Source organism: Zea mays, chromosome 5, assembly GCF_902167145.1.
Source record: "Zea mays cultivar B73 chromosome 5, Zm-B73-REFERENCE-NAM-5.0, whole genome shotgun sequence".
Taxonomy (NCBI): Eukaryota; Viridiplantae; Streptophyta; class Magnoliopsida; order Poales; family Poaceae; genus Zea; species Zea mays.
This window is the reverse complement of record NC_050100.1, coordinates 222,700,275-222,761,222: the sequence shown is the minus strand read 5'-3', so window position 1 is coordinate 222,761,222 and position 60,948 is coordinate 222,700,275. Positions and strand designations below refer to the sequence as shown.

At 43.8% G+C, this 60,948-nt stretch overlaps 2 protein-coding genes, 1 long non-coding RNA gene and 2 other non-coding genes across 5 annotated transcripts; 1 reads left to right on the top strand and 4 right to left on the bottom strand.

Moving 5' to 3' along the window:
• Positions 1-3,424: 3,424 nt before the first annotated feature.
• Positions 3,425-3,538, bottom strand: MIR396g (microRNA MIR396g). Its single transcript, NR_121162.1, has one exon. It is a non-coding gene; the product is annotated as a microRNA MIR396g (primary transcript).
• A 9,489-nt stretch (positions 3,539-13,027) lies between these two features.
• LOC118472125 (uncharacterized) lies at positions 13,028-14,105 on the bottom strand. The gene is made up of 2 exons (XR_004849764.1): positions 13,778-14,105; positions 13,028-13,273 (listed from the first exon to the last, which is right to left on the bottom strand). It is a non-coding gene; the product is annotated as an uncharacterized lncRNA (long non-coding RNA).
• On the bottom strand, positions 13,917-14,033 carry MIR396f (microRNA MIR396f). The gene has a single exon (NR_130627.1). It is a non-coding gene; the product is annotated as a microRNA MIR396f (primary transcript).
• A 2,500-nt stretch (positions 14,106-16,605) lies between the features above and the next one.
• LOC100273594 (uncharacterized) lies at positions 16,606-20,764 on the top strand. Its single transcript, NM_001148011.2, is given in 9 exon segments — positions 16,606-16,865; positions 16,960-17,076; positions 17,811-17,918; positions 18,161-18,352; positions 18,457-18,648; positions 19,076-19,194; positions 19,584-19,671; positions 19,867-19,986; positions 20,246-20,764. Coding segments are annotated over 9 exon segments (1,287 nt in total). The 5' UTR covers positions 16,606-16,733; the 3' UTR covers positions 20,465-20,764.
• On the bottom strand, positions 20,705-22,272 carry LOC100272623 (putative vesicle-associated membrane protein family protein). Its single transcript, NM_001147086.1, has 4 exons — positions 21,803-22,272; positions 21,496-21,686; positions 21,240-21,403; positions 20,705-21,155 (listed from the first exon to the last, which is right to left on the bottom strand). The coding sequence occupies exons 1-4, from the start codon at positions 22,035-22,037 to the stop codon at positions 21,065-21,067; spliced, it is 681 nt and encodes a 226-aa protein (NP_001140558.1). The 5' UTR covers positions 22,038-22,272; the 3' UTR covers positions 20,705-21,064.
• Between the last annotated feature and the right edge of the window lie 38,676 nt (positions 22,273-60,948).

Sequence of the window (60,948 nt, the reverse complement as noted above, 5' to 3'; positions counted from 1 at the left end):
TGCATGCAACTTTTGGCTAGGAGCGGAGGTGACATGCATCCTAACGAACATGTAGTCTGAAGACCGCGTAAAGATCCCTATAAACTTGTTAAAGCCTGAATATACCGCCTCCCACCCCCGCGCACGACGCCGCTGGGAAACTGCTCCACTGCTGCTCGAGTCTCGACGACACTTAGAAAGAAGCCCAGAACCTAGATGCAGTGCTCTCCAAGCGGGTCTCCAAGCAACCTAGGAATATATGATTAGAGTACACAACTATTCTCACGCCGAGATGTTAAGGTAAAAATGAGTACACCAGCAAAACTAAGAACACCACCTTTTGAGCAAAAAAATAAAATCTAAAATTATGTGCGCTCATGAAACTCTTAAGCAAATTGAAGGGGTCATATCATATTTTCAGAAGTACAGAACTTTGATTCTAGTATTGAGATCACAAAATCTATTCCTTCTGATATGGGTATAGGACTAGTTTCTAACAAAACGTCAAGGCACAAGGAAGAAGCATTTTGATGAAATTAATGATTAAGATGAAGAAATACAATTGTAGACGTTGGAATCCTTCCGAGTTAATTACTTTTTTTAGTGATGGTTGACACAACAATTGCTTCATTCGCTAGTCGATTTGAGCACATAAAGACAGTTGAACATTTGTTTGGATTCTTATACAACTCAAAAATTCTGAAGTCCTTGTATGATAATGACTTGCACAAGTGTTGCACTACATTTGTTAAAACTTTCACTCATGATAACTTATGTGATGTTGATCTTGATGCCTTTTTCTCTGAACTAAAGGTGTTGCATGCTACTTTGCTTGAACGATTGTTGTCTGCGCATGGTATTCTTTAGTTTCTTACAGTCGTAGATTGTTATCCAAATATCTTTGTTCCCTATTAGAATCTCTTAATTATCCATGTCAGTAGCTTTAGCTGAAAGAAGTTTCTCAAAATTGAAACTACTCAAAAACTATCTGAGATAAACAATGCCACAAGAAAGATTGAATTTCTTGGCTAGCTATGTTCTCTATTGAAAAGGATGTCTTGGATTGATCTCAATATTGTTTTTAATGATTTTGCATCAAGAAATACCTGAAAGAGCCTTTTCCAAAACAATTAAGCATTATCATTATTTTTAGGTAATTAAATTGGTTTTATTTACTACTCTTTTGTTTTGTAGTATCACATTTGTTTCTAATAATTAGGTACAAGATAATTGTATTATTGTTTACTTCATTGATTATTGTGTTACAAATAGAAAGTAATATTAAATCAAGAGATATACGAAGCTTCTTTGCCGAGTGCTCTGGCCTTGACACTCGACAAAGAAGCAAACTTTGTCGAGTGTCCGCTAGAGTACTCGGCAAAGAACATTACAAAGGGCCCCGTTGGTGGAATCTTTGCCGAGTGCTCTGGCCCTGACACTCGGCAAAGAAGCAAACTTTGTCGAGTGTCCGCTAGAGCACTTGGCAAAGAACATTATAAAGGGCCTCGCTGGTGGAATCTTTGCCGAGTGCATGCTGGTAGCCACTCGGTAAAGACGTCTTCTCCGTTACGCAGCGCCGTGACGACCACTTTTCTTTGTCGAGTATCTAATGGCACTCGACAAAGACTTTGTCGAGTGTCCGATAAAATATACTCGGCAAAGAAGTCGTTGTCGATGCACTGTTCGTTGAGTTCTATTTGCCGAGTATTTTTCAGATTTTGTCGTGTGCTTCGATTCCATCAGTGTATAAGGACGGGTGCCATGCTCTGCTAGTACTGGATCGGATTCGGAGGATTACATGATCCATCCGATCCGCGAGCTAGCGCCCCAGTGGCATCCACGCGACCACGTTGTTTCCTCCAATTCTTTAGCCAATCCGATCGAGAGTAGAGATGTCCAAACGGGCCGCCCGGTCCGGCCCGGGCCCGGTGAACCACGGACGTTTTGGGCCCGGCCCGCTAGGCACGGTTAGGAAACCGGGCCGGGCCTTCTAAGTCCGCGGGCTCGATTCTCTGTCCGAGCCCGGCCCGCAACGGGCCTAAGTGGGTCGGGCCGGCCCGTTTAGTACGAAAAAGTGGACCGAAAGTGGGCTAAACGGGCCGAAAAACATGTTTTAGTGCAAAAAAAACTGGCTCAACGTGCTTAGAGGTAAACGGACCGTGCCGGGCTAGCCCACCGTGCCTAGTTTCTTGTCCGAGCCCGACCCGCTTATTCGTGTCGGGCTAGCCCAGGCCCGCATAGAACCGTGCCGGGCCGGACCAGGCTCGGACCGAGCCCAAACAGCGGGCTTCGTGCCGGGCTCGCAGGCCTCGTGTTTATTGACCATCTATAATCAAGACACAGGCCCGGCAAAAGCTCTTGCTGCTCACTGCTGATACGCCCATCGTGCATCGTATACCAAATGCGTGCATGGACACATCAACGCTGGAACTGCAGCCACCACAAATTCTTATTAATCCCATTCTAAATTATCACACACATATAATTTAAATATGCATAAGAAATATTATAGCATCATATTTTAAAAATTAAATATACATGATATAAGATAAATATGTGTATTTTAAATTTAAATGTGTCGCTACATGTATTTAAAACTTATATATACTGCTACATGTGTGCTTTAAATTTAATTATACATAACCAATATAATTTAGCACGCGTCTGTGTATGTTTGGTTAAAAAGGTGTCCCTGTCATATTACTTATGCATATCGGGAAACAAAAATAAACTCCAATGATAATGAAGAAGAGTTTTAGTTTTCTCGTCGTCTTTTACCGGGCACAGGAAGCATCGATCAGAATGGTACTATTGCTTTTCGCAGGCGGACCGTGGAGGAGACGGTGACTTAAATCATTGAATGACACTGCCCAGGTGCACCTGCTGGCTGCTGGTGGTGTGGCCTGGCTAGGCTTGATGTGCCAAAAGAAAGTTGACGAGTCAGTTTGTCAGCTGCCTACGCATATATGTACTACTTCTACCTCCGTATAGTACGTACCAGTAGATAGCATGCACGATGAGGTATTGACGTCTTGTGAAATTGGGTCAAACTGTTTTAATTTTGATTATGATACAAGTTTCAACATAAATAAATAGTTTTTAAAGGAGAGGAAAATTGAGTCTTGTGTGGGATGGAACTCTCTAAATAAGCAGTAAAATTAATTGACTAAATTTTCCTTTACAAACAGGCGTTTCGTCGGTTTTTTTTTCCTTTCAAAAACAATGACCTCTTCCTTCTCACCGCACCACTAACACCGTCCGTTCAACCATTCCGGGCGGCCGGCGACTCCTCGGCTCCTTCCCTTTCGTGTCATCTTCTCGTCGTCGGCCCTATAAATAACCGCCCATCGTCTCTTCTCCTCTAGCTTCCCCCAGATTTGCTAGGACACCACCGTACCCACACCCCGGATCAGTTAATATCGTAGACATAATGGCCCTCCCTGCCATCTTCCACAGCTTTCTTGAACTGCATCATGCATGCAGCAGGCTGTGCTGTGGACCTGATCGAGTTTCAATTGATCCAAGCAAGCAAGAGGGCAGTTCAATAAAGCTGTGGGAAATTGCAGAGAGAGAGAGACCAGTCGTTGATCGGTCGGAGATCTCCCCGAATCGATCTCGATCGGCCGGAATTTTGGGGGCCGGCCGGGAGGTGGATGATTACCAGGCGCCGCGCGCGTTGGATGATCTACCAACATATCACTAGGTAGGGATTGCTGCAACATGCATCACGAGGTATACAGATATATAATTAGGGTTCTGCTGCAATGTTTTGACTCGTTAGTGATCTGCTGTAATTAATAATAATGGTGATATCGAAGCAATTCTAAACATCATAGTAGCAAGCTAAGGGCTAATTTATTCTGGGCGATCACGCTTAATAATTTAGTTACATGGTTTTTTTATTTATGTAAGGTCACTTGAGCTTCGACTTGTGCAGAACAATGCATGAGACTGACTGCAATGCATGACTCTTCCCCTCCCCTCCCCTTCTACTGTTCATCGTATAGGGGATACAGTTCCCCCCCTTCCTCCCGCAGCGGCGCGCGCTAACCTCTCCCCTTCCTCGCGACACTCTTCTCTCTCACGCCAGATGCAGGGGACGACTGTAGCCGCCCCCTCGCCTCCTTCGCGCGGACGCTGCCGGCCGCGCCAGACTACGGAAACTTCGCGTTCCACCTCGCTTCGCCTCGACGCCTCCGCGGACGGGCGATTTTGCGCGGCGACGCGGCGGCGGATCCACCGTCGCCCGGTGGAGTCGGCCCCGGCCCCCCTCGGTTGCGCAGAAGAGGAGGTCGACTTCGTCACCACGCACAGCCGTTCGCGACCGAAGGCGAAGCGGAGTCCATTCCGCTTCCGGCGACGAACGTCGCGACCGATTGGTTTGCTTCCATCTCCGACAAACAACGACGCCATCAGATCCAGACGGATCCCCTACGATTCGGCGTGGTGGGCCCTAAATCTCCCCTTCTTAAGGTATTACCTTCATGAACCACGCCAAATCATTAGTTATTTCACGATTGATTTACAACACCACTCGTATTTTGCTTGGATTCGCCGTCTTGTGGCCGAGATCCAGCCCTACTAGAGGTATAGCATCTTCTACCCCGTCAAATGAAAACTTCAGTGAGGATATATGTACATTAGCACTGCTTTTGTTCGAAATTCGTAATTTTTGTTGCCAAGCCCATACGAGTTTAGCAGATCCACACTAGAGTTCGAGGTATGAACTTGTTATGTTGTTCATCCTCCGATTTAGGCGCCTGGTATACCAAACTTTATGTTCCACGTGATGCAAATACACGAACAACAGTAACCCTAACATTAGCCATGGCAGCAATTCTATTTCCCCAGTGGTGTTCATTGGACTGTTCTTGATGATTTTAAACTAAAGACAATGTATATGTGCCATTAATGTGGAATGTTACCCTTTCCCACTATATGAGTATGCACCAATATAAGCCATAACACTGAATCACTTATTTTGTCACAATTCTTTGTGCTTGCATGGAGTACACGTATGTTCATGAGTAGACTCACTAAAATTAATGACATGTTAAATTACTTATGACTTGGATTATGTGCCAGATCATGTGTCTGCCACAACTTGTGTTTGACTATGATTATCTGGCACAATATGTAATGTTCAAGACTTGAACTTGTCTTTCTGTCATGACATTAGCTCTAACATTTGTATCTGCACGTACTAGTTTCCTTTATATTTCTGTGCCATACACTTCGCTAACCTTGAATTGTGTATAAAATGTTCTTGCTTTCGTTCATTCCCATGTACCTGCCAACAATTATATAACTGATATGTACAACTTCAAAGTTTCCATCTGTCTGTTTGTTTTATGATTCGAAGTGTACATGTCATATGTCATCTTCACTTTACTTCCTCCCTATTTTTTGGACATGTTCGTGTTTTTCATATGGGTTAAGATACAATTTGTCTGTTACATTTGATCATCATTATGATATATCTTAGGAAGGGCTTGTACATATCAGTTATGCTTTGGAATCTCTATTTTATACTTCCCTTATATTTCCTACAAGTTTGTAATGTTTTTCCTTTTTTTATGAATCCCTGGTGGTGCAAACAAATTTTGTATGCAATATTATGTGGCAACTTTTGTCATTACAACAATGCATATGCTTTTAAAGGGTTTCAACATGTTACTTCATAAATTAAATGTTTGCAGCCCATTTGATAATGGCATCCTCCCAAGAAGATAAGATGAAGGCTTTGATGAAAGTCCTTGTCGACTGTACAGTCCTTGTCGACTGTACCGAGGATGCCACAAAATCCCTGGGGGTTTAGTTGATCATGCATTAGACCACATGCATGATGAAGAAATCCTAGCTAGGACATTGTTTGCCATGAAAGAAAAACTAGAGTTGCTTCAGCAGGATGCCTTAGAGGCAAAAGTCCAAGCCTTTCCAGAAATAGCTAAGTACGAGTGGGATGACATCAGTGTTGATCCTCCCTCTCCGTCACCCCCTCCAACAGTTACTGATCCTTCTGTTGTGGAAGAGGAGTTCTACTGCCCCGACGTCAGTGACGAATGATATTTCAGTGATTCAGATAGGTCTACCCGTAATAGCTACTGGAATATGTTTTAGGTTTATGTTCGCAGTGAAAGCTACATGACATCCTTTTGAACACCCATATGTCATGTATGTCTAAGTCTAAGCAGTACCCTGTCCCAACAAGTACTTAGTTTGATGTAAGGAATTATGTAGTCAGTGAACTATGTTCAGTACTATTTGTGATGTGCTTGGTTTAGTACTATAACCGTGAATGGGAACCTTTTATTATAACTGTTGCTCAGTTCTATGCTTGTTTTCTAATTCATCTGTTCAAATGCTTCTGTACATTTTCATAACTTATTAGCATCTAACTAAATTTGTCCCCTCTCCACACTTACTAGAATGGACCCATCAAACAATGCCACTTCTTCTCAGCCCATGTCAAATTCATCAATTGGCCAGCAGTTTCCTCCTCCACCCCCTTTGTGGCCAACGGGTTACATGTAGCAGAGTGGTATGGATTGTAACTTTATGGGAAACCTCAATTTTCCAAACCCTGCTCAAGGTCCGACAACAATGTGGGCACCCATGCATACAGGAAATACTTCTTCCCAATCTACCATGATTCCCGCCTCACAATCAGCTATGTACTGGAATCATTACTTGAACTTTGTCAGGAATCCTCTTGGGTCACCTGAAGTAAACCCATTTCCTGATTCCATTCCACCATCCAATACCAGTACACCATTGCAGGGTTCCAATACTATACCTTCCTTACCTGTGAATTTGGACTCAGATGCAGAACACAGTGTTCATGACATCAATAGTCCTGAAAAGAATGCACCTCCTATACATAAACCCAAAAAGTGTAAGGAACAAAACTTTACTGGCCCTGAAGATCTTCTCCTTTGCACAACCTGGTTGCAAATAAGCAGTGACCCTGTTGTGCACACTGGCCAACGTAGGGAGGGCCTTTGGGCTAGAATTGAAAAAAGATACAACGAACAGAGGGGCAACTTTCCTTGTGGAGTGAACAGAGCGCTTAGCAGCAGATGGGACAAGATTAGAGCAGATGTTAGTAAGTTCGCTGGCTACTACGCAAGAGTTCTAAGAGAGAAACAAAGTGGGTTAACTGATGACGACAAGGTAACCCAAATTTTACAGACTTTAAATCATGTACAAATGATTGTATACATGTTAACACATTTGTAAAATGAAACCATAATTTGTACAGACATCGAAGGCGGCAACATTATTTGCACACGAGGAGAACAAACCTTTCCAGTACATGCATTGCTGGCACCAACTAAAGGGAGAACCCAAATGGGAGAGCATTTGTAGTGGACAATCGTTCCGCGGATTGAATGCAAATCCAATTGGCTCAACAGGTACTCTGTATGCTCCTGCAACTGAAAATGATAGTGCATCTGCAGGGTTGACAGGAAAACGGCCGCGTGGTCGTGATTTCAGTAAATCAGAGAGAAACAAACCTGCATCATCGTCATCTCCAGAGTACCTTAGCCGTTTGCAAGAGATAACTGAAAAACAAATTCAGAGGTCCATAGAAAAGGGTGAAAAGAAAGAGAAGTGCTCAGAAGAAGACAGGGAAATGGAGAAAAAGAGGTTGGAATTGGAAGCAGAAAAGGTCATCATACGAAAAAGGGAATTGAAACTTCAAGAACTAGATTGTGCTGAAAAAAGATTACAAAGGCTGGAGGCAACGAATGAAGAAGATGTCGAACCCGAAGTTTGGATTATGATGAAACAACAAAAAAAGAAGTTGCAAGAATTCACATTTGGTTATGAGTGAAAGATATATTCGGTTACTCGTAACTTGAGCTTGTTCACCAAACCGGTTTCTATTATTTGCTTATGTGAGAACGTTACATTTGTTTGGCAGACCATTATATTTTTGTTCGAACCATAAGTCGTCAAGGACAGTCGTGATGTGCTGTTTGTTGTATGGTATTGTAATAGACAATAATTATTTGAATTTGCTGTGAACATGTATGGTTAAAGTTCCATATATTTCATCGTCAACGTATTCAAGGTTCGGAACTAATTGATGCGTGTTCAGCTTGGAATCGCTTGTGATGTGTACAAATCGTTTGCAGTTTTCATCTTTTTGTGTTCAAAGAACAAGTACAGGTTTCCAATGAGCATATACTTTATTTCAGAACTGATACGTAGGACATCAGAATGGAAATTACACATAGTAGAATGAAGTTGAAATAAACTTAGCATACGAATGATGAAGTTTACATGCTTCCACGCCGAGCCCACAAATGCTCGACAAGATCATTTTGGAGGGAGCACGATCTTTCTTGGCGACGGAGATCGAAGTGGTTAATGACCCATTCTGCCCTTCCTTCTGCAATTAGTTGTGGTGCTTGACTGGTTGAAGTGTTATCTCCAAAATCAATATTAGCAGCAAACGACCCTTCGTCTTCAACAATCATGTTGTGCATGATGATGCAAGCTGTTATTATTTCAGTTAAACGATTACGATCCCAACCATACGCTGGACCTCGTAGCACCGCCCACCTAGCTTGAAGAACTCCAAATGCACGCTCAATATCCTTTCGACAACTTTCCTGCATTTGTGTGAAATAGATTTTCTTTTGCTCATATGGGTGCCTTATAGCTTTTACGAAAGTTGGCCAGTTGGGGTAAATACCATCAGCTAGGTAATATCCGAAGTTATATGCATTACCATTAATTGTATAATGGACAGGTGGCATTCGACCAGATGTCATGGGGTCGAAAACAGGTGATCGGTGGAGCACATTCACGTCGTTGTTTGTCCCGGGCATGCCAAAGAAAGCATGCCAAATCCAAAGGTCATACGTTGCCACAGCTTCTAGAATCATGGACGCTCGACCATTTCTGCCACAAAACTGACCACGCCATGCGGTAGGACAGTCCCGCCACTCCCAATGCATGCAATCTATAGAACCCAACATCCCTGGGAAACCCCTTGATTCGCTATGGTGCATGATGCGTGTTATGTCAGCTTCATTAGGAGTTTGGATTAAGATTTTCTCCACGAAAATGATCCCTGTGAATAACCCGCCGAGGCAAACGGGACCATCGTCGGAGGTGGCGTCTGGCCTCTATGTTCAGGACAAGAAGATTGACAAGCATAAGTGTTTCGTCCTCACTATCACTCGAATCAGAGTCTTCATCGCTATGCCTGTGAGACATACCGTGAAATGGTTCAATTGTTGATCTACTGAACTTTGTTGGTGCATTTGTGAAGAGATGGATTCCATATATATAGGGGACAGGAATGCGGCTTCAGGTGGAAGCTAGTGGCTTCCCACGAAAGCCAAATGTGGCTTTCGTTGCAAGACAAGTGCGGCTTGCCGCACACGACAAGTAGAATTTGCTTCGCAGGAAAATATATTCCAGATCCGATGACGGATAATACGTTTTCACGAAATTATGCAATTTCGAATGTATTGTAAAATAATAGTTGTTATATATTATATAGGCAAGTAATTGTAAACTAATTATTATTAATAATTATATTTTTTTAATAAATGCGCAACATGTCGGACGTGTGCAAAATAATTAAATAAATCAAAATTGAAGTTGGTTAAGTTAGTTATATGGAAATGGTTTTTTAATGAGTAGAGGGATATATAGGGGAAACTATATGGGAAACGGTTGCGGGACGAGTGAATATAGGGGATGGAATCTTGCTGACGTGGCTGCATAGTAACATTTAGGGGGGAAATTTAGGGGGAACGGTTGCGGACAGTCTGAGGTCCACTCTTAGGGGGTGTTTGGGAGTGAAGTTTTTTCATAGTTTTGGAATAATACTGCAGTATTCTCAAATATTACAGTATTATATACAGAATGATGTTTGGCAAGCTGGCTAAAATCTCTGTTTTTAAAACTAAAGTATTGCAAATACTATAGTTGTTTTAAGGTATTCTAAACTTAGGTCTGGACCTCAGTTTCCAAAATTATGGTATTGTAAACTGCGGTATTGTCATGACTAAAGTATACTGTAGTATTTCAAAAACTGTGATTTTCAAAAACTTTATTCCCAAATAGGGCCTTATGTGCCTCTCCGCGTACGTGACGTGCTTGCGTTTATTTGCCATTGCTTGTGTGCGGTGGTACGTACGTGATACGTCCGCTAGGCAACGTTTGCCACTCAACAGCTAGCTAGCCCCAAAAGTTCTTGGAAGGACGATGCCGCCAGTGCGAGAGACAGCGGATATGGAAGGACGATGCTGCATCTTGTCACCCGGCCGGAAGTACGACAGGATGCAATAATCTAGCTACAAATTAAAGGAAGAGTTTGTGCGTATAAAAGCTAATATAAAGGTAACATATATACTTTAGTCCTGTCGAATTAAAATAAATAATACCTTGAACCGATGCATGAGACTTATGAATCATGCCATATATATGTTAAATACTTTTACCATCATTGAGTATGTACAATATACGCTATATCGCTAATCATGGCCCGTAGAAAATTGTAGACGACGACGTTGGCCTTTTAATCCTACACCATTTCTCGAAGGCTTCGTCCAAAAAGAATACACATAGTTTTTAGTATCGTTACATAATGTACAGATATTGGTAATACTTTGTATGAATACATACCTTACAAAGTGAAATGTTTTTTTTTTTGCCGAAGGAAATAGCGTATCGCTAGCAGCGGCTATAGCTAGCTAGGGAAAGAACCAGAAAGCGGTGGGATGCAGTTTCGGGCCGTAGAAGGCATGCCTACCTGCCACTGCCATTGGCCCTTTGCTTGCTTGCTTGCTTGCTTGCAGTGAAATCCATATTCCATTATTATTCCTGGCAGTGGCAGCTCCGTAGACCGTAGGAGAACTCCTATCTGGTCATCAAGATTCAAGCAGGGCGCCATGGCCATGACCATGGCCGCTGGCCGGCCATGCATGACATGAGCGAGAAGGCAAGTGAGATCAGACGACGACAGAGGACCAGATCGATCTGCAGAGAGGAGACCAGATGGCGTCTGGCCTGGCCCTACGACTGGCTCACTGCACGAGCTGCTGGGGCTACACGTACGTGGGCCCGGTGCCGACGCGCGGGCGCGGCCTGCCTGTCAGTGGCCCTCCCTTGGTGCCTTGTGCCGACCTTGATGCGCGATGGAATGATGGATGATGGATGAGCATTTAGCTTTCTGAATCCTGATTCCTGAGTGGTGGCGTGTAGTGACTTGCCCCATTCGGCTCCGGATTTTGAGAATCCGGTCGTCTAGATTTTGTTCCAAAACAGGCTGGACAATTTATCGGAAACTTAACCCAAATATTTTGAAGTCTTCAAATGTAATCAAACTTGTAGAATTCCTTTTATCGGCTTTCTTAAAATCTTTTTGGGATCCAAACGCCACATCATGAGACCGTGGGCAAGGGAAGCCAAGGGAAGGGAAAAGCTGCGCCTTCCCTGTCACTGCCTGTGGGGTAAAGCCAAAGCCAACGCCAACTTGACAGCAGATGGTATCTCAGCTTTTCAGAATGTGCGTGTCTCTGCCTGCCTGCCACGACAGTGTGGTCTTTGGGTACCCGTTTTTTTTTAATAAAAAAACCGTTGGTTGTTAGAATTATTTGTTAATGTTATGTTAATCGTGACGGCCACCTTTTAACGGTTCAGCAAATCTGGATATGTGAGTACATCATTTGCAGTTCGGAGTATAATTCAAATTTTCAGATAAGCCACCAATTATACTCACTAACTTTAGCATAAGTTAGTATACGTATGCAACATGTCTCTTGACTTCGCCAATATGGAGCACAAAGGTGGTATCGACGACGAATATGAATGTCGAGTGGGTTCATGTTAATAGACTAAAAGGTGTGAAGGACGGGTTCTGAGGCTTAGACTAGAGGATGGGAGAAGCTAGAAGACTGGCCATGATGGCTGACATTTGAGGGCATCGATAAGTGCAATAGTATATGGGGAGTATACCATGTTGACTAAGTTAAGACGATGGTGGTAATGGAAGATAACTTGGTGACCGAACAATCGAGGACAAACAATGACATCAAGATCATGAGGCGAGTATATGAAGTACGCTACTCACAAGTGGTCTAGGCCTCAAAACCACTGGCGATTGGTTTTTGGGTTTGGTCCTCAAAACCCATGTGAAGTTCTGATGGGAACTAGAGGCACCATGTGACATCACCATAAAACTTGCGTTGATGCGTCAGATCTACAAACCTTGAGTTGGACTATATCGCCTTTAGTATTAAGTGGTATACCTCTAATTTCCTAGTGATATATAGGTTGGGAATATGTAATAGCCCTATAAATAATGGGAGACTAATCCAAATGGCCTCATCTATCTAGCACGTCATTTCATTTGATCCTTGTAGTTTTTTCCCTTACACTAGTCTCTTATTAAAATCCGTAGATTATTTTAGACATCCAAATGTGTGACCTGACTCCATAACTAGCTAGTGAATCTAGTACTCTATATACTAGAGGTACCCGAGAATGCCTCAACGACCAAGACCCTGGCGGGTGCGTTTGAGAACCTGGCTACACTATTTAGGGACTCGGCCCACGTGACAGGAAAAGGCATGACTCGTCTGAGAAAATAATGATGTAGCATCTTATCAGATCAATAGAAATGTTGATGTCCATGTAATATGGTAGTGTCCTCATGATAAGGAAAACTTGCATGTAAAGATAGAACTAAGAGTTTTTGATAGACTCGATTAGTACGATATGTATCCTTATCTGGTATGATATCGGATAACCTTCTTGTAACCACTCTCCTCCTTGACTAAAAAAGAAGGGATGAGACGTCCCAAGAGGGCTGATCATCAAATCATAGGCAATAGCCACCAACACATACACATGATGTAGAGTATTATCTCGCATTAAGAGTTCGGTCATGTCTACGTTTACCTTCGGTTATCAATCTCGCAAAGTCGTGATACGTCTAATCAATTTAGAATATTCTTCGACATTATGCATAACGAGCATCAAAATCCTAATCATACTAGATAATTATTTCTCCACATCGTAATAATAATCCATCATTAGGCAACCATCAGGTCATCATATCAATTCAAAAGAATGGATATCTAAACATGTTTGGAACTAAGCAGCAAAACACTTTATGCAGTATCTTGAACATGGCTTCTACGGGTTGCGTCTATACGTAGGATCAACATGATCACGGTGGATAATGTTAGACTTGCCTCCGTCGTCGATGCATGTCCATGTCGTCCTAGGCAAACTTCTGAGAGCACTGATCCTCGACGTCCTCGTTCTTTAAAAACACGGAATGACCAAAATATGCAAACAAACACAAATAATTGTTCATATATATATTTAAATAAGTTATAAAGATTATGAAACATTATGATGGGTATAATTTGATTTCAGATAAATCGATGAAGAATCAATGGAATCGGAGTTTATATGGGAGAGATATTTTGATTGTGCGACGTGTGGCCGCTAATTAACCATGCACAGGGGGAGAAAATGAAACGCGATTAGTGAATGAGAGTGTGACCTCGTGCTGCTGTTATCTGCTGGCGATAATTTGTTGGATAGATGTTTTTGTGCTTTATATCAGATGGGTCCACCTGTCATATGCATGCAGGTGTGTGATGGAAGGAGAGGCTTGCTGCTGCTCGTCCGTCATGGACGCAAGCTGAAGCTAGCTCGTACGGAGCTCTCTACCAGCACGGAGGGGAACAGGCAACTATGAACAATTAATGGCCTGGAGGAAACGGAGGAGGCGCAACTGAATGACTGATGAGCTGCTCACCTTGCTCAACGAGTAAGATCGGCCCCGGCCCGTGTGCTGCTGCTTGCGGACAGAACGATAGTGTGAGGAAGAGAGCCGCCAATTAACATCACATCTGACTAGCTACAGAATATAATTCCAGAGTCCCTGTTATGTCATTTCTTCCCACAGCTTTCTTGACCTTCGTCTTCGGAGATGAGAGAGAGAGAGACAGATTCGAAGAAAGCTGCCGTTCCAAGAGAGAAGAAGAAGAAGAAGTTCAAGAAAGCTGTGGAAAGGCATGGCATGGACTTGAAGAGTTGAGAGGCTACACATACACACTGCATATTGTTGCTCTCTCTAACCTATATGCTGCTGCCATGCATTTTTCAATGTCTCTCTTGATCTCCTTCCTTATATAACCAGGAACTAGCTCGGCGCGGCTGCCCTTAGCTTGTCGCCACTATGCGGCTGTTCTATAATGCAAGAGATGATACGTACGTAGACGGTGGACCTGACCTCATGCAGGAGGAGTAAGAAGAAGCGGAGAGGCGAGAGTGTAGCCAACGCATGCAATTTACCGAACGAAGCAGCTGACATGTGTGTGGTCTCAAATCCCAATGACGTTAGAACAACAAACGAAGGTTTCATGGAGGACATGTTGGAGGGACCTGACCGAGTTAAAAAAAAGGACATGGCATGTCATGCAATGCAATGCAGAGGCTAGCTATGCACTGCAGCTTGCTGGAGCTTCATTGGACAACCTTTGTCTGTTCTATTACAGAAGTACACCGTACCTCTATTGAAAACAAAAAAAAAATGTCTGGGGGAAACAATATACATAATGCTTCTTGCAAACATCCAATCTTGCAATACTACCATGCAGTACTGGGTAGGGGCGGGCCCAGGGGTGGTTCATGGGTATTCATTGAATACCCAAATTTTTAGTGATCTATAGTAATTTGTCAATAATGTATTACAAAAAATAGTGTTAGAGCACTAATTCCTTTGATCTTTTGAATTTTTGAATACCCAATCTTAGATGTCTAAGCTCGCTTCTGGTACTGGGCTGGTAGAAAATAGTGAGAGAAATCTGCTGGATATATTATAGAGTGGTCCAGAAACTATAGCTAGCAAGCAAGGCCGGTAGATCTATAGATGCATGCATGATGCATGGGACGAAGATTCAGTTGATGAGAGTTTGAGTTTAAGCTGGTGCCTGGTGACTGCTAAATTTCAGCAGCAGCCACCCGATCCTCGCGTGCGTACTACACCCGTTGCATACTATGCATGCGCCGTGGGCGTCGCTCGTCGCATGCACTGCACAAGCATGCATGCATGCCCGTCCCGGCGTCCCCTCCCTGCAGAAAGGGCACAGGCACAGCAGCAGGGCAGACGGGGGGCGCCACCATTCCGATCTACCCTCCCGCGGGTGCGATCGATTTGGCACTGCACGATCTGGTACAGGTACAGAGGTACGGTCCTGCCCTCACATGCATATCCTGCACGGTGCAGACTGCAGAGAGGCTGAATCATATTGCTCGCTCGGTTTATCTACAACACTTCATGTTCCTAATTTCTTGTGGGTTTTATTAGACTTAGTCTAGAAAAAGTGTCCAAACTTTCCTTATAGATATGAATGAGGTACAACTGATTGAGACACACAATTTAATTAAATCAATCTTTTTACCTTCATTTTTAGTCATGTATCTAGAGTCGGGGTGGTAGTTGGCTCTAAATTTTACACTATAAAAAATAAAAGATCGGATTGTATTTGGATTGAGCGATATTTCTATCCGTTTTTTACCCAAAATTAATTATGGGCTTAAACGAATCATGCAGAAATTTTTAGTCCGTTATCCATTACTACCCTACATTACCTTTTTATTTTCAATCCTATATCTATTCCAACCATCTTCTCCCTCTCTTCGCTCTACAACCCTAGAGTCCATCCTCTCCAACGGGTCCCTCCTGAGAGTTTGGATCTAGGTTTACCCGAGAGCTCTCTGTGCGTCACGGACGGTCCGACACACATGGAACGGTTTGGTGATCTATCGTGGATGATTCGATGAGGAGAAAAGCCGACCCAAGTTCCCGTCTGTCGCGTGCAGGCCATAGGGTTTGTTAGTATTTAACCTAAAAAAGCGTTAACATTCTTTTGACGACTCCACTAGAGAAGAAAGCTTTGGATCTACAAAGTCGATTTCAGTGGCCGATTCTAAAGATCTCATCAACGTTTCCATAGACAACAACGCAAGGTCAACTGTAGAGAATTTATCGGTCGTTGAGTGAAGAATTTGAATAAGTTGGACGAGGAGACCTATCAACGTCAAACTCGGATTTGGAAATTAGTTGATAGATAACAATGGGGAAAATAGAAGAAGGTAGATTTGGAAATAGTTTAGGTTTCTATTTCCATGAAAAAATTTATTAGTTTTTTTATTTCTTAAAATGCTCAAATCAGCTTAAACTACACGACATTGGTAATAAAGGTCATGAAACAAGTTATGTTTTTCTATGTAACTAGATATATAGATTTCTTAATATGTGAGCTATACATGTTGTTGTCGTAAGCACGGACATATATCCAGTAAACAAGAAAACTGCAATGCAGTAGAGTGTAGACCCGTAAATAAAAAAAACTGCTACTTTTTAATTATACGGAGAAAAATAATGCTCCGGTTTCAATAAAAACGTCGCTTCATATTCATATGTTACCACCGCTCAAAAGGTCCACTTGCAGGGCGAGACATCATAGGTTGGGCTATGTATGGGCCATGCGTATGCTCTCGGTAAACAACCTTGCGCTATAATCCGAACGGGCCGTGGATCAGGCCAACCGGGAACGGAGCACAACGCACACGTCCGGCCATCTTCTTCTTGCACAAGTCGAGGGCCACCGCTCCGCATCCGCATCTTCTTCCAGAGCAAGTCGAGCGCGGCGGCCACAAAACCCAGTCCCATACGCACCCGTCCGTTCCGCGCGATCAGCCGAGCGATGTCGTCGTCGGCGCCCGCACCGGCCGCCATGGCCGTGGACGACGCGGAGGACGACCAGCTCGCCTCCATGTCCACGGAGGAGATCACCAGGGCCTCCCGTCTCCTCGACAACGAGATCCGCGTCCACAAGGTGCGGAAACCCTAGCCCTAGCCCCGCTGCGCGTCGCCCAGAGTGTCGGGACTGTTCTGATTGATTTGGGATGTTTTGGGCTGGGTGTTCATAGGACGAGCTGCAGCGGTCGAACCTGGAGCTGGAGTCTATCAAGGAGAAGACCAAGGAGAACCAGGAGAAGATTAAGCTCAACAAGCAGCTGCCGTACCTCGTCGGCAACATCGTCGAGGTTTGTTTCTCGCCTCGATTGGCTGACGCTGTTGATGGTTCATCTTCTTATCCCTTGTATTTGGTGACTGGGTAGGTATGTTTGGGCTCTCGATCTGGTTCAGTTCTGTTGGTCGGGTTTTCATAATTTTACTTCAGTCTGTACACACTGGTTAGACGCAGCAGGTTTAGTTTCAGGATGCCTATGGCTTGGTTAGGACTCAGTAGCCCATCTGCTACTACAATCTAGAAAGAAGCTCCTAGTAGCAACTGTACTAGGAAGAAGTTCATAGTTACAACAGTACTGGGAAGAAGTTCATAGTTACTATTAGTACTGAGTTAGTTTATTTCGATGCTGTTGGTCGGGTTTTCATAATTTTACTTTAGCCTGTACACACTGGTTAGACGCAGCAGGTTTAGTTTCAGGATGCCTATGGCTTGGTTAGGACTCAGTAGCCCATCTGCTACTACAATCTAGGAAGAAGTTCGTAGTAGCAACGGTACTAGGAAGAATTTCATAGTTACAACAGTACTGGAAAGAAGTTCATAGTTACTATAGTACTGAGTTGGTTAGTTTATTTCGATGGCATACATAATTTGATGCCTTGTGTGAAATTAAAATGCACTCTTGTGAATCATTGAGCCTAATAACATTCTAAGATTTTCATATTTCAAAGTTTTTAAGATGTAAGGAAGCTGCATACCCAAGGTGGACGATATGGGCTCCATTACTTATATACATCTCAACTGTTTTAGATTTTGGAAATGAACCCTGAGGATGAGGCTGAAGAAGATGGTGCTAACATCGATCTGGACTCACAAAGGAAAGGAAAATGTGTTGTTCTGAAGACATCCACCAGACAAGTAAGTAAACTTGCATGAAATTTCTGTAGCCAACTATGAACCTTATCATATATTAACTTTGTCCATCAATGGTCAATCAAGCACTTGAACTTTGAATTGATTTGAATGCATTATCTTTGTCTGCTGATAAACATTGATTTCTTTCAATACAACTTTATTTAGTTCCACATTCTTTTTTGTTCCGCCGATCTTGTGCTTTATGAAGAGTTCAGGTTCATTGTTCATTGTTGGGTTAACTGCAGACCATATTCCTTCCTGTAATTGGGTTAGTTGACCCCGATAAGCTAAAGCCTGGCGATTTAGTTGGAGTTAACAAAGACAGCTACTTGATACTAGATACATTGCCTTCAGAGTATGACTCACGGGTTAAGGCAATGGAAGTAGATGAGAAACCTACTGAGGATTACAATGACATTGGCGGACTTGAGAAACAGGTAATTTGCTTTCCAGAACTGGGGGTTAACTGTTATATCAGCACTACTGTTGTGGATTTGTTACATTGCAAGCAAGCAGTAATATGATGTTTGGTATAACACAGATTCAAGAGCTTGTGGAAGCAATAGTGTTACCAATGACACACAAGGACCGATTTCAAAAATTGGGCATTCGTCCCCCCAAAGGGGTTCTTTTGTATGGACCCCCTGGGACTGGGAAAACGCTCATGGCTCGTGCATGCGCTGCACAGACAAATGCAACATTTCTGAAATTGGCTGGTCCACAACTTGTCCAGGTAGGTAATTAAATCCGTGAAATATATTATACAGATGCTAGGGTTCCTAAGGCTCTCCAACTAACCATTTGAGCATTTTACATTCTGTTTGTGATTTGCGGGTTACAGTTGGCCTGGTAAACAACTTGTGATTTAGATAATTGAACAGTGTGATTCATTACTGCAAACTGTTTTTGGCAATCAATGCCTTTAGAGACATTATTTGGCACCTGCATACTGGGTGGAAATCGAAGTTGTAGATTGATTTTAGGCATTATATATATTAGGATATGAATCTAAGCTCCATTTTAATTGCTAGAATATTTATCCCATAATTGTTGACACTTTTTTTCCTGAAATACTGCGAGGTCAATTTTCAGTTCTATTATTGATTATCTTTTCTTAGTTTAATTTAGACGAACATTAACATCTTTGTGAATTGTTTCAGATGTTCATTGGTGATGGAGCTAAGCTTGTTAGAGATGCTTTTCAGCTTGCTAAGGAGAAAGCCCCGTGCATCATCTTTATTGATGAAATTGATGCCATTGGAACAAAGCGTTTTGACAGGTACATTTTTTATTTAGTTTGTCATCCAGTCTAATGTCTTTCCTAACACCTTTTAACCTACATCAGTTTGTGACCAAGTTTGATAGACATTTTAACAAGCTTAGTGATTAAATTTGGTTAATATATGGTGTGGTCAAATTTTCCTTGACAATTTCAACAAAATGCCATTTGCAGCTGTATTTTGCACATCCTGATTTTCTCACCTGTTGCTAACTTGTTAGCTTTGGTGGATAAATAATTTGAAAACTTTTGGTTAGTGTGTTATTATGATGATTATTTGTTCTTAACTCATACGATGTGTTCTCCTTTACTAATTAACTTGTGAGCACAATTGCTTTTTGTGAGTGCAAGAGTCTCCTAATATTTTTCTTTGTTTCATTTTACTACAGTGAAGTTAGTGGTGATAGAGAAGTGCAAAGGACAATGTTGGAATTGCTGAACCAGCTTGATGGATTTAGCAGCGATGAGAGGATAAAGGTCAGCATTCAACCTCAAACCTATTAGTTATTACAGTCTTGATGCTTTGTCTCAGGTTTTGTTCAGTTGCAGGTTGAGAAGGTATAAAGTTACCTCTATTGATCATGATATGAGAGATAGATGAACTGATATTTTTTCCCAATGTCTTATTTAATATCTGGTGTACTAAACGTTTGATTGTTGTGTGGCTTACAGGTGATAGCTGCAACAAATCGTGCTGATATTCTTGATCCTGCTCTGATGAGATCTGGTCGTCTGGACCGGAAGATTGAGTTCCCTCATCCATCAGAGGAAGCAAGAGCTAGAATCCTGCAGGTATTTTGCTCGGGCCACTAAAATATGTTGTACTAGCTCAGTATGGCCTCCCCCAGTATTTGCTCCAAAACTGTTGATATCTTCCCCCCTAAGGTCTAGTTTGGAAGCCACAAAACCGAATGTGATTGGAGGGACTAGAATCCCTTTCTTATTTAATTTTGAATAAGAAAGGGATTCTAGCCCCTCCAATCCCCTTCGGTTTTGTGGCTCCCAAACTAGCACTAAAGGTTCCAAAATAACGCCGATCTATGTTGTGTAGATCCACTCGAGGAAAATGAATGTGAATCCAGATGTCAACTTTGAAGAGTTGGCGCGTTCAACCGATGATTTCAATGGCGCTCAGCTAAAGGCTGTTTGCGTAGAGGCTGGCATGCTCGCTCTACGCCGAGATGCTACAGAGGTTACCCACGAGGATTTCAACGAGGGGATCATCCAAGTGCAGGCAAAGAAGAAGTCCAGCTTGAATTACTACGCGTAAGGGCTTGTTCGGTTATACCCCAATCCATAGGGATTGAGGGGGTTTCAATCCCCAATAAGTCAAAATCCCCTCCAATCCGTATCAATCCCCTTCAATCCATATGGATTGGAAATAACCGAACAAGCCCTAAGGGGGGAACGCCCCGTACTTGGTGATCATTCAGTTGTTTGTGACACTGCCATTGTCTGGGCAGGCTAACTTACTATTTGTACTATAAGCAAGCTGTTGCTTTTGAGTCTTACTCCGTATGAGAGTATCATTTATGAAATATTAACCAAGTCTGCCTGCCGTATTGGTTTCTTTCTCCTCACGGAGAGGAGCTCGGCCTTCCACGACTGCACATTTGCTCTGTTTTCAGAAGTTCGTGTGTTTAATGATAAAAAATCAGGTGGGAAAGCTTTCCCATTTGACTACCATCTTTTTTTTAAAAAAAAAATCAGATCTGGTTGTTGCAGAACTTCAGAATGAGCTGTTGTTTCCCTCGTACAAGAGAGAAAGAACTGCAGCACCGCTGCTGCTGTTACAGAACCCGGAAAACCAAGTTGTGATGCAGCTAGAGCTAGGGCTGGTGGTCCGCACTGGCACCGGGACGGATGGAGATTACGGAAAGCATGACGGTATGGTGAAGCCGCGACACATGTAGGCGAGCAGGACGTACACAATTACGGTGAGGATGAATATCACTGCAGCTCTGCAAAAAGACCAGTGGAAGAGTTACAGGGACAGGCGATTGTTACCCTAAAATGTGCAAGACAACAACAAGAACATGGCGTACGTGAGCTTGACGTTCCTCCACCACATGGTGTTCCTGAAGCGGCGAGCTTGGCGCTTGAAGCGCATCGTGTTCCCCTGCATGGTTGCCGTCTTGTCCACCAGCACCTCCAGACGGTCACCCCTCTCCAGCACCCTGTCGATGTTGTCCATCATCACGCTCCGGACCTGCAAGCAGATTAACGTTTCAGTCAAGCCGCCAATATAATGGAAGAAGAAGAAGAACAAGAACAAGTTGGCAATGGCGTAGGAAGGAGCACCTGGTCCATCTCTCCCCTCATGCGATTTATCCTGTCCGCGCTGGCGTCGTTGGAGTAGTAGTCCATCTGCTGGGCCAGAACGCGGGAGAACTCGTCGTTCATGGCGTACGCCAGCGCGGTGAGCGCCGCGCGGCCGTACGCCTTGACGAACCTCCCGTGGATGTCCTCCAGGAACGCGAAGGGGACACGCCCTGATCCAGAAATGCCACATCGATCTATTGTGAGTTTCTGACCATATCATCATCATTACCAAACTGCAGGTTGGTTGCGACGATCGACGACGACCAAAACGTGCACTGGTGCTTACGCCCGGCGGCGTCGTCGGCCATGCAGAGCGCCGTGAGGCCGTCGGTGCGCTTGACGTGGAACACGTGGAGGTCCTGCGTGTACGACACGTTGCAGTCGTCGTCGCCGCCGCCAGGGAGGCGCTCCAGGACCTGCCGCGCCACGGCGCCCGCGTTGCCGCCCGCCGCCGCCGCGCCGTAGTGCTCCGCCAGCACCACCGCGCCGCGCGCCACCACGCCGTACTCGATCTTGCCCATCGCGCGCGCCGTCCTACAACGCCCGGCCCGGTCGCACGTACGTCGTCGTTAGTTCGCGCCGGCCGACGATCGGGATCGCCCGATCTCACATGCACGTGCGAAGCACCCTCTTCGTTCCTCGCTCGCTGCTAGCTGTTTCCTCTCCCCCCTCTCGCGCGTGTGGCGAAAGAGATGGAGGGGAGCCGGGAGCGAAGAGGTAGGACAAGAGAGAACCTCCTCCTGAGCCTGTTTGACCGGTGCGCCCCCAACATTCCGCGCGCGTACGCGCACCGCGCTGTTTATAGGCACTCGCTACGACCACGGCGAGGGGATGACAGCCACCCTGTGGATACGCTTATTTTTGGACCGGCTTGTGATGGTCACGGACTCGTCGCACAGATTGTCACCGTGACGTTCTAAAACATTTTTTTTTCGAGTCCAATCTGTTTTACCCCCTAAGCTATAAAACTGTTTGGAACCAAAGTGAGCCGGCGGACGGTCCGGCCCTGAGGCCGGACGGTCCGCGCCTGTGGGCCGGACGGTCCGCGCAAGTGCAGAATAGATTAGGGTTCCGAGTTTTATGCTACGGTTGTTAGCTAAATTCACGGGATTCACTCGGAAATTAGTTTGTAAAGAGTCCAACCCCTCCTCTATAAATAGAGAGGTATACGGTCAATTTGTAATCATCAATCGAATCAATACCACTTTGTTGACGCCTTTTCGGAGCGCCAAATACTCAAGAAGAACCGGCGGCGGTGCTCTCTGCACAGGGGCGGACGGTCCGCGCGTGGGGGCCGGACGGTCCGCGGCCTGGTGCGAGGCGGCGGTGCTTTCTGGTCAGGCGCGGACGGTCCGCGGCACAGGGCCGGACGGTCCGCGGCCTGGTGCAGGAGCCCGAGTTCCCTGCCTGACGGCCGGACGGTCCGCGCCCTAGGGCCGGACGGTCCGCGCGTGCGCAGGGGCGGCGGAAGACCGCTGACGGCGCCTGGATCTCGCTCCCGGGAGGGACCCCGTCGAGGAGGAGAGATCCTAGGTGGTGTCTAGGCTCGGGCCGGCCGACCTAGACTCCTCTAATCGACGTAGAGTCGAAGAGAGACGAAGAATTGAGGATTGGAAGGCTAAACCTAAACTAGACTAGAACTACTCCTAGGATAAAATGCGAAATAGAAGTTGTATTGATTCGATTGTTGATGATTACAAATCGGCCGTAGACCTCTCTATTTATAGAGGAGGGGGGCTGGACCCTTTACACAACTGATTCCGAGCTAATCTCGCGAATATAGCTAACAACCGTAGCACAAAACTCGGAACCCTAATCTGTTCTGCGCACGCGCGGACCGTCCGGCCCACAGGCGCGGACCGTCCGGACCGCGGACCGTCCGGCCTCAGGGCCGGACCGTCCGCACGCTCAATTCTGGTTCGAACATATGCCCCCCTGCCTTTTGGTGGAGCTGGGCGAACCAAAAGCAACTAACTCGATGTTATCACATCGGTTTTCTTAGGCATCTTGCCACTTACTAGGATGGTACGCAGTGGCCTTGGTCTCGATGGTTGACTCAACGGACGTGATCCCTTTAGATTTGATCGAACTGTCAGTCCCAACATCGCCGAGCGTCATACTGGTCCTGACCAATTCGTCACCTTGTCTTCCTAATTCTCTAAGTGTTCTGGCGTAGCTCCGTAGTCGACCAGGTCTTCTCCATGCAGGTCGTCTTCCTCCATGGGCGTCGGTACGTCGTCGGAGGTGTCTTGGTGTAGTGCGGATGGTTCGGCCTCAGGGGTCGGATGGTCCGCGTCCTGTGCAGATGATCCGGCCTTTATAGCCGGACAGTCTACCATACCTGCAGAGAGATGCACAGTTGTTGTTTTATTTACTATCTTTGCGGCCGTTTGACTTTTCTCAACGGCCTTTGGTCTCCATCTCTTTTGCGGTGGCGGATACTGCGGATGCGTGTCATTGAATATTCTTTCTGCCTCTTTTTCCTGATTCTCCTTTGCTCTGAGGCGCTGTAATTTTCGCTTTTGCGATCGTGTCAATCCCGATGGACACCATCGGGGCATGGAGTATTTTGGATCGGCTATTTTATTGACAGTCGTACTTTCTTTTTTGTTTGTGTTGGCCGATTCACCAAAAATCACCGGCCCTTCGTTATTTTGTTGTACGACGACATCTGTCGCTCCTATTCTAATGACCTCTCCCTTTTTCGTACTGTTGGAGGTTATAGCTGTATGTCCCCCTGCCGGGTTAGTCAGCCTTTGGGGCTGAGTTGTTCGGCAATCTTGCTGGGCCTGTGCTCGTGGACCAGATTGAGGGGCTCTCAATCGGTCTTGTACTGGAGGTGTCAACCTATTGAATACAGATGTTTGGGGTGCCCCCCAAGCGGGGTACTGTGGCATCCCAAATGGATATGGTGGCATGCCCCACATTTGATTTGGGACATATGGTGGAGGTATGTATGTGTATGGATATGGCATAGGTGGATATGGTGGTGGAGGTGTCCATGCAGGTACGTTAGGTCTTAATTGAACATTATGACCTTCCGTCCTTTCCGATTGGTGTGGTGGTCCAATCGGCCTAACCTGCCGTCGCACCTGGGTGGGTAAGCGAGGTCCCTTTGGTGGCCGGTCACTGGAGCCAGCCTTCTTTTTCACATATTTAGACAATAATTGATCAAAGGTCGGGCTAGATTTTACCAACCGACCAGTTGCCTTGAATGTGTTAGTTTTCCACGTACCTATTTCTGGTCGTCGTGGTTTGAAGGTACGTGGTTGCCGCGGCTCTTTGACGTTGCCGGACCGTCCGTCGGAACGCTTCGGACCGTCCAGTGATGTTACGGACCGTCTGCGCCTAGACACCGGACCGTCCGCGATGCGTAGTATGGGTTCTCGCGCATATCCCCTTGTCTGTGCTTGCCCCCCAGCGCTGGAGTTTGTGATGGTTACCTTCAGTGTCTCCCCTCCATCAGGAGTCTTCTCGGCCATCACTTTCCTGCAAGAAATTTTGTTGTTTCCATCGGCCTCCCGTGCGTTGCCGATGATGACTTCTTTGTCTTTGCCCTTATCGGCTGTGTTGGGCCGAATTAGGACCTTTTTGCCATTAAAGTCGATCACATTCATTGGGAAGGGCTCCGTGTCCTCCTGAAATTTCAATCGTCCCTCATTAATGGCCGATTGAATTTGTCGTCGGAACACATTACAATCATTAGTGGCATGTGAAAATGAGTTGTGCCACTTGCAGTATGCGCGACGCTTTAGTTCGTCGGCAGGTGGAACGATATAATCAATTTTAATGTTACCATTTTTTAGTAATTCATCGAATATCTTATCACATTTGCCGACATTAAATGTAAACTTAACCTCCTCTTGTCGTTCCTTTTGAACTGACTGCAAGGAGTAGCAAGCCGAAGATTTGGCCTGCTCGGGCCAAACTATTTCGGCAGTGTAAACTTTCTTTGGTTCATCGTCCGAACTACTTTGATGGTGTTCTACTATAGGGACATTATGATGAACCGTTCTGACTAGTTCTTTGCTTCGGCTTTCACAAGCCGAAGCTCTCTGATGTAATTGTGCTAGAGTAAAGAACTGGATGCCTTCTAATCTCTCTTTTAAATAATAGCGCAATCCATCAAAGGCTATTCCCGCCAGTTGTTTATCTGTTAGATGAATTTGAAAGCATCGGTTTCTCGTATCCTGGAATCTCCGGATATAATCACTAACTGATTCATCCTTTTCTTGTCGTAGGGTCACTAAGTCTACTAAATCTAGCTCATAATCACCAGAGAAGAAGTGTTCATGAAATTTTTGCTCTAAGTCTCCCCATGACAAAATGGAATTAGGAGGGAGCGTGGCATACCATGTGAATGCAGTCCCTGTTAAGGATAATGAAAATAAACGCACACAGAATGCTTCGGTGTCAGCCAATTCTCCTAATTGTGCTAGGAACTGGCCTATGTGCTCACGCGTGCTCTTTCCTTGGTCACCCGAAAACTTTGCAAACTCGGGTATCCTAGTTCCCTGTGGGTATGGGTGGTGATCAAATCGGCTGTCATAAGGCTTCCGATATGATTGCCCCCCAGGGATCATGCTTACTCCGAGCTTATCTCGGAACGCCCCGGCTATTTCTTCCCTCACTATACCAATGGCAGCCGGTGCAAGACCACCGGCTCTCTGGTCAAACATAGGTGGGGGTGGTTGCATGTTAGTATGTTGTCGTTCCCCCCATTGGTTTGAGCTACGTGGTGCATTTCCATTTGCGCTATATGGCTCATATGTTTGATCGTTTCTTTCCGGCCTTCTAGGTGGGGCCGGGAAGCTTTCCTGGGCTCTGGATCCTGAATTAATGGGCTGGTGCATTGCATAATGTGATGGGAAGTGTTGTTGGGACGGGCGAGGATTCAGGTAATAATCCCCCTCAAAAGACTCATGCGCGGACTGTCCGGATACGTACCCGGACCGTCCGTGATTATATGCGGACCGTCCGTCGTTGTATGCGGACCGTCCGACTGGATAGTTTAAATTTGGTGCCCTATGTGGTGGCTCGGGTGTGTGTCTAGGTAACTCATTAAAAATGGGCCCGACTGTGGCTGACCCGGACGGTCCGCGCTCGCGAGCGGACGGTCCGGACATGTGTAGATCGGCTGGTTTACTGCCGATTTGCGTTTGCTCAGGGTACGTGTCCATCGACATCCCATAAGGGGGTTGTGACTGGTCGTGACAACCTTTAGCCGATGTATTACGTGTATTATCTCCTAATTCAACCTCGTGTGAAGGAAAATTTGCTATACTAGATTTATCAAATGCACGTACTAGTCTCCTACAATCGTTTTGCATAACCCCTATGATATTTTGCATCTGTTCTCGCTGTTCGTCTATGTAAGCTTTAAGAGATTGGAGTTCGTTGGTGCTACTTACATTTGGGGTAATCGTAGTAGGTCGGAGCGAAGCCAGATCTGTCGCCCGTTGCCGAACGACTTTGTTGTTCCTGTCCACTTTGAAGTCAGCCAGGAACTTCGCCTTTGCTTCTTGGATCAGCTGCTCCTGGCGCTCCTCGAACAGAAGTTGTTCTTCAGCCGGCAAGGCTTCCCATGTCGGTGTGATGATATTGCTGGTGGAAACCTCAGAGCTATCTTTTGAACCGGCCATTGAGGGCCGATTTGATAGGTCTATATGTGTTGTCCCCAGCGGAGTCGCCAAAAAGTATGTTGACGCCTTTTCGGAGCGCCAAATACTCAAGAAGAACCGGCGGCGGTGCTCTCTGCACAGGGGCGGACGGTCCGCGCGCGGGGGCCGGACGGTCCGCGGCCTGGTGCGAGGCGGCGGTGCTTTCTGGTCAGGCGCGGACGGTCCGCGGCACAGGGCCGGACGGTCCGCGGCCTGGTGCAGGAGCCCGAGTTCCCTGCCTGACGGCCGGACGGTCCGCGCCCTAGGGCCGGACGGTCCGCGCGTGCGCAGGGGCGGCGGAAGACCGCTGACGGCGCCTGGATCTCGCTCCCGGGAGGGACCCCGTCGAGGAGGAGAGATCCTAGGTGGTGTCTAGGCTCGGGCCGGCCGACCTAGACTCCTCTAATCGACGTAGAGTCGAAGAGAGACGAAGAATTGAGGATTGGAAGGCTAAACCTAAACTAGACTAGAACTACTCCTAGGATAAAATGCGAAATAGAAGTTGTATTGATTCGATTGTTGATGATTACAAATCGGCCGTAGACCTCTCTATTTATAGAGGAGGGGGGCTGGACCCTTTACACAACTGATTCCGAGCTAATCTCGCGAATATAGCTAACAACCGTAGCACAAAACTCGGAACCCTAATCTGTTCTGCGCACGCGCGGACCGTCCGGCCCACAGGCGCGGACCGTCCGGACCGCGGACCGTCCGGCCTCAGGGCCGGACCGTCCGCACGCTCAATTCTGGTTCGAACACACTTCTATTTCGCATTTATTTCCAGTACAATTAGGAGTAGTTCTAGTCTAGCTCTAGTTTAGCCTCTGGATCCCCAAATTCTTCACCTCTCTTCGACTCTACGTGGATTAGAGGAGTCTAGGTCGGTCTGCCCGAGCCTAGACAACTCTTAGGATCTCTCCTCCCCGACAGGGTCCCTCCCGGGAGCGAGATTCAGGCGTCGCCGACGATCCTCCACCGCCCCTGCGCACGCGCGGACCGTCCGACCGTCAGGCAGGAAACCCTAGCCCCTGCGCCAGATTGCGGACCGTCCGGCCCTTGGCCGCGGACCGTCCGCGCCTGACCAGAGAGCACCGCCACGATTCTTGTTGAGTGTTTGGCTCTCCAAAAAGGCATCAACATACTTTTTGGCGACTCCGCTGGGGAAGATTTGATATAGACCTATCGAGATCGGCCCTCAATGGCCGGTTCAAAAGATAGCTGAAGTTTCCACCAGCAATATCATCACACCGACATGGGAAACCTTGCCGGCTGAAGAACAACTCATGTTCGAGGAGCGCCAGGAGCGGCTGATCCAAGAAGCAAAGGCGAAGTTCCTGGCCGACTTCAAAGTGGACAGGAACAACAAAGTCGTTCGGCAACGGGCGACAGATCTGGCTTCGCTCCGACCTACTACGATTACCCCCAATGTAAGTAGCACCAATGAACTCCAATCTCTTAAAGCTTACATAGACGAACAGCGAGAACAGTTACAACGTATCGTAGGGGATATACAAAATGATCATAAAAGGCTAGTGTGTGTGCTTGATAAGTCTACTATGGCAAATCTTCCTTTGCACGAGGTTGAATTGAGGGAATACACACATAATTCATCGGCTACAGGTTGTCACGACCAGTCACAACCCCTTTATGGGATGCCGATGGACATGTACCCTGGGCAACGACAGCCTCCCACGCACATCGGCGATAAATTTGCTGATCTGCGCATGTCCGGACCGTCCGCACGTGGGCGCGGACCGTCCGGGCCAGCGGCGGCCGATCCCATTTTTAGAAGCGAATTACCGAGACCTGCACCCAAGCCGCCACATGCCGTGCAAACCCTAGATAGCCCATTCGGACCGTCTGCGTATGACGCCAGACAGTCTGAATATAATGTCGGACGGTCCGACCACATGGCCGGACAGTCCGCGCACGGGGCCGGACGGTCCGTGTATTTAACCGGACGGTCCGACACAGAGTTTTTTAAGGAGGATGGATATCCAACTCCATATCCGTCCCAGCTAGACTCCCCATCTCACCATATGACACACCAGCACCATAATATAATCTATCAAACCCATGAGAGTGAGTACTTTCCGGCCCCTAGAAGGCCAGAAAGGAATGGCCAGTCCTATGAACCTCATAGGGCATGCATTAACGTGCTGCAAAACCCAAACCAATGGGGAGGAAAACAACATACCAACATCCAAACAAACTCACCCATATTGGATCAAAGAGCCGGTGGTCTCTCACCGGCTGCCATCGATATAGTAAGGGAGGAAATAGCTGGGGCGTTCCGAGATAAGCTCGGAGTTAGTATAGTCCCCGGGGGCCAGTCATATCGGAGACCTTATGATAGCCAGTTTGACCGGCTCCCATACCCACAAGGGACCAGAATACCTGAATTCGCAAAGTTTTCGGGTGACCAAGAAAAGAGCACGCGTGAGCACATAGACCAGTTCTTAGCACAGTTAGGAGAATTGGTCGACACCGAAGCATTTCGTGTACGTTTATTTTCATCATCTTTAACAGGAACTGCATTCACATGGTATGCCATGCTCCCTCCTAACTCCATTTTGTCGTGGGAGATTTAGAACAAAAAATTCATGAACATTTCTTTTCTGGCGATTATGAGCTAGATTTCGTAGACTTAGTAGCCCTACGACAAGAAAAAGATGAATCGGTTAGTGATTACATCCGGAGATTCCGGGATACGAGAAACCGATGATTGCGCTATTATTTAAAAGAGAAACAACTGGCGGGAATAGCCTTTGATGGATTGCGCTATTATTTAAAAGAGAAATTAGAAGGCATCCAGTTCTTTACGCTAGCACAATTACATCAGAGAGCTTCGGCTTGTGAAAGCCGAAGCAAAGAACTAGTCAAAACGGTTCATCATAATGTCCATATAGTAGAACATAGTCAAAGTAGTTCGGACGGTGAACCAAAGGAAATTTACACTGCCGAAATAGTTTGGCCTGAGCAGGCCAAATCTTCGGCTTGCTCCTCCTTGGAGCCGGTTCAAAAGAAACGACAGGAGGAGATTAAGTTTACATTTAATGTTGGCAGATGTGATAAGATATTCGATGAATTACTAAAAAATGGTAACATTAAGATTGAAAGTCGCCTAGAGGGGGGGTGAATAGGGCGAAACTGAAATTTACAAATATAAACACAACTACGAGACGGGTTAGCGTTAGAAATAATAATGAGTCAGAGAGAGAGGGCGCAAAACAAATCGTGAGCAAATGCGGAGTGAGACACGATGATTTGTTTTACCGAGGTTCGGTTCTCGCAAACCTACTCCCCGTTGAGGAGGCCACGAAGGCCGGGTCTTTTTCAACCCTTTCCCTCTCTCAAACGGTCCCTCGGACCGAGTGAGCTTCTCTTCTCAAATCAACCCGGGAATAAGACTTCCCCCGCAAGGACCACCACACAATTGGTGTCTCTTGCCTTGGTTACAAATGAGTTTATGATCACAAGAACAAATGAGAAAGAAAGAAGCAATCCAAGCGCAAGAGCTCAAAAGAACACGGCAAATCTCTCTCGCTAATCACTAAAGCTTTGTGTGGAATTGGAGAGGATTTGATCACTTGAATGTGTCTAGAATTGAATGCCTAGCTCTTGTAAGTGGTTGAGAAGTGGAAAACTTGGATGCAATGAATGGTGGGTGGTTGGGGGTATTTATAGCCCCAACCACCAAACTAGCCGTTTGGTGGAGCTGTCTGTTCGATGGCGCACCGGACAGTTCGGTGCACACCGGACATGTCCGGTGCGACAGCCACGCCACCAAAAGCCGTTGGGTTCGACTGTTGGAGCTCTGTCTTCTGGGCCCGCCTGGATGTCCGGTGGCGCACCGGACATGCGCTGTAGATTGTCCGGTGCGCCAGTATGGGCGTGCCTGACCTCAGCGCGCGCATTTAATGCGTCGCAGGTAGCCGTTGGCGCCGAAATAGTCGTTGCCCCACTGTTACACCGGACAGTCCGGTGTACACCGGACATGTCCGGTGAATTATAGCGGAGCAGCCGAAGTGAATTCCCGAGGCTGCCGAGTTCGTGAGGCCGCCCTTCCTTGGAGCACCGGACACTGTCCGATGTACACCAGACAGTCCGGTGAATTATAGCGCGCCGGCTTCCGGGAATTCCCGAAGGCGAAGAGTTTGAAGTCGGAGTCCTCTGGTGCACCAGACATGTCCGGTGGCACACCGGACAGTCCGGTGCGCCAGACCAGAGGTGCCTTCGGTTGTCCCTTGCTACTTTGTTTGAACCCAATACTTGGTCTTTTTATTGGCTAAGAGTGAACCTTTGGCACCTGTATAACTTATACACTAGAGCAAACTAGTTAGTCCAAAGATTTGTGTTGGGCAATTCAACCACCAAAATTAATTAGGGACTAGGTGTAAGCCTAATTCCCTTTCAAAGATTGATTATATCGTTCGACCTGCCGACGAACTAAAGCGTCGCACATATTGCAAGTGGCACAACTCATTTTCCCATACCACTAATGATTGTAATGTGTTCCGACGATAAATCCAATCGGCCATTAATGAGGGACGATTGAAATTTCAGGAGGACATGGAGCCCTTTCCAATGAATATGATCGATTTCAATGGCAAAAAGGTCTTAATTCGGCCCAGCACAACCGATAAGGGCAAAGACAAAGAAGTCATCATCGGTAACGCATGGGAGGCCGATGGAAACAAAAAATTGCTTGCAGGAAAGTAGTGGCCGAGAAGACTCCTAATGGAGGGGAGACACTGAAGGTGACCATCACAAACTCTGGCACTGGAGGGCAAGTGCAGACAAGGGGACATGTGCAAGAACTCATACTACACATCGCGGACGGTCCGGTGCCCAGGCGCGGACGGTCCGTGACATCGCCAGACGGTCCGGAGCGTTCCAGCGGACGATCCGACAACGCCGAAGAACCAAGGCGACCACATACCTTCAAACCACGACGACTAGAAATAGGTACGTGGAAAACTAACACGTTCAAGGCAACTGGTCGGTTGGTAAAATCTAGTCCGACCTTTGGTCAATTATTGTCTAAATATGTGAAAAAGAAGGCTGGCCCCAGCGACCGGCCACCAAAGCGACCTCGCTTACCCACCTAGGTGCGACGGCAGGTTAGACTGATTGGACCCCCACACCTGTGACGGAACCTCCCAAGTAATTAGGCCCACCTACAGTTGTCCTTGTTCAACGGACCTCAGACAACCCTATAGGTGCCCCTGAACTACTTGACAAGCTCGGTATCTTTCCTTACCTTTCCAGGAACGTTTCACCCGTCTTGCAGACATTACAGAACATCGGAGATAAAGAAATGCGGAAGCGATAACATAACTTACATTTATTAAAAAGTAAGATCAGGATGTTTATTACAGACCAGGAATATAAACGAGTGCAGAGTAATATTATTACACATACCAAGGGAGGTAAAAACTCCTCCCGACAGTTATTACACAAGAAGTCTTAATGGGGGATCCTTTCCTCCCGTACTTCACTCTTGATTTTCTTCATTAGGAACCACCTTGGTACAGAAGCAACAGAAATCTATTGCTTCCTCACCTAAAAACAACAAGGGGATATTTTATGACTCTTTCCCTAAAGCCTTTAGGTTTTCTCATCTTGGGTTAGGTCTTGCCGCTTTGAGCCTGATTAAGGGTTAGGTCCCCTATCCAGGGTCCTATTTGCAAAAACACTTTAAACAATACAACTTGTTTGAAATTTTTACCTAGTGAATGCACTCTAGGTGTATCAAACATATGCAATGTCAATGCTTATGATGCCATGCTCAAGTTTTAGTTACAGTAACACCAGGGGTGTTACAACACCAATCGGAAAGGACGGGAGGTCATAATGTTCAATTAAGACCTAACGTACCTGCATGGACACCTCCACCACCATATCCACCTATGCCATATCCATACACATACATACCTCCACCATATGTCCCAAATCAAATGTGGGGCATGCCACCATACCCATTTGGGATGCCACAGTATCCCACTTAGGGGGCACCCCAAACATCTGTATTCAATAGGTTGACACCTCCAGTACAAGACCGATTGAGAGCCCCTCAATCAGGTCCACGAGCACAGGCCCAGCAAGATTGCCGAAAAACTCGGCCCCAAAGGCTGACTAATCCGGCAGGGGGCATACAACTACAACCTCCAACAGTACGAAAAAAGAAGACGTCATTAAAATAGGAACGACAGATGTCGTCGTACAACAAAATAACGAAGGGTCGATGATTTTTGGTGAATCGGCCAACACAAACAAAAAAGAAGGTACGACTGTCAACAAAATAGCCGATCCAAAATACTCCATACCCCGATGGTGCCCATCGGGATTGACACGATCGCAAAAGCGAAAATTATAGCGCCTTAGAGCAAAGGAGAATCAGGAGAAGGAGGCGGAAAAAATATTCAATGACACACATCCGCAGTATCCGCCACCACAAAAAAATGGAGACCATAGGCCGTTGAGGAAAATCAAACGGCCACAAAGACAGAAAATAAAACAACAACTGTGCAGCTCTTTGTAGGTATGGCAGACAGTCCGGCTATAAAGACCGGACCAACCGTACAGGGCGCGGACCGTCCGACCCCTGAGGCCGACTCATCCGTAATACACCATGACACCTGCAACGACGTACCAACACCCATGGAGGAAGACGACCTGGAAGGAGAAGACCTGGTCGACTACGAAGCTACGCCAGAACACTTAGAAAATTAGGAAAGCAAGGTGACGAATTGGTCAGGACCAGTATGGCGCTCGGCGGTATTGCGACTAACAGTTCGATCAAAGCTAAAGGGGTCACGTCCGTTGAGTCAACCATCGGGACTAAGGCCACTTCATATCATCCTAGTAAGTGTCAAGATGCCTAAGAAAACTGATGTGATCACATCGAGTTAGTTGCTTTTGGTTCGCCCAGCTCCACCAAAAGGTAGGGGGGCATATGTTTGGAACCAAAGTGAGCCGGCGGACGGTCCGGCCCTGAGGCCAGACGGTCCGCGGTCCGCGCCTGTGGGCCGGACGGTCCGCGCAAGCGCAGAACAGATTAGGGTTCCGAGTTTTGTGCTACGGTTGTTAGCTAAATTCACGGGATTCGCTCGGAAATTAGTTTGTAAAGGGTCCAACCCCCCTCCTCTATAAATAGAGAGGTATACAACCGATTTGTAATCATCAATCGAATCAATACCACTTCTATTTCGCATTTATTTCCAGTACAATTAGGATTAGTTCTAGTCTAGCTCTAGTTTAGCCTCTCGATCCCCCAAATTCTTCGCTTCTCTTCGACTCTATGTCGATTAGAGGAGTCTAGGTCGGCCTGCCCGAGCCTAAACAACTCCTAGGATCTCTCCTCCCCGACGGGGTCCCTCCCGGGAGCGAGATCCAGGCGTCGCCGACGATCTTCCGCCGCCCCTGCGCACGCGCGGACCGTCCGGCCCCAGGTCGCGGACCGTCCGACCGTCAGGCAGGAGCCCTAGCCTCGCACCAGACCGCGGACCGTGCGGCCCCTGCACGCGGACCGTCCGCCCCTGTACAGAGAGCACCGCCGCGTCTCGCACCAGATCGCGGACCGTCCGCCCCTGTACAGAGAGCACCGCCGCGCCTCGCACCAGGCCGCGGACCGTCCGGCCCCTGCGCGCAGACCGTCCGCCCCCGTGCAGAGAGCACCGCCGCTGGTTCGTGTTGAGTGTTTGGCGCCCTAAAAAGGTGTCAACAAAAAACACTTTCCTTTTTTACTTCCTCAATTTGTAAAACATTTATTTTTACACTCTGAAAGGTTTTTGCTTTTTTTATTGCGTTATTTTTTCATGTAAAAAAATTGATATTTTATTGATTTTAAAATAAAATGTTACATTTTTTCTAAAAAAATCTAATCTAATTTACATCCCTGATCTTTTAACAGGGTCTGTTCTACCCTCTCTAACAAGACACTACATCAGTAAAGTCATCACCAAAGCTATCTAAGGTGCACACCTCCTTTTTTTATTTTTATTTTTGCGAAAGAGTCTCTAGTTAAGCTGATAGATCATCTCAATAGCGCTCCTTAGGCCCCAAGTTAATTTTCGTGGGAGAGTATTTTGCAAAAGAAGTCAATTTCTAGTGCAAGGGTATCTTGTAAAACATTGCACCTCTTCTCAAGTGCATTCTCTCCCAAAGGAGCAAACAATTTCCATTATCAAGCGAAAGAATGGTGGCGGATGGGTAAATAGAGTTCCAAGTAGAGTTTATGTTGACGGAGTGAAAATGCTCACTCGAATGGTATATTTAAGGTGAGCCAACACTATAAGTGTCGTCGGTAGAGCGAAGTAACCGAGTGTGCTAGGATTTGCCTCGACTCAAGGGTGTTGAGTGTGTGCAGTGCCGTCCCTGGGCATGAGCGACGGCTCAGGGCCTCCAAATTATATAGGCCTCCAAATATATAGTAGTTAGTACGTACATATACATAGTTAAGCACAACATCAGCTTTGACCTATTAGCACTCACGGCAGCTATGCAGCCCAATAAAAATGATTTGTAGCCGGCTGCTCACGTCGTTTTGTTTCTCAGATCCGTTCATCTCCACCGTCCAGTGTCCACGTCTGTCGTCTCCTAATCCTATCGTCGCAGCACAGCTCTGAAGTTTGAAGCCTAAACCCTATAGGCCACCGCCGCTGGCCGCATCACCATCGGCCGTCACGAGCGTCCACACGGCGAGCGTGAGCCGTGACGAGTCTGAGCAGTGAGCCTGACGCACTGCAACAGCAAGCAACTAGCAAGGCATTTAGGCCCTGAACGAAGGTATTAATAGTCATTCTTTTTTTACAATTAATTCACAATCACAACGATCTGACTTCTGTTCAGCTGTTCCTGTCTAGTTTTATAATTCATTCACAATCACAACGCCGTAGTGGGTCTGGGTTGATCTCTAAAGTTTTGTTTTTTCAATCTTTTCATCTAGACGTCTACTGATATTGATGCCAAAGAACTATATATGGAGTTGAAGTTTCTACGAGAATTTATTCCAAAAGAAAGAATGGGGCATATTGAAATTCTACGGTTTTTAAAGGAGCATGGTTGTTTTCCTAATGTAGCTATTGCATATAGAGTTCTATTGACTATTCATGTGACAATTGCAACAGCAGAGCGAAGCTTTTCTAAATTGAAGCTATTAAAGACATATTTGCGTTCTACAATGACATAAGAAAGACTTAATGATTTGGCTATAATAGCACTTGAAGGCAAAATATTGGAGAAAATTGATTATGAGCATATTATTGAAGACTTCATTTCAAAAAATACTAAAAGAATGATGCTATTCAAATAGGTACCGTTTTTGATATATATTATTGCAATGTACTATATACTACATCATATTATATATTTAATCTTTTTTTAGTCTAGTTGGCCTCATGTTTTAGGGGGTGTTTGTTTGAGATTATAATCTATCCAGATTATATAATCTAACAACTTTTGAACTAAGAGTTAGTTCAAAAATTGTTGTATTATATAATCTAGGTGGATTATAATCCCAAACAAACACCCTCTTAGTTTCGTAAAGGGTCTCGAATTTTCTCGGGACGGCCCTGGTGTGTGAGGAGAGAGATGATAACTCTTTATGTGTATTTATAGCTGGATGCATACAACTTAATATGGTAGAGCTTATGGTATGGGAATATTAGCTAAAGAATCAGTTTGGATAGGGAATTATATGTTGTACATGTGATAAGTATATTTTTTGGAGTCCTTTTAGAATATAAACCATGTTTGGTACCGACAAGCAATAATAAGCCTAGCGACAGACGGACTGCAAGCACTGCTGGCCCGTCGCGTCGTCAGCAGCAAACTGGGCTGCAGCCTTAAGCCTGATCCTCCAACCCTCGGGGGCCATCTTTTGAGACAGCCTGTTTGGCCCATCTGGTTGACCGGCGGATGGCGTATCGTGTTAGCGAGCCACCACATGGAAGCACGAAAGCTGCCTGCGTTTGTCAAAGCATGAAAGGCATAAAAACTTGGACATATTCCGCGGATCATTTTACTCGTTGTGAGATCCGGATATACCAAGGAATGTACACAAGCAACGCCACTCACACTGACATGTCCATGTCAATATCACCCGAAGTACACCCCCCCAACATTTGCTTCACAGATTATCTAGGCTATTCTATGTATTAGAAGCCTGCGAATAATCACGACTCTGTTTTTTATATAATAAATATGTGCCCATAATAAATGAGATAATGAATCCTGTTGGGGACTTGTTCTCAAATGCTAAGAATTAAGAACAAGGCAACACAAAAAATGTTAAGTGTTAAGATCCTTCGTCCTCCATAACGATATATCCCTTCGGGATATAAAGCATCTCGGACGAAGGTTACGAAGGACAAACCTTCGTAAGCATAACAACGAAGAATGATGCATTCACATAAATTATAGAATATGAAATAAACATTTAAATATTGTCATAGAATTATCTCTACTTGTATTAATGAATATAAATGACTTTGAATTACAAATGTACCTTCGGTCCTGCGGAAGGCAAAAGTTCAAGCGTGATGCAAAAGCAAATGACAGATTCACGTGAATAGTACAGAGGTACTGTTCATCTATTTATAGGCACAGGTCGCAGCCTGTGACAAATTACAATTATGCCCCTTGCGAAAGTTTATAGCATTGACTCAGACCTATATGTATAAAAAGGTCATTCTATCTCTATGTCGGTTTAAAACGCCGAAGCTCCATGAAAAGGGACCTTCGGCCATCTCTTGGAGACGACTTCAGCCGAAGCTGCTTCTTCGTGTGAGACCTTCGGCGCACCGAAGCACGACCCCAACAGTAGCCCCTTTCGCGGTGCTAGATCGTTCTTCGTAACGAGCTTGACCCGTGAAAAAAGCCTCTTCAGCTTCGGGAAGCCGAAGGTCCAAAAAACACCTTCCCTGAGCTCGTTGCGGAGAAACGATCCGACTTCCGAGCGCGTGTCGGTCCCACCTTGCAGAGTTACTGTTTGATCCTTGCGGTCCACTGCGCAGCGGGTACAAGTTACGGCGCGCCTGGTGTAACAATTCCGCCGCTTCGCCTTCTTACCTGCAGTACTATATAAACAAGCAGGTAGGTGTGAAGTTACCACAGCATTCATTGCTATTTGCACTGTTTTGCTGCCGAAATTTTCCATCATAGCCGAAGCTTAAATCCCAAAATCGAACGAAGGTCCGTCTCGACGCTTGCTTCGTCAGAAAGAAGAGCTTCGGGAAAAAAGAAAAAAGAAAAAGGTTTCTGACTTCCCCAAACTCAGAATCAAATGGCGAGAGTGCGATCTACTGCCAAAGTTGTTCGTGAGGGAGACGAAGCCGAAAGTTCAGGCACTGTGCCCATCTCCGAAGCGATGCAGCGCTCCGGTCTAGTGACTGCGGAAGAGGGGCCTGGTGCCGAAGCAAACCCGACAACAGCCGAAGAAGAAAACATTGATGGGACTGACTCCGAAGATGACTACGACATTGCTACACCCAGCAAGCCCAGTCACCTGGATTTTGGAAAATCAACTGTTTCAAAAGCTGACCTTGCGAAGATGGTAAAAGCAGGTTTTTTCAATGAAGATCAGAAGAAGCTACTTCGCTTCGGGGGAGAGGAGTCTACCCCGAAGCCAGAGAAGGATGAGATTGTAATTTTCAAAAGCTTTTTAAAAGCTGGGCTGAGATTTCCTCTCCATGGAATTATTGGAGATGTGTTGCAAAAATTTGGCATTTATTTTCACCAATTGACTCCTAACGCCATCGTTAGACTCAATGTTTATATCTGGGCCCTCCGAAGCCAAGCTGTGGAACCGTTTGCCGACAGCTTCTGCCGAGCCCACGAATTACATTACCAAACAAAGGCCAGAACAGACGGACTACACGATAATTTCGGCTGTTACAATTTTGCCTACCGGAAGACAACAAAGTGTCCTGTCATCAGCTACCGAAGCAAATGGCCAGCAGGCTGGAAGTCTGAGTGGTTCTACGTAAAAGTTGACGAAGACAGAGAAAAATTGGTACAAAGCCCTCTGGAATTAATCTTCGGAGAGACGAGGCCACGCTGCCGCATCGGTGATTTAAAGGGTCCCACCTGGGCTGCTCTGGGTGAATTTGAAATTATCTCAAAAAATATTGGCACCAGGGATCTAGTTCAGGAATTCTTGGCATTCAGGGTTTTCCCTACTCTAAAAGAGTGGGAAATGCCGAAGCTGGAGGGAGAGAAGAAGGAGGGGGAGCTAGTTCGTCTGCCTTATCACTTTAAATTCAAGAAGTACTTTAAGAAACCCTGCAAAGAGTGGTTAGACACAGTTGAGACAATGTGCAATGAAATCTTGGGGAATTACTCCAAAAAGGAGGATCAATTAATGACAGCAGCCTTCGGCACCCGACCGAAGCGAAGGCTGAACCGAGTATTCGATGCCCTGGGCCTCGAGTATCCAGACTATGAGCAGTTGAATAAGGGTGCCGAAGGCCACAAAAGAAAAAGAGTGGCTGAAACCGAAACTCTGATCAGAGGTGAAGAAGGACCAGCAAAGAAAAAGAAAATTATCAAGAAAAGAACAATATCCACTCCGAAGCGCCAATCTCCCGAAGAAGAGGGGTCCCCCACACCGCCTTCTACCAGCGACGTGGATGAAATTTTAAAGGTAATGACTGAACCCATGCCCACGAAGCTAAGTCCACTAGGGCTCCAACTGACGAAGCTTTTTCGAAAGGTGGACGAGCCGGATCAGACGAAGACAAGCAAACCCAAGCGGCAAAGAATCATTGCGGTAACTGAAGTTATCGATAAGACGCCGCCAAGGGCGTCAATCCAAAAATCGGCAGCTGCCGAAGATACAGCAATCGTCGAGGGCGTAGCTTCGGGGGTCGCGGCTACCGAAGCCGCTACAGCCGAAGATACAAACTTAAAATCCACGATTGAGAATATCAACAAGATTTTGGAAGACATGGCTGCGGAAGAAGCTGGTGCGACTACTGAAAAAACCATGGCCACAGTGCCTGAGAAAGGAAAAGAAATAGCCGAAGACCCTTCGGACGACGAAGCCTACTCTTTCCAGAACTTAGTTGGGCAAAAACTGACGAAGGACGAAATAGAAGAACTTAAAGACTACGCCAAGTCTTGCGGCTACAAGTCAGGTGCCCTCCTATTTGGGGGCATTGATGACGAACAACTGGGCTGCATCCGGGACTCAGCTGGAGCTAAGGTCATCGGTACTCTATCAAAGAGTATCGGTTTTCCGAAGCTAGAGACAGACATCAGCCGCTATCGACGACAACATATCGTCGGCAGCTTATTTTATTCAAATTTCAAGGTAAACATCCTTCTCCCTAACTTCTATTGTTTTTTAATAATGGCAATATTCTTTAACGAAGGTTGTTTATTTGTAGAGCATGCTTCTAAGCAAAGCTTTGAGGATGCAGCAAGATCTAGAAGATAAGAAGCACGAAACTATAATTGAAAATTTAGAGAACAAAATAAAGGAGCAATCAGATGCTTTTGAGAAAAAGAACTTTGAGCTCCAGGCAGCCGAAGGCTTACTGGCGGAAGCTGAAGCAAAAATATCAGAACTAAACTCGAAGCTTCTCCGCCAGTCCGAGCAGTTCGAACGAGAAAAACAAGATCTCAATGAAAAACTTGAAGCCGAAGCTCAGCAGAATTCAGATTTGAGAAAACTACTGACAAATCTTCAAGAAAAATGCCTGGAATTTAGCAACAAGTGCATTCAACGATTAAGAAAGATTTTTTACTCGGTTGGAGCTAGCAGCGAAAAATTTACCCCCTCAGCTGAAGATCTACCGAAAACCTTTGAACACATTGAGGGGGAGATTGACGAGCTCGACGAAGTCATAGCTGGGCATGGTGACTTCTGTGCCTGGGTGGCTTCTCGAGGGACCGCTGCTGCATTTCTGAAGGCCGGCTGCGAACACGGAAAAATTGTCAACAGGCCCAACTTCACCTTATCTCCATCAATCCTGGATGATATGCCTGACCTCGCCCGAAGCATCTCCAATAGATTTATAAAAATGATATGGACAAAAGGCGGGCGGGAGAAAGCTGGAGACGAAGCACGAAGTCATCTTGAACCAGTAAGAAATGATACTTCGGAGTTACCTTTTCCTTTGCTCTTGATTTTTACTCATAAACTCTTAATTTATGTAGGATGACGAAGGTGAAGATGATGCCTAAATTATGTCGTCGAAGCTGAAACTTAATGAAGATCAGTAGAAGTGTACTGTAGAAAAACTCAGGATATTTTTGTAACAATTCTTGTAAACACAACTAGACTATCTTCAAGGAACTTTGTACATACCTTGTAATATATTCTTACCCTTTGCTTGAGGCGCTTTGTTGTGGACGAAATCAGTATTTTGAGCCGAAGGCGAAAAAACACCTTCCCTTCTTTTCGTACACAACGAAGCCTAAAAGGTCGCTTCCTCTTTTTGCCGAAGCTTTGCTTTTTTGTACATGACAAAACATAAAAGACTACTTCTCCTTTCTGCCGAAGCTTTTCTGTACAAAACATAAAAAACTACTTCTCTTTTCTGCCGAAGCTTTCCTTTACATGACAAAACATAAAAGACTACTACTCTTTTACACAACGATTCATAAAAATCCAGTTCTCCCTTATACTGAAACTTTTCTTTGTGCCAAAGCAACGGAACTTTTCACTTTTGCACACAACATAGCGTAACAAGTCATAAAAAGGCACTTCTCCGAAGCTTTTTTGCCGAAGCAGCCACTTGGGAACACAAATGCTATGAATGAATGCTTATGCATGCGAATGTTATGATGTAATGTAATGCACGAATGAATGTCCGAAGCATATGTCCGAAGCCATATTGTCAGCCATTACTTGGAAACAACCATACATTAGCTCTGCATTCCCTTAGGAACGACTTTGGAGCTTCTTCGCCTCTTACTTAGGCAATATCAGCGTTGACTTTTCGCTGTAAGCTCTGCATCCCCTTAGGGACGTCTTTGGAGCTTCTTCGTCTTTTACTTAGACGGTATAAGCTCTGCATTCCCTTGGGAACGTCTTTGGAGCTTCTTCGCCTTTTACTTTCGGCGGAATCAGCGTTGACTTTTCGCTGTAAGCTCTGCATCCCCTTAGGGACGTCTTCGGAGCTTTTTCTCTTTTTCAGTTTCGGCACTCGATGGTGCGCTCTCAGCTTTTACATGTACATCTTTGGGGGATTTTGCTCTTATAAAACTAAAAAGAAAAATTACATGTGATGGCCCCATTAAAAACCTTTCTCCCCCTTTAGAAAGGAAAAGGGTGCCATGAAAAAGAAAAGAAAAGTCAAAATTACATCGAGTTATACATAAAACCGCCGAAGCTCATCCGCATTCCAAGATCTTGGAATTTCATTGCCATCCATGTCCTTCAGTCTGTACGAACCAGGCCTTGACGAAGATGCTACTAAGAAAGGCCCTTCCCATTTCAGTTGCAATTTGCCCACTGTATCCGGATTGGCCACTCTCCGAAGCACCAAGTGTCCTGGCTCAATATTTTTTAGCCGGACCTTTCTATCTCGCCATTTAACTGTTTCAGCCTGGTACTTATTGATATTCTCCACGGCCTGGAGCCTGATCCCTTCTAAGGCATCTTTTTCCACGAGACAAGTATCTTCGGGACCTGATTCTGCCGAAGCTACCACTCTTATTGATCCAGCTTTGGCCTCTTCCGGGGTTATTGCTTCGTCACCAAATAACAACTTAAATGGGGTAAAGCCTGTAGATCTTGATGCTGTTGTGTTATGGCTCCATACCACTTTGGTAAGCTGATCTGGCCACTTTCCCCTTGGTTGATTGAAGATTAGCTTCATTATTCCTGTCATTATGATGCCGTTGGCCCTTTCAACAAGCCCATTTGACTCCGGGTGCCTGACTGACGCAAAGTGGATCTTCGTGCCAATTTGATCACAAAAATTTCTGAATTCTTCGGAGTCAAATTGTGTTCCATTATCTACAGTTATAGCCTTCGGCACTCCGAAGCGACAGACAATATTCTGCCAGAAAAATTTTTGGACAGTGGCCGAAGTTATTGTAGCTAATGGCTTCGCCTCAATCCACTTGGAAAAATATTCCACAGCAACTACAACATATTTCAGATTGCCCTGAGCCGGTGGTAATGGGCCCAGCAGATCGAGGCCCCACCTTTGCAATGGCCAGATGGGTTGTATTAGCTGTGTCAAAGACGAAGGTTGTTTTTGATCTCTTGCACATTTCTGACAACCTTCGCACTTTCGAACTAACTCAGCTGCATCCGAAGCTGCCTTCGGCCAATAAAATCCTTGACGGAACACTTTTCCAAGTAACGGCCTGGATCCGATGTGGGATCCACAAAGGCCTGCATGTATCTCCTTCATCAACTCTATACCTTCGGCTCTAGACAAGCACTTGAGCAACGGGGCACAAACTCCATGCTTGTATAACTCCCCTTCTATAATGATATACGGACGAGCTCTTGCCTCTATTCTTTTATTATAAGCTTCGTCATCTGATAGGAAGTTGCCCTGAAGGTAAGAAATTATTTCAGTTCTCCAATCTTCACTGTACACAGGGGAAATAGTAAGAACTGCTCTTTCAAGTAACTCCACCGAAGGTGCCTTTATTGTTTCGAAGAATACATCTGAAGGTAGCGGCAACCCCTGTGCTGCAGACCTGGCTAACAAATCAGCATGTTCATTTTGCCCTCGAGGGATATTCTTAACAGAGAATCCTTCGAAGGCAGCTTCGATCCTTCGGACTGTGTCTAGGTATTTTTCAAGCTTCGGGTCTTTAGCCTTGCAACTTTTGTCAATATGACCCGAAACAATCTGAGAATCAGTTTTAAGGATCGCCCTCCTGATCCCCATCGCCTTTAGTTTCCGAAGACCCAGGAGCAAGGCTTCGTACTCAGCAATATTATTTGTGCAGCTGAAATCCAGTCTTGCTGCGTAGCAAGTTTTAACCTTGGACGGTGAAACCAAAACAGCAGCTGCTCCTGCTCCGAAGGTTCCCCAGGAGCCATCACAAAAGACTGTCCATGCTTCGGCATCTTTATTCGCTTCTTCGCCCTGAGCCCCTGGCGTCCAGTCGGCAATAAAATCTGCCAATGCTTGAGATTGGATCGAGGATCTGTGCACATAATCAATGTAAAATTCATTAAGCTCCGCAGCCCATTTTCCAATTCGGCCAGTAGCTTCTTTATTTCTCATGATATCTTTCAACGGCTGCGAAGAAGGAACAATAATATTATATGCCTGAAAATAATGCCGAAGCTTCCTGGATGCCATTAGAACGGCATACAACACCTTCTCCAGTTCTGTATAATTTTTCTTTGAGACACTAAGGACTTCAGATACAAAATATACTGGGACCTGCTTCTTGATTTGTCCATCAAACTTCTCCTGCACAAGTGCCGCACTTACTGCTGAGTGCGAAGCTGCCACATACAACAACAGAGGAGCCCCTGGCATTGGTGGAGTTAATGTTGTTAGATCTATCAGGTATTGCTTGAGTTCTTCGAAAGCTTTTTGTTGAGCTGGGCCCCATTGAAAGACTTCAGCTGATTTTAGCACCTCGAAGAAGGGTAGATTTCTTTCCGCTGATCTGGATATAAATCTGTTAAGAGATGCCAGTCTTCCTGTCAATCTTTGGGCCCCCTTTCTTGTGGTTGGTGGCTCCATTCGAAGTATAGCTTCGATTTTGTTTGGATTAGCTTCAATTCCCTTTGTTGAAACCAAGCATCCAAGGAACTTACCCTTCTTTACTCCGAAGACACATTTTTCTGGATTCAGCTTCAGACCAGCTTGTCTGAAGCTGGCGAAGGTCTCCTGCAGATCAGCAATATGGTCTTCTTGCTTCGTGCTTTTTACAATAATGTCATCAACATAGGTCAACACATTTCTGCCTATCTGAGATTGGAGAACCTTCGCAGTCATCCTGCTGAAACTCCCTCCTGCATTCTTAAGCCCTTCAGGCATCCGAAGATAGCAATATGTACCACTTGGGGTTATGAAACTAGTCTTCGGCTCATCCTCCTTTTTCATCCAGATTTGATGATAGCCTGAGTAACAATCCAGGAGACTCATGAGTTCCGAAGAAGCTGCTGCATCAACTAAAGAGTCTATCCGTGGCAGCGGGAACTCATCCTTCGGACAAGCCTTGTTGAGATCTGTGAAATCAATACACATTCTCCACTTTCCATTGGCCTTCTTCACCATAACAGTGTTAGCTAGCCATTCTAGATACTTCACTTCTCTGATAACTCCTGCACTTAGGAGTCTTTTTACTTCGTTGCGAGCCCCTTCGGCCTTGTCATCAGACATTTTCCGAAGCCTCTGCTTGCGGGGTCTGAAGGATGGGTCAACATTGAGCGAATGTTCAATAACATCCCGATTCACTCCACAAAGATCATTGGCTGACCATGCAAAAACATCTTTATTGTTGAATAAAAACCTTATCAAGGTTTTCTCTTGATCTTCAGATAATTGCGAGCCCAATAGCACCTTCTGCTCTGCTATATCCTCACACAGCAGCATGGGCTTCGGCTGATCAGCCGAAGCTGCTTTTTCCCTCCTGAACTTATACTGTTCACAAGCTTCAACTCCATCTATATTATGGATTGCCTTGGAATCAGTCCAGCTTCCTTCGGCCCTTCTGGCAGCTTCCTTGAAAGTGCATTCATCCCTTTTGTGAGTTTTGGTGATTTGGATAACAACACATTTAAAGGTCTAACAAGTTTGCTAAGTGTTGAACAGGAAATTCAGTATGATGAACATACTTGAATAGTGTATAATGATCAGTGAACAAGGTTCAACACAAGGTGAAATAACCAGTGAGACAATGCAAATGGATATAATATGGTCTCTATATTGGTTTGAATATATGGACAAGTCCTGAGAAATCACTATGCATAAATATGATCATAATAGAGGTTGAAGTGATTAAGAGGATTGGTCAAGCCAAAGTGAATAAGATATGAGGAATCGTGAATTGGCTTGACCATATTACTATTAGTCCATATATGAATATATGAGAATCAAACTAAAGCTTGATTAATCTTAATAGTTATATCTAGAAGACATTCAAGCAAGGTTCACAATATTGAAGAAATGATTCTCTTAATGGATGCTCAATAGGATGTGACTCAAGAATGGCTTGATAGGGTGAAGATAGCAAGGAAAGGGCTTCGAGGAACTAAGCGAAGGTGAAGGCCAAGCGACGGCTTGTAGACCGAGGTACCATGGCTAAGGTGAAGAAGAGAGTACTTGCACTAAGTCGATGAACTAATCAGCTATGAAGAGTTACAACATGTTGATGCATCAGTAAGGTGACTTGAAGCCATGATTTGAACTCATATAAGGTGATATGGTACAAGTCACAGGGTTTGATTTGAGTTTGCTTCAAAAGGTGAGACAAAGATGTTTGTGATCCTTATGAAGCAATGCCATGGAGAAATCACACATGAGACACCAATGACTCAAGGAGTTTACTTCATTTTATTTTATTTAACTTGAGTATAGGAATCGTCGTACTATAAAGGGGGATCCAAAAAGAAGGTTGGTGTTTGCCAAAGCTCAAACCTCTCTATTCAAAAGCTATTTATGAAAAGCAAAAATCTCTTTATCGTTCTATGGTTGACCATGGTTAGGTTTGAGAAACCTAGAGTGTTCTTGCTGAAAAGCAGCTGAACTTGTTCAGCTGCAGCTGAGCTTTTCAGCTGAGCTGGACTTCAGCTGAGCTGAGCTCCTTCAGCTGCAGCTGAGCTTTTCAGCTGAGCTGGACTTCAGCTGAGCTGAGCTTCTTCAGCTACAGCTGAGCTTTTCAGCTGAGCTGGACTTCAGCTGAGCTGAGCTTCTTCAGCTGCAGCTGAGCTTTTCAGCTGGGCTGAACTTCAGCTGAACTCAACTTCAGCTGTGAACCTCTTTGACCATACACCAGCTGAACTTGCCTCTGGGCAGTTGAGCTGGGGTTTTCTCTCCTAAACTCTCTGGTCAAGACCGGTTGAACTGGTCCTGAGGGGCAGTTCAGCTGGTCTCTGACCCCTCTGACCTCTGATCTGCAGTCTGCCAGTCAGACTGGCAAACAGGTCGCCAGGAGCTGTCAGGGGCGGTTCAACCGCCCCCCTGGGCGGTTCAACTGGTTTTGGTCAACCTTGACCAGTCTGCAGGTCAGTCTGGCAGTCAGACTGGCAGACAGTCTGCCTGACCTGCCAGGGGAGGCTCAACCGCCCTAGGGGGAGGCTCAACCGCCCTCAGGCAGAAAATTCTGCCCAACGGCTAGTTTTGAGCTCCCACTATATATACTACCTCCTACCTCTCTCCCCAAAGAAGGGAGCACGATTTGAACTCCATTTCTAACCCAAGAAACACCTCCCTCTCTCTCACACACATCTCTTGCCTCTCCCATTTCAAATCTTTGGAGAGAAATCTTTGAGTGAGCTTGAGAGCTGCGGTTTTGTGCTTCATCTCTAAATCTCTCTTGCTCTTCTTCTTCATTCGAGCTTTGGTACTACATCGAGTTCTTTGTGGATTCATTACTCTTGGAGCTTCTAGCTCCTAGACGACTAGGTGTCTCTTGTGAGTCTCCAAATCTTGTGGAAGACCACAAGAAAGTTTGTATTACCCGCTCGTTTGAGCAAAGATTAGTGTGTGGGCTTGACCTTTGTGGTCGGCAAAGGGAGGATTAGGGTTGAAAGAGACCCGGCTCTTTGTGGGCGCCTCAACGAGGAAGTAGGGCACCTTGGTGGTGTGACCGAACCTCGGGATAAATCTTGTGTCTCTTGTGTTCTTGTTCATTGTGTTTGTTCATGTTCTTCGTTCTCTCACCATTCCGTGGAAGATTGTTTATATCTTTTTGGTGTGTGGATTTTGAGAAGTGCCCTTCTCAGATCTACTACTTTGAACCCTGTGGATCATTTAGAACATCTCATTTCCAAGGTTAACTGGGTGAATTTCGAGATCAATTCAGTTTTACCCAGTTTGCTTCTAGTTTTTGTTGAAAAAGTTTTAACTTGCCTATTCACCCCCCCTCTAGGCAACTTTCAATTGGTATCGGAGCCTAACCCTCGTTCTAACGCTTAACCGCGTGAGGAAAGATCATGTCGGGGGGACTAAGAAACGAAAGTGCTTCTAAGCTTGAAAAAGTTGAGGTTGCCTCGACTTTATCTTTTGGTGCAGATGTTGATCCTAGGGCAATAGATCTTGCCATGAGAATCGCCGAAAGGATGTTCCTCAAAATGAAGGAAGATGAGGCAAAGAACATTATTGAAGAAGAAGAAAATGATCGATGGAGACCAAACGATGAATCCACCTCTTCACAAGGTTCGTCTTTCAAATCCACTTCTCATATGTGCTTTGTTGCTAATGAGAGTGACAGTGAAAGCGAAAGTGAGGATGAGGAGGAGCACGAAAGTGATAGTGAAGATGAGGATGATCTTCAAAAATTCTTCGCTCAACTAAGTAAGAAGAACCGGATGAGCTTGCTCAAACTTATGAAAAGAGCGGAAGAACAAAAGGAAATGCTTCATAAGCAAGAAGATATCCTCATCGAAAAAATCAAAGACTTGGAGAAGTTGACCAAAGAGCATGAGAAGCTAAAGTGCTCTCATGATGATTTGGTCCAAAGGTATGAAAAGATTTCAATTGAGCAAACTAGTACTTCAAATGCTTTATCTTGCGTTGCTCAATTAGAAAAAGAAAATACTAAGCTCAAGAACACGATAGAAAGGCTAAATATTGAAAATCTAGCTTTGCAAGAAAAACATGATATGCTTGTGTGCTCTCATAATAAATTTATGGATTCACATATCATGTTAGAAATGGCTCATGAGGTTGTGTTAACTAATTTGAAATCATACCAACCTCACATATGCACATGTACTCAAGTAGAAACTATATTATCATGTGCTAACAAATGTTGCTCTCAAGAAAGCCAATCTTCCATTGAGCTAGAAATTTCAGGAATTAGTGATATTTCTATCACACAAGAAAATAAAGAGCTCAAGGAAGAAGTTGGAATGCTAAGAAGGAGCTTAACTCGTTTGAAGGGAAAGTGTCATGCTCAACCTTCTCAAGATAACCGTGATAATATGGTGAAAAAGCTTGAGAAGGGGACAACCGTAGCATGCACAAAACCCCTTCAAAAGAAAACCAAGCTTTCCAAGAAGGGCATGAGAAAAATCCATGGTGAGAAAATTAATGCTCATATGATTTGCTCTAACAATGTACCTATGTGCTTCAACAAAGAAAGATCAAAGAGAAGCGATAGGAGGTGCTATGGATGCAAGGAGAAGGGCCATGAAATTGATTCATGCCCCCACATGAAGAATCAAGACCTTGCACAATCAAGAAAGATGACCATCAAAAAGGATGAAAGCAAAAGGCAAATGCATTGCAAGGACAAGCATCGCATTTGCTACAATTGCCGTGAAAAAGGTCATCTATTCAAGGTTTGTCCAAAGGGTAAAACTCCTAAGCCTAACTTGTCAATACATTCAAATATGCTTAGGAGACCCAAATGTGACTCTTGTGCTAGAAAGGTGATGAGTTCACCACATTCTAGGACCAAGGCTATTTGGGTGCCTAAGTCCTTATTGGCTAACCTTGATGGACCCATCCAAAGATGGGTACCAAAATGTACTTGATAAGTTTTGCAGGTACCCACAGATGATATGAAGCTTTGGGGTGCTTGAGCGGTTTAACTCAATTCTTATCTCAAGCTATCAATCTTACATTGTATATCCTTTAAGATTGACCCAAAGATGAATTGAGTTGTTATATCACTAACTTCATATTCATCTCTACCAAGAACTTGTGTTGTAGGGAATAAGGATTAACCTTTGTGGGAATCAAGCAAAAGGCCTACAACCAAGTGATATCCAAAGGATGGTAACAATTAATTCTTAAGTGCACATTGCTTTTAATTAGTATATTCCTTTGTGTCTTTTGTAGCCACATAGGAAAAATGAAGCACTTGAGAATGAACTTAAAAGATTTTACCTTGCTTTGGAAAGGATCTAATTATATGGTAGATTGCAAGTTCATATTTTTATATTATGACAATCTACATGCTTTAAATTGGTTGTATGTATCTTGTGGCATATTTCAAATTGATTATCGTATTATTGCCATGACCTAGACATAAAGAGGATTATCCCATGTTCTTAAATGAATAGAGTGCTAAGTAAGAAATTCAAATTCTTAAAGCACTTACCAAAAGGGAAATTCTCTATATGACTAGAGTTGTGAGACTAATGTTTTTATCTAAGTGATTTATGTAGTTTCACAACATGAGAATGTGTTTCCCAAATGGAGTGTGACATTCAACGTTCAAAGAAGATCTAACCAATACTATGTGATGTATTCATTCTCATTTAAATTGGTTTTGAGTCTTCTACATTAATCACTCACCATGCTATGAATTAAACTTGCCATGTAAACTTAATTAAATAATCATGTTTTTTTTACCTTGTTTAATTTTGGTGTTATGCATGATGCATGTAAGGGCAATTTAGTTCATATCATGAAGTTTCCTCATTTTAGTAACCTTCTTGTCATTCATATACTAGAGGTTTCTAAATAGGAAACTATTGTTTGTGTTTCTAATGCAATCTCTTTCAAGCCATTTCATGGAAATTCATAAGTAGAGATTGTGCTCTTTCATTTGGTAAAATCACAAGCATTAAAGGTTAATCTTCAAACAAAGAAAGATTAGGAATGCTCAAGGCAAAGGTATGGAACTAGTTGTTTCATTTGGTATGTGACCAATAATAGTTCCTTTCAAGTGGCATCCTTTCAATTGGTAATAATCTATTTTATGGAAAGAAATGCCAATATGAAGGTTAAATTCCTTTTGGCTTAAATTTGTAAATTGGTGCATATTATTAATTCACTCATCCATGTGCATTAATTTAAAAGGAATTTAATTTATGCCTTTATGCCTCATAAATGATGATTTGTTTGCCATTCATATATAGTTATCATCATTCATTAAATACTTCCTTGTACTACTAATACCTCTTTTCAAAGTGTTTTTATCGACTAGTTTTAAAAAGAAAAGAGATAACAAAGAAGGAAGTCTCCACAAATGATGAAAAGAAGAATACTAAGGTGACACCACCACAGATAGTAAGATCTGTCAAATTGGTATAAAAAATGGTACATTCTATTTGGTGGTAAGTACTCTTAGGCATAAGTTAATTCATTGCAAATTTGTCATGCCTTGACCATGATATGTAATATACTCCTCATGAGACTCTTAACTAAATTGAAAGTGCATGTGGCAAGTCATTCAAATACTTGATGCACATATCTAGTGGGAGAACATTATATATCTTGTGTCATAGAGAATAAGTTTTACTTGAGTAAGCTATACTAAGAAATCCAAAATGGTAAATTTGTATCTCATTCATATGGATTGTAATCTTTGTTTTCTAAATAGCTACTCTTGATGCAGTTTAAAATTCCCTTATAGTTAAATCTAAAAATGCATAAGAACCTTTTTGTTGATATTCATCTCATACATATGCACTAACATGGATATGATTTTTAAACTGTAAAAGGTACAATTAGTGATCCATACTATCTACATTTTGGAAACCCATATTTTGATATCTTAGAAATCTACTTCAATCGGTGCACCCAAGATCAAGCTAGGTTCATCATCAAGAAGGCAACACAATGATGTATCAAGAAAAGGAGAAAAGGCTCTTATTCTTAACTCTAGCTTTTATATATGTGATTAAATATTGACTTGAAACCATGTAAGATGGTTGTCAAGTATATGTGGATGCCTACACAAAGAGAAAGGCCACAATAAGGAATGTGTGGGTACTCAAGGCTCTTCCTACTAATCTCAAAGGACCCAATTCAAATTGGGTACCAAGATATGCAGCTTAAACTTGTTTTGCAGGATCACGCCTTCAATGGATCAAGTTGGGTGCTCGATAATGAATGTATAAATCATATTTGGAGATAGTAGCAAGGGTGGTAACAACTGAATCTCAAGTGCATATTATTTTCAAATCTTATCTTTTTTTTGTGACTTATGTAGCCACTAAGGAAAAAGAAGCACTTGAGGATATACATCAGTTGTTGATTATGAAATAAAGGTCTAATTGGAAGATGAATGAATATTATCATATGGTGAACAATCCAAAATTATGTGACGTATTCTCTATCTAGTTAATTTGGATTTGATTCTTCTTTATTAGACACTCACCATAACATGGATTAAGTCAGCCCTTTAGACTTTATTGAATAACCATGCATATTATCCATATCATTCAAAATATATTGTGCTTAAGGGCTCAAGGGAAATTTAGTCCATATTATGATGTTTCTCTATTTTAGCAACTCGCTTGCCTTCCACATATAAAGGGTTGCTAAATAAGAAACTAGTGCTTGTGTTACTAATGTCATCTCTTATGTTGAGTTTATCCATAGAAAATCTATGTTAAGAGATGGTGCTTGTTTTACACTGGATAAACCACAAGCTTAAAGGATACTATTCAACTAAAGTGAGATGAAGTTGATAAGAGGCCAAGGTATGAAAACTTCATCTCCTTCAGTTGTTTTAGTATTCTATCCTTAGTGGGATGTACCATAGTATAGGTTAATTTCCTTGCAATATAAAATGTTCAACAGTGCATATAACTTTGAGATCAACTATATGTGTGCACTAGTTTAAAGGAATTTAATCTATCCTTTTGGGTTTCAAGAATGATGATTCATTCTCCATCCACATATAAGGATTATCATTTGTGAAACCCTCCCTTGTTTTTCTAATGCTCTCTTTTCTAAGTGTTTCAATAAGGTCCTTCCAAGTGTTTTCAAGATGGATTTAAAATCTACGGATATAAGAGTCTTGGTTGTTTCAATCATTGAGTTTCAATTGATCTCATATCAAGTATGATCGAATCAAGAAAAGATGAAAGAAGTTCAAGATCACTTGGTTGGATGAAATCGTAAAGAGAAAAGAGATCACAGTGATTCAAGAAGGGAGTTATTTTTTTGTCAACCAAATAATGAAGATGTAGTGACATATTTATATGATATCCTTCATTATGAGGTTTGAGGTTCATATTAGCATGCTTTACCCTTCAGGATTTCAATTGATATACTTTCAGTTCTTAAATCTTCAATTGGTTTAATTTTCATCATCTATATAAAGCATGTTATGTTAAGCCAAGATATAGTACAAACATCTCCTTTAACCTCACATTGTTAATGTGCATAAGTGTACTTTGTGTACTCTTGCATGCACAAATTGAGGGAGAGTTTAGCCTATATCTTGTGAGACTAATGATTTCTTTCAAGTTCATGTTGTGTAGTCTCACACCTTGGAGAGCTTCAAATGAGGATGAATGGTTCCATAGAAATGAAAATGAGTTTCTCTTGAACCTATCAAGAAAATGAGTTTCTCTTGATCGTTTGAAGAGGATGAGTTTCTCTTTGAAATGTCAATCCTATCAAAAGCTAAGATGGAAATTCATGATTATAATGGAGACCATGTGGCGTAGAACAAAGGTGTGTCACTCCATGAACTATTGTATTACATTTGTGTATCTAGGCTCTTACATGCTAGTGTGTGCATGTATATGCAATATCTTAAGTCACATCATAAGGTTGCACTTGTGGTGACGATTAAAGAATCTCTAGATATTTGATTAATACCTCTTGTGGTGATATCATAAGTTAGTCTTAAGTCATCTTAGTGAGGTATGAGTCAAACATGCTAACTTCTCAAGAATCTTGACTTAAAATATTGCATATCATGTCTATTAATATACCTTTTAATTATGAGTAATTCCTTAAATTGGTACAATTTCACATTTTCATACTTTATTTGTACCAAGGTTCAAATTGTAGGACTTAATCCCCTGGCCTCACAAGTCCAAGTGCATAAGCTAAACAAGTATTCATCACTTGTATGCACACATTTAGGGGGAGAATAGTCTATAATTTGAATCTTTGAGACTAACTTCATTTCCAAGTCTATTATGTGTGTAGTCTCGAATTAGAAAGGAATCTTCGGGCAAAGACAATCGCTTCCACTGCAAATTTTGATGGGTATCAAAGATTCTTTGCTCCAATAAATGTATCTTCTATACATTTCATAAGAGAATGAGTTTCTCCTGTATATGCTACTCCAACGTCATCTAAAATTGGTAAATATGTATCACATCTTTTTGATTACAAATATCTGAAGTAGCATAACTTATAGATTCTCCTGTCTAGAACTTAATTGATTAAATAGTGCACATGTTTCTTATGTTGTATGATTATGTTCAATTGATACTCCTTTTATGCTAATGGTACTTTAAGTTGCAAATAAGTACTCTCAACAGATATCAATTGAATTCATATATATATGTATGCACTAAAACTTGAGGAGAACTTAGTGTAATATGCTATTAGTGATATATTTATCTATCAAATTGTATCAATTGGTGTTTTTCAATTGATATTTTTCATACATGATCACTAGTTGCATAATCCATACTTGTGCAATTATCATGTTGCCTCTTGTTGTGATAAGAAAATGCTAGGTGACATCTAGACTCCAGGTATCAAGATTTATCTTTCAGTTAGTATGACAATCTTCATTTGATATCTTGGACCTATGTCAAAATTATGCCAACAAGAGCTTGAAAATGAATTCTAAATCCAACACAAGTTTGGAACACCCCCTTGAAAAGGTAAAACGCAAAGGTACATCACTTCATGTCACTTCTACATTACTTTTTTGTCATCTAAGGATCTTTTTCATGATAGTGTGTTCACATCTTGCTTAAATCATAATTTCTACCCTTTATATTCTTTGTATCCTTTTTGGAGATTTATGACAAAGGGGGAGAAATTTTGCATTAAAGCTTATCTTTATTTTAGAAAAGGGGAGAAATAATTAACAAAAGGGGGAATCATAAGAAAAACATAAGATGAAGAAAGTTGATAAGTGCATTCCATGTCATGAGCATCACGTTTATTTTATGACACACTGCACCCTATGAATAGTATGATATAAGTTGTCTATACTTTGACCTAAATATGTGCTTTTGGCATTTGAGTACAAAAGTGTTATTTTCTGAAATGCACAAGTTTAGGGGGAGGAAACTATATCATAGGATTCAAAATCTTATTTATCAAATCTTATGTAAGCTTTAAATGTGTTGTCATCAATCACCAAAAAGGGGGAGATTGAAAGTGCATTCATCCCTTTTGTGAGTTTTGGTGATTTGGATAACAACACATTTAAAGGTCTAACAAGTTTGCTAAGTGTTGAACAGGAAATTCAGTATGATGAACATACTTGAATAGTGTATAATGATCAGTGAACAAGGTTCAACACAAGGTGAAATAACCAGTGAGACAATGCAAATGGATATAATATGGTCTCTATATTGGTTTGAATATATGGACAAGTCCTGAGAAATCACTATGCATAAATATGATCATAATAGAGGTTGAAGTGATTAAGAGGATTGGTCAAGCCAAAGTGAATAAGATATGAGGAATCGTGAATTGGCTTGACCATATTACTATTAGTCCATATATGAATATATGAGAATCAAACTAAAGCTTGATTAATCTTAATAGTTATATCTAGAAGACATTCAAGCAAGGTTCACAATATTGAAGAAATGATTCTCTTAATGGATGCTCAATAGGATGTGACTCAAGAATGGCTTGATAGGGTGAAGATAGCAAGGAAAGGGCTTCGAGGAACTAAGCGAAGGTGAAGGCCAAGCGACGGCTTGTAGACCGAGGTACCATGGCTAAGGTGAAGAAGAGAGTACTTGCACTAAGTCGATGAACTAATCAGCTATGAAGAGTTACAACATGTTGATGCATCAGTAAGGTGACTTGAAGCCATGATTTGAACTCATATAAGGTGATATGGTACAAGTCACAGGGTTTGATTTGAGTTTGCTTCAAAAGGTGAGACAAAGATGTTTGTGATCCTTATGAAGCAATGCCATGGAGAAATCACACATGAGACACCAATGACTCAAGGAGTTTACTTCATTTTATTTTATTTAACTTGAGTATAGGAATCGTCGTACTATAAAGGGGGATCCAAAAAGAAGGTTGGTGTTTGCCAAAGCTCAAACCTCTCTATTCAAAAGCTATTTATGAAAAGCAAAAATCTCTTTATCGTTCTATGGTTGACCATGGTTAGGTTTGAGAAACCTAGAGTGTTCTTGCTGAAAAGCAGCTGAACTTGTTCAGCTGCAGCTGAGCTTTTCAGCTGAGCTGGACTTCAGCTGAGCTGAGCTCCTTCAGCTGCAGCTGAGCTTTTCAGCTGAGCTGGACTTCAGCTGAGCTGAGCTTCTTCAGCTACAGCTGAGCTTTTCAGCTGAGCTGGACTTCAGCTGAGCTGAGCTTCTTCAGCTGCAGCTGAGCTTTTCAGCTGGGCTGAACTTCAGCTGAACTCAACTTCAGCTGTGAACCTCTTTGACCATACACCAGCTGAACTTGCCTCTGGGCAGTTGAGCTGGGGTTTTCTCTCCTAAACTCTCTGGTCAAGACCGGTTGAACTGGTCCTGAGGGGCAGTTCAGCTGGTCTCTGACCCCTCTGACCTCTGATCTGCAGTCTGCCAGTCAGACTGGCAAACAGGTCGCCAGGAGCTGTCAGGGGCGGTTCAACCGCCCCCCTGGGCGGTTCAACTGGTTTTGGTCAACCTTGACCAGTCTGCAGGTCAGTCTGGCAGTCAGACTGGCAGACAGTCTGCCTGACCTGCCAGGGGAGGCTCAACCGCCCTAGGGGGAGGCTCAACCGCCCTCAGGCAGAAAATTCTGCCCAACGGCTAGTTTTGAGCTCCCACTATATATACTACCTCCTACCTCTCTCCCCAAAGAAGGGAGCACGATTTGAACTCCATTTCTAACCCAAGAAACACCTCCCTCTCTCTCACACACATCTCTTGCCTCTCCCATTTCAAATCTTTGGAGAGAAATCTTTGAGTGAGCTTGAGAGCTGCGGTTTTGTGCTTCATCTCTAAATCTCTCTTGCTCTTCTTCTTCATTCGAGCTTTGGTACTACATCGAGTTCTTTGTGGATTCATTACTCTTGGAGCTTCTAGCTCCTAGACGACTAGGTGTCTCTTGTGAGTCTCCAAATCTTGTGGAAGACCACAAGAAAGTTTGTATTACCCGCTCGTTTGAGCAAAGATTAGTGTGTGGGCTTGACCTTTGTGGTCGGCAAAGGGAGGATTAGGGTTGAAAGAGACCCGGCTCTTTGTGGGCGCCTCAACGAGGAAGTAGGGCACCTTGGTGGTGTGACCGAACCTCGGGATAAATCTTGTGTCTCTTGTGTTCTTGTTCATTGTGTTTGTTCATGTTCTTCGTTCTCTCACCATTCCGTGGAAGATTGTTTATATCTTTTTGGTGTGTGGATTTTGAGAAGTGCCCTTCTCAGATCTACTACTTTGAACCCTGTGGATCATTTAGAACATCTCATTTCCAAGGTTAACTGGGTGAATTTCGAGATCAATTCAGTTTTACCCAGTTTGCTTCTAGTTTTTGTTGAAAAAGTTTTAACTTGCCTATTCACCCCCCCTCTAGGCAACTTTCATTCCTGACTCCCATGAATAGCAATAGGCCCTTGGTCCGAAGGTATCTTCATGCAGAGATAAGCTGGGTGAAGAATTGCTTCAAAAGCATTTAGGGTACCACGACCAATGATGGCGTTGTAGGGGTATTCCATGTCAACAATATCAAACACAATTTGCTCAGTCCTTGTGTTATTAACAAATCCGAAGGTTACCGGCATGGTAATCTTCCCGAGTGCCACAATCTGCCGCCCTCCGAAGCCACAAAGAGGGTGCGTAGCATCATGAATCTTGTCTTCAGGCTCTTGCATCTGTCTGAAGGCTTTGGCAAATATAATGTCAGCTGCACTGCCTGTGTCAACTAGGACATTGTGAACCAGAAACCCTTTGATCACACAAGAAATGACCATAGCATCATTGTGAGGATAGTCTTTGAGCTGAAGATCTTCCTGAGAGAAAGTAATTGGAATGTGAGACCATTTTGACTTAATGAAGGGTCCCTGCACTCCAACATGCTGCACCCTTCTCTGAGCCTCCTTCTTCTGCTTTTTGTTAGCTGGCTCTGAGCAAGAACCGCCTGTTATCGGGAGCACCAGCTTCGAAGCCGAAGCAGCTCCAGCTTGAGTGTTGAACGAAGCCATCAGCTCAGAAAGGTGGAAGTGAGTTGACCGGAGGTGGGCGCCAATGTTGGGGACTTGTTCTCAAATGCTAAGAATTAAGAACAAGGCAACACAAAAAATGTTAAGTGTTAAGATCCTTCGTCCTCCATAACGATATATCCCTTCGGGATATAAAGCATCTCGGACGAAGGTTACGAAGGACAAACCTTCGTAAGCATAACAACGAAGAATGATGCATTCACATAAATTATAGAATATGAAATAAACATTTAAATATTGTCATAGAATTATCTCTACTTGTATTAATGAATATAAATGACTTTGAATTACAAATGTACCTTCGGTCCTGCGGAAGGCAAAAGTTCAAGCGTGATGCAAAAGCAAATGACAGATTCACGTGAATAGTACAGAGGTACTGTTCATCTATTTATAGGCACAGGTCGCAGCCTGTGACAAATTACAATTATGCCCCTTGCGAAAGTTTATAGCATTGACTCAGACCTATATGTATAAAAAGGTCATTCTATCTCTATGTCGGTTTAAAACGCCGAAGCTCCATGAAAAGGGACCTTCGGCCATCTCTTGGAGACGACTTCAGCCGAAGCTGCTTCTTCGTGTGAGACCTTCGGCGCACCGAAGCACGACCCCAACAAATCCTTTATCATTGCCTCTCTTATTTCTATTTGAGCATGCACCATCACGACAATAGAACGAGAAACATTTCTTCTATATAGGGTTCGATGTTTAGATCTGATATCTACGACAACAAAGTTACTCAACATGTCATCAACACTACTCTACCACATATTGTTATTGTTCCGATATGCACCAACTCTCTATCAAACCGGTAAATCCCCTAGTCTTCTCAAATTATCTTACGCAACAGGCTTTTATTTCATTCATTGAATTAAGAAGCATCACATGTTGTCCTTGACCCACTCTAAATCCATGGTTTAGTAGGACTCTTTGACGTGGATTAAATTATCACGATCAGATACATGTTGTATATTGATCTCTAAAGTAAGTTACTTAATGTAGATGATTGTGTAGAATAAACTAGTAACATATGTTTTTTTATCTAGTTGGAGAAAGAAAGAAAAAATTGCAACAGCGATGGTGACACGCACCCATCCACGCAACACACGTCGTTGTGCCTCGCTCACCACATGATGCCACGTTGCCACCAGGAAATGTAAACCCTAGCGGTTGCGGTGTTGTAGATTAGGAGGCAAACATGGCAGGAGGGTTGCACATGTTGTGTGTCTAGGCCACAAACTAGTGCTTTCTCTAGGCTACAAAATCCATCTTCTTATAGGGTTGATTTTTCATCATTTATGCAGGATTAATTTCTATTACATTTTTATGAAGTAGTTATTGCACTTAAATAATTTTTTGATGAGTTTGTTTAAAAAATTATAATGCATATTTAAACTACATGCTTGCTCTCTGTTATTATTTATTATATGGTTACTTGCTAGAAATACTAAATATAGAAATGCAAGTTTAAAATCAATATTTACATATGATCATTTAAGTCATTGTTATAGATAATTAGCATGTCTAACTAATATTAGTTTGCCAGAGTTTGCCCTAAATAAAAAAATTAAAATTCACAGAGTTTACCCTAAATAGCAATAACTACCCTAAATTGAAAGCTTTATGTGAAATATGTTTCACTTAAATCCATTACTAACACTAGGCTATCAAAAGCACCACCTCTCCTTAAAGCATATAAGTCAAACCCATGGCTTTTCATGAGCATCAAGAGATCAAACAAATCTCATAGGCTCTGTTCAACAGCTGGATTCATCTATGTGTGTTTGAAGGACTTGTTTGGTATTAAGGGGATTTTAGCCCCTCCAATTTCTTTGCTACCAAACAAGCCCAAAAGATATTCTGAAGGATATATTTCATTTAGCAAGATATTGGAAGACATTATGGTAAAACCCAACTTCCCTTACAAAAAAGGAACGAAGTGCATGTCAGATGATATGGACCTTGATAATGGTCTTTCCTCACAACCTACCACTAGCTTGTTTGGATATCCTACTTTGTAGGATCTTCGATCATATGGAACATGTTACCACTATGATAGACTTCATGTGGGGTCCCAGTCTTATCTTACTTGATTTACTATATATCACATTATGACATGGCCCCTCACTGAATTGATCCACCAAATTTTTAAGCACAGGGATATAATCCAGCGCTATCACTCTAGAGTTTCTCTTTAATGATTTTATGTGTCGAAGGGTGGCTTTGGCTTACTAAATCTTTCACTCAATGATTTTCCCATTGCTCTTCTCTTACCATTTTCAAGTTGTAATTGTTTAGCTTGTAATTGGTCCTGTGATTATATGAGTTTTTGCTCGATCTTCTGCTTCATCATGTTTTTGTTCTATTTGGGTGAAGTCTTGGTTTTATTTCTGTATGGTAAGTTGTTTTCGCTTGCACTGTGTGTTGTCTTCTTCATGAATCTAGCCATTGTACTTGTGGTCATGGGTGATGTTAGCGAGCGCACACTAACAATGGGCACCAAATGTTGGGGAATGAATCTACCTAAATTGGATAACTTGTGGTTATCAACTCATTTGAATATATTTTTCAA

Coding starts and splice junctions, on each gene's coding strand:
- LOC100272623 (NM_001147086.1), bottom strand. CDS start 22,037: ATGGGCAAGATCGAGTACGGCGTGGTGGCGCGCGGCGCGGTGGTGCTG. Junction 21,687..21,802: donor GGCCGACGACGCCGCCGGGC/GTAAGCACCAGT, acceptor TTTCTGGATCAG/GGCGTGTCCCCTTCGCGTTC. Junction 21,156..21,239: donor TGGAGGAACGTCAAGCTCAC/GTACGCCATGTT, acceptor GTCTTTTTGCAG/AGCTGCAGTGATATTCATCC.